The 72,089-nt window shown below is 42.2% G+C and overlaps 1 protein-coding gene across 6 annotated transcripts; it reads right to left on the reverse strand.

Moving 5' to 3' along the window:
• Positions 1-1,270: 1,270 nt before the first annotated feature.
• On the reverse strand, positions 1,271-41,780 carry tnc (tenascin C). Of its 6 annotated transcripts, none has more exons than XM_041043093.1 (23): positions 41,645-41,780; positions 29,963-30,538; positions 28,514-29,734; positions 27,202-27,465; positions 26,995-27,110; positions 26,305-26,458; positions 20,780-21,049; positions 20,487-20,672; positions 18,550-18,639; positions 17,412-17,675; positions 12,915-13,190; positions 9,726-9,998; positions 8,268-8,390; positions 7,229-7,372; positions 6,757-6,876; positions 6,333-6,476; positions 5,949-6,079; positions 5,727-5,859; positions 5,270-5,421; positions 4,574-4,670; positions 4,003-4,164; positions 2,909-3,072; positions 1,271-2,218 (listed from the first exon to the last, which is right to left on the reverse strand). In XM_041043093.1, the coding sequence occupies exons 2-23, from the start codon at positions 30,444-30,446 to the stop codon at positions 2,108-2,110; spliced, it is 5,079 nt and encodes a 1,692-aa protein (XP_040899027.1). In that variant the 5' UTR covers positions 30,447-30,538; positions 41,645-41,780; the 3' UTR covers positions 1,271-2,107. The 6 variants fall into 6 exon arrangements, with proteins under 6 accessions (XP_040899027.1, XP_040899026.1, XP_040899029.1 ...); XM_041043092.1 differs by having other exon boundaries at positions 5,928-6,079; XM_041043095.1 differs by lacking the exon at positions 9,726-9,998.
• Between the last annotated feature and the right edge of the window lie 30,309 nt (positions 41,781-72,089).

Here is a 72,089-nt window from a genome sequence, read left to right on the forward strand (position 1 = left end):
GGGCATAAAATGACATCTGTAGCACGACGAGGTTCATACCTCAGCGATGGCTTTCACCACCTCCACCTCCAAATGCGTGTCGGGCCGTCCCATTAAACTGCAGCCATTTTCGGCACAAACTTTTCTGATATTTCTTGCAGAAAATCCTCTTCTGCCGCCGCTTTCTTGTGAAATTCGCGCAGAGGTTTCTGCAGAGGAAAGGCCTTGTTTAGCCATGGCTAAAATAATGTGGCTGTAAGGTTCCAGGGACATTTTGGTTGGCGCGCCGCTCTGACAGGAACTAGGCTATCTTCTTCTTCTTCTTGGCTGCTGGATTCCACCGTTCGCCCAAACGCGAGGTTATTATAGATAAAGAACAGTAGGTGGCGACAATCCTGCAGCCGGTAGCAGCAGCAGGTCTCCATTACATAAAAGAAGAAGAAGAAAACAATGATAACATCCGGTCTGTGGACACGAGAAAACCGTCTTTTCTCGTTTCTGCCTCTGCGTGATTTTGTATTTTGTTGCGCTAAGTAGAGAAAAAAAATCTAAGTAACTTTTACATTTCGAGGACTCACTTCAGACCCACAAAAGTGCCTTGTATTTCAATTTTGTTTTTTGTATTTTCAAACGAAAATCAAATAAGCACTTTTTTTATTTTTTTTTTTAATATCAGCGTTTGAAGGAAAATTCAAATACCAAAAGATACACAGACATGATGCACCAATATTAAAAAATTATTATTTTTTGTCAGTTTTTCTTTATCGTAAACGTCAAAAAAGGAAGCTCCTGAAAATCGTCCTTTTAAACAAACTGTTTATTGTAATACAGTTTACAGAGAAACACCTGTTGTTCACCCAGTTATAAACAAACAAAACAATAAAAACAAACTTAATTTACACAGGCATTCTTTAGAAGGTCAGTGGTTTAGTATCCTGCCGTAGCAGGGGATGGGGGCGGGGGGCTGTGGGTGGCTTGTGGGGGTAGAAACAGTAACTATTTCTCTAGTTTTGGCCTGTTCAAACACTATTTTCATCAACATATGCCTCACTATGTCAAATGGAATTCAATTTGGCCTTTTTTTTAATGTTTTGAGCATCAACATATTTTCTGTCAACATGTAACATTCTCCTGTTCACATTTTGCAAAAAGAGAGAAAAAAACAAAGTGGTTTCATCATATAGTGATGAATAGGTCCCGCCTCGGATTCATAAGAGAAACAACAAATCAAAACACTTTTCTTTTCTCTGTTCTTTAGGTTTTAAAACACAATACTGTGGTTGTAGCATGACGCCTTCAGGGGCTCACACAATGAATGGAAACACTGCTATCCAGGTGGACATGGGACTTTTCCATAGAACTGTTTTTTTTTTCTCTTTACATTTCCATCTCTATCACTTCAGATGTTGGCTTGTGCTGAGGGAGATGAAGGGAACCTGGGGAGGATAAAGTGACACTGACACAAGTGAAGTTGCACAAAGACAAACAAATGGCAAGTTAGATGGAGATATCTAACGTCTGAGCGGTGCCATCTGAGGAATTTCCCTTTTCAAATGTTTAAATCAGATGCATACATGTACAATACTGTACAAGGAATAGATTGATAATCCCTCTGGATTATCAGTTTTAGCAAAGAAACCCTGAACCTAAACAAGACCACATTGTACTATAAACAGCTTGTCCTTTCTGTAATACCCCAAACGTGGCTTGGATGTGAGATAGGGAACTGTATTAATTACTGTACACAACATAATGCCCAAGCTGCTCTCACGCCTCCCCACAAATGCTGCAACACAAGAGAATGGATCAGAATCAGGTGAGATGGAGTTGTTGTTGCTCTCTTTGGTGCGTGAGTAGAATCTGCGTGGGCTTGATTTTAATTCCAGTTTGTAACATGCACATTGATTTCAGCACTGGCAGCATTTCCACAACTGTATCACAGGGGAAGGCTGATCTCTGAACAAATGGGAGGGAGGAAGGTTTTTGTGTGGAGGCAGCAGGGCTCTTGGCAGTGGCTTTGGTCGCTGCTGGGTGGGTGGGTGGGTGTGGGAGCTGAGGTGGTTTATGGGGATACCAGACAGAGTAGTAGCAGTGTTGTTGTTAGTGGTTGTGGAGGTTTCCGGATCATTTATGATCGTTTCCTCCTTCCCTCCAGGTTTCTGAAGTTGGAAGGCCTGATCTTCATCTCGGCAAACTCGATCGAGTGCTCGTGGCCTTTCCAGTGGAACCAGTTTACACCCTGAAGAAGAGGAGATAGAAGGAAGATGAAGAAAGATGGAGGTTTTCAGCCATGTTCCTGGACCTTTCGGTACCAGTGGTTTCAAAGTTCTTCCTTTCTACAATCTCTGCATATGATAACTACAGTATAGTTATTTATTATATTAAGGGAAAGATTGTGGTTACAGCAAATAAACAGTGTTTAAGTTATTGATAAGTTGGATGCATATTTAGGTTAACATCACCACAACACCAGACATATCGTACGTGATCAGGCTGTATGGTGTTTTAATAATATTCCCACAGTAACTGTGTTTACATTCTTTCATTTACTTTGTGATACTGAGTGAAAGTGGGCTACAGGCATAGTTACAGTATATAACTGGAGATACATCCTGATAATGTTTTCACCCTGTCTCATTAATGAGCATGAGACTACTACCCTGTCCTCCCTGCTTCTGGGACCAAACATACACCCTTGTCACTGTGAACATTTTAAACAGATTCACACTCCACACTACATAAGGGGCACACAACTTCCAGCAGTGGCATTAAACTTTTCACATTGGACAGAATTCCTAGAGAGACTTAGCTGGTCAAAGAAAACCTTTTTGTTTTCATGAGCCCCCTTTAAGGACCCCGGGAACCCCTTCAAACACAGGTGAGCCCTCGTCAGGAATCTAAGACTAATGAAACTCCTTCACTGACGTACCTTGCTGTGACTGTTATCTCCATATCGTCCCATGAGGTTGACACGGTGACAGTTTTTATACCAGAAGGCTCCCTTATAGGACAGAGCACAGTTGGTGACGGCAATGTCGTTGTCATGGTCGTAAGTGGAGAATGGGCGACCATGGTGGTAGGTCATAGAGTCACCTACAAAGACACACAACAGAGAGAGAGAGAGTCAGCTGAATGAACTGTGGTACAGTTTCTGTTAGGAACAGGTCGACTGTTACATTTCTGCAGCTGACGAACACTGAACAACACAGCATGTACACACTGTGTTTCTGCATGTGCCAGGCTGTGCCTATATACTGGTCAGACTGGTCATTCTTGTTTGTATATCATTGTTTGTTGTGGTAATAGAAGTTAATATCTGCATACTTGGGGAACATTGCTTATTCACTATAAAGGAAGGACAAAACCACTCTTATGGTGTGCTGATGAGTTGAAATTGAAGTTTCAACCCAAATGTTTAATGCCAGTGATATTCTAGATTTTTCACAGTATTTTATATTTTCTGATTACGGTGTTGCGTGTGAATCCAAACCTTCATATACCTTCAGCTCTCAGCTTATTAGGTACACCTAGCTAAAGCTACTGCAGTCTAACTCAACAGTGCTGCAATAAATCCTCTTCCATGGTTATAATGTTCAGTTTGTGTTAAAGGTGTTGATTCACCTGTATGATCATTTTGGAGGCTGTAGTTTGTGGCGCTGTTAAACAGTATTGTGTTAAACTGACATGTTTATTTTGACTCAGTCCCACACACACACTGTCCAGCTGCTGGAAATGCTCATTAGAGAATCAAATGTGTATTAATCTGCAGCTGAAAATAGTCCCAAACTAATGCACTAACTTCCTCCTGTTTGAGGAACTTTTGATAAAAACTACAGTGACCAGCTGTTTAACAAAAAAAACATATATAAATATATATGAAAATAAATATATATTTACTTTTTTTTCTTCAGTAGGAACCAATGGGCTCAGGGCTGAGAGCCACAGACTGGTTCTGAAAGCATTGAGAGATGAACTAAAGCAGCGTGTACATGTTCTGCTTCAGGCCACAGAAGTCAGCTTTACCTGCTGTTCCACTGTATCCTCCTACGTGGACTTTGTAGCGGGTTCGAGGTTCAGAGACGGAGAACTTGTCATACTGAGCGTAGGCTGTTTCTCCCTTATCACTCAGGTCAACTCGCAACTCGTACTGGCCTCCAGTTGTGATCTTATGTAGGTTGGACAGACCTGAGTGAGACAGGAGATTATATATAAACTGGACAAACAGCAACAATGAGCAACTGAATGAATAATTCTGACATATGATATAAATTATTGACATTTAGATAAGACTAACTTATATCTGATGGCTGATAACCGTACTTGGACTCAAGTGAAGGTCTATCTGTTTTTTGTCATTTAATGTTAATTTTTTCATCTAAGTGTTTCATGCCTCCCACACTGTTTATACATTTTGCAATGAATATATAATCAAGGAAAATACATCATATTAGAAACAGATGACAGAAAACACTGGATAAAATATTTTTTTTTTTTTATAAATCACTATAATTCCTAGCTGAACACATTGATATATTACCACATCCTTATGTATGGTGGAATACTGTGTTGTGCTCTGATGTTTGCTAGAAATTACCCAGCCAGAATTCATCATTCATGTCTCCGAAGCCAGCTGTGTAATTCTTCCAGTTGCGGAAAAACTCCAGTTTGCCACTCTGTCGTCTGAGGAAAACCTGCAAAAAAAAAAAAGACAAATAAAAGAAAAAAATATATATATACTGTATATATATATATATATATAGTTTAATAATAGTATTAAAATAGTAATAAAGTTAAAGTTTAATAATAAAATAATGTTTTGACCAAAATATGAGTTAGTTTAAACTGAACTTGCAAAATAGACTGTAGACTCAGCCAGAGATTTAAACCACAGTCTCAGTGTCCTAAATAAATTCTCAATGAATTCTTTCTTAACTGGTATTAAGCTACATCCTTTTCTTTTTTCTTGCCACTTGTGTGCAGTGGAACAAAACACGACACTTACACGCTCTATTATCTATCACCTTATAAAGTTTTTGTGGCAAACATGTTACCAGACAATTGAGTGGAATTAAAACAGTAAGCTTGTGGACTGTAAACCAAAACAATGAGCTGAAAGGTGACAAAATGCTCCACAGAGCTGGGCAGAACTGCAGGTTTGGGTGAGTCTGAGTGACACCTTTTACATTACACAGAGTCAACTGACCCTCTGTTAGTACAGAAACACTGATTAATGCAGTTTTATATACTAATACATGTTGAGCACATATGTCCCTGTTAGCCGGTGACTTACGATCCATCCGCCTCCATCAGTGCTCATGTCGCAGTAGACCTGGAGGGGCTGGTTCTCATCTCCTCCCAGATAGATGGTGTACAGGCCTGACGAGGTATCACCATTCAGGAGGGCCTGGGAGCAGTCTCTGGGGTGTCTGTACAGCACACCAGCTACACACACACACACACACACAAAATAAAGATGAAGTGGACCAGACAGACTGTGAAACAAGGGATTGTATACTGCAGCAGCCACAGTTTAGCAAATGTTCTTAGTTTCACTATAATCTGCTAATCTTTTCAGTGGATTATCATATGATTCAGGGTTTACAAAAACTGTGCATTTGTCCTCACACTGCATTACTGACAGTATTAAACAGTATTAAACAGACACTATGGCAGAAATATGATTGATATTTTGATAGTAAAGACATACAGAACAAACTGGGGTTAGACCTGTGTATATATCTACTCACTGGTGGTGAAGACAGTAGTGATGACTCTGCTCCTCTTGGGACCAGCAATGGCCTGCAGCTTGACTGAATACTCTGTGGAGGCGCTGAGCTGAGCCATGTTGTACGATACAGCAGTGGGACTCAGGACCACCTCCTGATGGAGAAAATATATTCAAACCTTTTTTTTCTTGATATTTATCATATGTTCAGTGTACTACTGACCAGTTCCTGGCGTCCACTCACCCGGATGGTGCCATCGGCAGACTCGAAGCTGAGAATGTATCCGGTGATATCAGCGCGAGGCGGCTTCCAGGTCAGCATGCAGGTCTCGGTCTGGATGTTACTGGCGGCCAGATCCTGAGGAGCATCCACATCTAAACACACAACAGTCATTTAAAACAATCTCACACTGTCCAGCTTCAGTTTCATGTTTTTCTGTTTCAGACCCTTTTTTATATAATCTTTTATTAAATCTTTAATTCACGTATTTTCACACAACATCACTGCAGCCATTAATCCTGTTAATGTATAAGAAAAGACTTTCACATCATGCACTTCTGTCTCAGATTAAAATACAGCTGTAGGTCTCCAAACCAAACAGATCAGCTTTCAGGCAGGACTGCTCACCGGTGGTAAACTCAGTCGTAGTGGCTGCGCTCTTGGCCAAGTCCCTGACAGCATACACCTTCACAGTGTAGTGTGTCGCCGGAGTCAGAGAGCTCATCTCAAACTCCACCACGTTTCCCGACACACGCTCCATCACTGGAGCCACTGGAGTGACACAGACAGGCAACAACAGACATGCAGGATAAGAGGCTGGCTGTATAAGAAGAAGCAAACTTGGTTTAGACTGACGTGTCAGAAAGATGTTTTTTAAACTTTTTTTTTCCATTTAAAAAAAGAATATTGCAATATTGGTCATGTTGTCTCGCTCAGGTATGATGAAGGTATGAGAGTCCTTCCTTTGTGAAGCCTCTGAAAAACTTGGAGGAAGGTAGTATGAACAGTGTGCATGTTTATCCATATATCTGCATGTTTTGATACGACATACCTAAGTCTGCGCTGTAAGTGATGACGTAGCCGTCTACAGTGGCAATGGCGGGCTGCCAGAGCAGCAGAGCTTCAGAGTCTGTGATGTTGATTGCAGTCAGACCACGAGGCTTATCCAGAGCTGTACCACACACAAACACACACACTCAGTTAGTGAGAGTTGACTATGGACATAGTTGTTGTGTTGTGTTAGAAGGAAGTGAAAACTCCTCCACCTTTAGCCATGCTGCTTGAACATAAATGATTGTACACGTTTGATGAAAACACTTGAATAAAATATTGTTACTGATTTGTTTTAGCTAACTGGTTGCTCTGACACAGCTCATTAAAACCTTAAAAACTTTAAGGTTTTTAATGATTGTTGTGATTGTAGATGTGATTAAACAGTAGGTTTACAAGCAACCTGCTGCAGTATAACAAAGCTGAAAACTGGGTGTGTTATAATTTAAAGTTTTCCATGGCCCTTACTGTACCTGTGGTGACACTGTCTGACCCAGGCTCGCTCTCCCTTTGGCCCTTGACGGCGACAACAGTGACCTCATAGGTGACCCCGGGTGTCAGGTTGGACAGCACAGTCTGAGACTGAGAGTCATCCACGATCAGTGTCTTTGCAGTACCTTGGAGTCAAAACAACACACGGATGTGAACGTGGAGCAGAGGCTGAAGTTTTGTGTAAATTTGTGTCGTTACTGCTTTTACTATTTTTTTGCACATCCATTACAACTTCCTATTTTTCTGTCTACTACACTGGTTTTGTGACATATCTTACTCTGTTTCCTGGCAAATCATAAGACAAAACTTAACATCTATGGGTTAAACATAATCTATTGTGTTACAAAACCAAATTCAAACTTTAAAACTGTCCAGTTTCCTTACACTGGACACTGGGTCTGAAGGGGTGAAATTACATAACTTGGAGATATCCATTAATCTCATATGCAGCATTCACATCATAATAGAAGGGACTTTACTTTCATCACAGTGGAAAAAAGTTAATGATAATTATATTATTTTTTTGCATGGTTTTCTGATGATTATTTTCATCATCTCTTGGTGCCTGGACTTAGCAGAAATACCTATAACTTGTCACTAGGGGGCAGAATCACTCTATCATTGGAGACGAGGGTTGCCCTGCAGATGATGGAGTTTTAAATTGACTGATGAAACAGCAATGACAGAGCAGAGGGAATTGTGATAGTGGATATAATAACATTAATAAGCTGGAATATAGCCCTAAACTGACTGTTTACACAGTGAAATCTGCTGATTGGTAGTAGTATTACATTTTTAAACTAATATTTCTTGGTGTAAACAGGGATGTAGTTGAGGGTAAAACTTTTAGAGCTCTAGAGTTTGTTTGAGGCAAAATTTTATGATGTTAATGATTTTTTAGTATTTTACAGTTTTGGGGGATTTTCATGAATCATGTGACACTGCTGTAATAACCGTACGAAGCCAGATCTTCCATGTTTCAGCAGAGAACGACGGCTATCCTCACATAAGGACACTGACCTCCATGAGCAGGCACATAAGTGACCCTGTGGCTGTCCACCCGAGCTCTTGGAACTGCCCAGTGAACGGTGGCAGAAGTGTCGGTGACATCAGAGAAGCGGATGCCCTTTGGTGCGCCCAGATCTGGCAAAAGGCAAGACAGAACAGCAGGTGGGGGCAAAAAAAAAAAAAAAAAGACAAAAAACAGATGGTTTAGTCAATGTAACCCTCTCAGCATGGTGAGGTGTGGAAAACAGAACATACAGTCTATGTATTACTAAACTAAATGAATTCACAGTATAGACATATTACAGCGAGTAATTTCTGCTTTGGAATTAAGCAGCAGACAAGAAAAGACGCACACATGTTGTGTTATGGTAGCCCGGGCAGATCCACCACTGAAAGGCACTCGTTTTAGAACAGAGCGAAAGAGAGAGTGTGTAAAAGAGGTAGACAGACAAAGGGGGCCTGGGGAGGCCTGGTCTCACGGAGAAACCCTTTCCAGCTAACAGCGAACCACACAGTATCTTGCGTGACAGACCTGAGGAGATTAACTTGCCCCCATTTCATGGAAACACAAAAGTGAAACATGCGCTGTGCAACCCAAGAGTAAAGCCTTACCCCCAGGGAGGACAGGGGACACAGCCATAGACACCCGTTCTATGTGACACAGACAACTGCCCCCCCACCTCCTTTACAAAGAGAGACACTGACACATGGGACCGGGCAGTCAAAGACATTTGGGAGGAGGACTGAACGAAGACAACACAAGGAAAGGAGCAGAGTAAAGAGCTGAGTAAATGTCCTGAGTGGGGGTCGACCTCTATGAGTTATTAAAGGCCTGATAGATTCCTGATAGTTTTGAAGCTGCTATGCAAACAGACAAATTGAATATTCAGCATCTTCATTTTTTAACCCAGAATGACATTTATTACAGGAATAAATGTCCAAAACAGTATTTGTAATACTTGCATCAAAACCAGAATAAAACTATAATAATTATGCATCGTCAACATAGCTGCCTCTTATTCATCATTTTCATATAGGTCTTGTTCTGATCCAGCAGCAGTCTGCAGCCTTGAGAACAGCAGCGTCTAAGCTGCCACATGGCTCGCTGCTATCTGCTGGAACCACTCAGGAGTACTGACGGACAGGTGGAAACACATAGCTGCTGACACAAGACACACAACGCCACCACCTCTGGTCACAATCCAAAAAATCAGTGTTAAAATTGACAAAGAACCTCTGTCACTTTGTCAAATAAGTACGTTGAACAAATACCATCACACCTTGTTACCAGGTTAGTAAACAAACACAAGATGTGTGATATAAAAGACAAATGTTAGAACAAAGGTCTTAATGACTTTTCATGCTGTTACCACAAAAGACAAAACTGACAACATTAGCTAGGCTGACAAGACCAGTCCAGAGTTTCAGGTCACAGCTCTGATTTCTCGTTTCCATTCTTTCACTGTGTACCTGTTCTCACCCCCTCGATTACAGACTTGGAGCGTCTTCCCAGAATGAGCCCAAAGATTTCGATTTTGTACTCTGTGTCCTCAGTGAGGTCAGTCATTGCCGCGCTTCGCTCTTCGCCGCCCAGCACCAGCTCTTTTGGTTGGCCTGAGCCCTCAGCCTGGCTGACCATTATGACAAAGGTGTCGAAGACGTCTTCTTCAGCCTCCCAGGCCAGCTTAAAGCTATCGGGGGTAACATCGGAGACCAGGAGAGCCTGCACCTCCGGTTCGGCCTCTGAGTGACAGGGGAAAGTCAGTTTTCCTCCTCTGTGGAACTTAAGAGTGCTTTGACATTTAAGGAACATGGCAGTGAAAGAGAGTGTATCAGTCTATGTGCAAATGCCAGCATTGGTTATGTAGAAGTTCAGCATCAGTCCACAAATAAAAAGCCTGAGTTTGCAGAGTGGAAAGAGAAGAGTTTTACTGCAAACTGGCAAAGAAAAAAAAACACAGAAGGAAGAAATGTACTCGAGGCAACAGGGGGCAGGATGTGAGCCAAACAAAAGTCTCCAGCTGCTTTTATTTTAGGCTTAGTAAACTGACCTATCAAAGCCACTGTGGTTAGTAAGATGGAAAACTGATTCAGTCAAGACTGTTACTGTGAATTCATTGTCAGGAAATTTTAGGAAAACAATAAATTAGTCTGACTTACAGATGCCACTGTTTAAACTTGGGGAAAAAAATAATCTTTATGTGCAATAATCTCTTTCAGTTCAACTCAAGGTGTATAAAGGCCACAGGCCGTGCCTTGTACTTCAGCAGGGGCCGTCGAGCTCACTGCATTGTCAGTATGCTATGTTTGCATAGCCATTAGACTTGTGCAAGTCAGTCACAACAGCTGTCCGAGTATTTCTATTCATAAATATTTAAGTTATTCAAGCCTGCAACCCTCTGAACCAATGAATTTGCTAACTTGCTAAGTTAACCTGCCAGTAAGTTCACATGGTTTATTCAACAGATGTTGGCACCATCAATTCCTGCAAACAAATTTTTGGAATGGGTCAGTCTTGTTCAATTCCTAGGGACTTCAAAGTAAAGAGGCTTTGTCAGACAACACCTGCGTCTTTTATAATAAGTACTCAAATACAGTACAATGCAGACATCTAACTGTGTGTATACAGATGGGAGTGTACGCATGTGGTGCAGTAAAAGCTAGTATTTAAGCAGTCATTAGCAGCAGTTAATAATGGCAATGATAGGAAGAGAGAGTCAGAGAGACAGCAGGAGCATACAGAGGCTGGAGAAAAAGCACTGTTTCTCCAGAGGACGAGCCCGTTGCAGCTAATTACACAGAGAAACTTCCGGTAGCAGCACAGATGGATACATAGACTGGACAGAGCTTTTAAAGCAGCCTGGATAGAAGCAGATATAAGGGGGCTCAGGAAAGCCTCAATAAAGCCCAGCGCCACTGCTCATTAAAACGCTACACCAAATGTGAGGGTCTCAGGGGTCCTTGAACTAGCCTGAAACCCCTTTTTTTCATTGTGAGGGGAAACGCATGAGGCATCTGATGTGAGAAGAAGCGGTGGAAATGAGAAGCAGAGCAGACAAATCCCAGGGAGCTGTCACTCTTCATTAGCCGCCGGGCAGCTTTAGCTGGTCAGTGGAAGAGAGGGAGGGCCACATCCATCAGCTAACATGTGCTAGTTTGCTTCTGATTTCACCCTCCCACCACCACCACCACTTCTACCCTTGTATCCCATATCCCTCTTCACAATCTCCGCTCTCAAAAGAGAGCCTGTTTTCAGCAGAGGACTTTATTTTCCCTGCAACGTCGTCCTCCAGCAGACCAATGATGACCACCGTGCATAACATAATCAAATTAGTCAACACTTGTATTCACAAGTTGGAATGTTTTGTGGATTAAGTGATGCTAATGAAAAATGTTGAGCTGCGTCACCAGCCATTTGCATGCAGACAATGGACCTTGTTGAGTGTCTGCCATATTCTGCATGGCCCCAGAAGCCCCTGGCACCCTAGCACCAGAGCCCAGGGGCAATGGCAGCATGAGAATGAAGAGTGGTTCCAGGCTTGGGGGAACTGGGGATGCATACAGAAAAGAGCCCTCACACAAAGCGACAAAAGCGCCTAAGGGTTTTTTTTTTCCTCTGTCAGTCTTCCCATCCTTCTTCCACTTGACTGATCCTCATCAGTGAAATGGTGAATGATAATGTCGAAATAGATGCTGACGCTAAAAAAAAAAATTGTCAACCAACGCTAAACTTGACCTTCTAGTCTGGGTAAAATGGTTTTATAAGGTACGTCAAAAGATATTTTGTTGTGGTTATGCTTTATTTGTAAGGATGCTCAGTGGCCAGTAGAAGGCATAATTAGCAGATTCTGGTTTTTTTTGTTTACAGCCCACTGTAATCCATAGCATGTTAATCACTGATCACCTGTTTTAAAGTTGTGGCTGATTGGTGTATATACATACAGTAAACAGCAAAACTAAAATCTGCTAATGACAACTTGAACTGGCCTCTGAGCACCTTTACAAATAAAGCGTAACCACAACAAAATACCTTTTGAGGTACCTTATAAAACCATTTTACCCAGACCAGAAGGTCAAAAACACCCAGTTTCAGGCATTAAAACCTGTTTAATGTTGTGGCTGATCGGTGTGTGGACTGAATGGGTTTTGTGTGTGTGCTGCTTCAGAGTATTAGCCCATTTCACAAAGGGATACATGCATGATGGATGGCTGATGAGGGGGTTTTGTTGGGGGATTTGCACACGCTGCCTGAATGGCAAGGAGAGTTTGTTTACCCCATGAAGAATAACTTTCACCACAGTGGCTGATGGCTAGATTGTCCTTATATACACCTTTTTGAAAAGTACTCCCAGCACTGAGGGTAAACAGTTTGTGATCAGAAAATGGAAGCTGAGTTTCTGCCTTAAAATATGTCCATAGGGACGAACAAAACAAGTATCTCTATAACACCTATCAGAGTCAATTTAACACTTAAAGACAGGAATGAACAGTCTCACCAGAGCTTTATGAAAAGACAAACACCATTTGTCAACTGCAAGTGACTGTCATTTAGAAAGTCCACATGGAAAAACATTGGTTAATTTACTGCATGAGCAGTGTGAGCAGAAGGAGAAGGAAGCAAAGGAAAGATCGAAGCCCCAGCATTGACGGCGTTGATACCTGTGATGGTGTCTGCAAAGACAGGATCTAAGAGGGCTCCCTTGTACACCCCGTACAGATTGGCCCTGTACCAGGTGGTGGGGGAGAGGCCAGAGATGGCAAGGCTGCGAGCATCTGCAAGCACCGTGTGGTTTTGCCACTCAGCGCCTGTTTCTGCATCAGTAACCTCGACCAGAAAGGCCTCAAACGCCCCGTCCTCAGCAGACCAGGACAGGAGGAAGCTGTCCCATGACACGTCGCTGACAGTGACGTTAGTTACCACAGGCTTCTCCTCCTCTGGGTGACGACAAACATCAACATGGAGTTACACAACTGGGACACGCATACAGGATGAACAAAAAAGGTTAGACCAACATGTTTCACAGCTGATACTGGACTTTGTGGACTAAAACTAGACAGACTCATAGTAAACTGGGGAAAGTTTTTAAAAATCCAGTATTGACTCCACACATTGGTCCAACCTTACAACACGCAAACACACAGATTCAGGAGGCCCTTGGGATGTATTTGAACCTTTCTTGTTGACAACAATGTAAATTGTAAAACAGATGAAACAAACAAGGCTGAACTTCTGCTCAGCAGTGGATGAGTTCTCCTTGACAATATCAGCTGCAAAAAAGGGGTCGACATTGATGATCTCTCATTTGTATTTCAATCATTTCATGTTGCTGTCAAGACATAAAGAAGAAAAAAGGAAATATTCCCTTATTTACACTACAAAAGGGCAGAGGGAACAAACAGAGTCATTATCAATGGCTGCCTATAGCCATCTCTTCTAAATGACCATATAAGTGGAAAGACTTAAAGATAAGAAGCAGCAGGCAGACATGCTGATGCAGTTTCTGCCCATTAATGGCTGTGAATGAGCCATTAACATTTGAAGGTGCGGCATAGCCCGGCCAGTATATGGCAGAAGTACGCCGTCCACTTCAAACCCATGGGGAGGCCATGCAGTGCCACGTGCAGCTGCCTGTAATTGGTATCCATTGTGTGTGCAAGCATTCAGACAGTAGATTAGAAAGAGGCTGAGATAGATGGCCCAGGTAAACATCAAGGCTCCCATTATCCTCTTTTCACTGTGCGGAGGAGAGGCGAGCAAATGGAAGTAGACAATAGGAATATGATGGGATGGGGTGGGGGTGTATGTGTGTTGTTGTTAGGGGGGGCCTTTTCTCAGCTGATCATTGCTTATGAGAGCTCACATGGGCAAGGCAAATGCATTTACTGTATGGTGTGTCTTAAGAGTTTGTAGCCCTTTAGTGTGGGGAACATTTGAGTCAACATTGTTTTCATAGCTGCAAAGTTTTCTCCTGAAGAAAGTCGCTCTGATTTTTTCTGAGATAAACAGGAGCAGGAATAACACTTTGCTTTAAGCCCCCTTAATTAGTATCTATAATCATTCTATAAAGTTTATATGCATTTGTCAACAACTGTAACTTCTCCTGTGGGCACCCATAGACAGAGACTGGTGTATTAACATAATGACAATGAGTGACAGTATACTAACACACAATTGTAATAGTATAAACCACGTTTCATAATTTTTCACTAATGCTGTAAATTAAAGATGCAACACATACAAATGTCCTTGTAGCTGTGCATAGCTACATTATCGTATATTATGAACCATTTATTAACTTTGTATACTGCCTATAAATGCTAAATATGGGGGCTTAAAGTACATAGTGGTATCTAGCTGTGCTGACCTATTTTGGTTTTCCAAGCACAGGTTTAGCAATGTCCATCTCTGAGATATCAGCTTCTGTCCCCACTACAATGGACGTGAATGGAGTTTCATTTGTGGTGCTTCTTTAACAGCGATCTGTCTTTCCAGAAACATGTCAAAGGTTGTCATAGGGACCACTGTATTTCTTTGGCAGAAAGTAGATTCACAGGGACTGGAAAGAAATGCTGCTGTAAAAATTTTCCAGATGTCTTTTTTCAATGTTATGAGCAGCTCAGCACCAACAAAATGTAATTCATCTTTGTTGTATTGATGTGAAAACAGAGACCTCACAAACAGATATCTCTAAACCTGTCTGCATGGCCCGATACCACCAGCGCAATACAAAAATAGATGTTTTTTTTGCCATTTGAGTAAACCAGTTGTTTAAGCTTAACGTAAGTTCTTGTTGTCACATGCAGCTGAAGATGTGTGTCATGACTAAATCAAATGGTCTCCTGAGATATCACTTTGTCATTCTGATATCTGCCATTTGATACACACTCATTCATATCATACAACAGCATTACATATGTATCAGTCCTCAGGATAAGAATCAAGCCCCCAACGCAGGCTGCAGCACAGATCATGTCAGTGCATGCAAGACATTGATCTTGCTTTCGTTCATGCTTTCTGCTATCTGATGTTCTCAGCCCAGAATCAGCTGCTCATGCACTCTCATCGTATGAAGTAAGATAAACTCATGCCCACATGATGGCAACAGATAGTACAAATTTACTCCCGTGCCTCCACTGGTCATCACCGGTGATCAAAACATACAGCATACATCTATATGGGACCTTCTGGATGGCTGTTATCACTTTAAGACCCCTCTGTGTTTGGTTTCGTGTACAATGGCAGTCAAACATTCAGTTCCTTTACGCAAATGTGGGCCTCCTGCTGAAATCCTTATCATTTCTATGTTTGTTGCCACTGTTCTCTGAGGGTAATTCAGCCTGTGATTCTCTTCCAGTCAGCTGATTAATTTAAATTATGGTAATCCTGTCTTTTGGTTTCTGATTTCCGTGTTTCAATTGCAGAGCTTTGTTTCTACGTCTTTTGTTCAGGTTCTCAAAGCATCTTGATTTTGAGGAGCACATTTTGGCTGTGTATTAATTCAGCAGGTCACTCCAGCAGCCCTATTGAAACACTCAGAATCAAATTCTTGTAATCGTTTCAATGATTATCAGGCACAAGTAGAACACCCGGCCTCCCTCCAAACCTCATATCACCTCGCCCACCCCTCCTCTTTCCTCCAATCCCTCCTGTAAAACGAGTGTGATCTGTGTTTGTGCTACATGTCTGGAGATGATAAAGGCTGCAGATCGGCCAGGCTGTGGATTAGAGTGCTGCTGATTTTCTGAGACAATGTTTTAACAGGAGTCCCAGCATGTGGCCTTTTATCTAACAGACCCACGGTTCATCGTGGTCAAATCGCACAAAACCAGAGGGGAGCAGGGCTTACGCCAACAATTATCACATGAATGAACATTTTGCAGGGCGCACACATGTCAATACAACCCCCCTGCACCCCCCCCCCCCCCCCCTCCCCAGCACACACTCACACGCACACACTCACACACACACACACGCACACGCACACGCACATACACAAGCACACCCAAAGGTTCACTAAATCTCTATCAGTCTCTCAATCTCATGAGTGCAAAGACAAGTGGACATAAAGACTAGACACATGCACGTGTGCACTCACCCACCCACATCCATACATACAAACACACACACACACACACACACACACACACACACACACACACACAGAAGTCTGTATTCTGTTCTTCTTGGCAGTGTGCAGTCCACAAAAATGCAACAAAAGACAGTTATTCCGAAGCTCACCAACTTTTCCCTCATGCCATATCGATTTTTGCCTGTGGCCATGCATTTAATGGGCACTCGTTGCATAACTGGAAGATTTACTTGTGAAATGTTTGGCTTGGAGGCATCCTGACCGCAGCTCGAAAAATATGCCACAATCACCTCATTTGTCTTTTCTTGTTTTTGTTTTAAAAAAAAAACAGTGAAAAATGAAATATAATCCCTCATGCTGTAAATGAGCCTTGAAAGAAGGGATAGAGACAGAGGGACAGAGCTAACAATGAATTCAATTCATTGCTTCAGTTTGGCTGCCGTACTGAAGGACAAATTAAAAAAAAAACGAACCTATGGCTAATGAAGACTTCTCTTATTTTTTAACCCTGCACCAGCAGGTAGAGCCGTCATGGAAACAGTGAGCTACATTCAGAAGAGCCTCTGTCTCAGACATATTTTACTCATACTGGATATCCCACGTCTCAGCTACCAATACTGTCAAAGGCAAAATGTTACCACCTCTCTGGTTGAATGTAGTAATCTAATCCATGTAAAGACATTAGAGCAGCTTTACAAAATTAAACTGCAGTCTCTCTTTCCAGAATGTGCCCTTGTTACTCTGGATAAGCACACTTTCAATAGTTCTCATAGGGACTATTTCTTTAACAGAAAGTAGTTACACTGAAAACCGTCTGAGGTGAGGTCTTTGGGTTAGAATAACCGGGACAGTGTTTCTGAGAAGCCACAACTGTCTCCATGGCTACCACCTGAGGTAAGAGAGAAAATAAAAATAAAGATTGGGGAAAAAAGCCTTTGACAGAAATCTTATCTGGGGAATAATACAGAACGAGGTGTCTGAAAATTGTTATCATTTCCTCACAGACATGTTTGACACTGTAATGTGTGGTGAAGGTGTGCTGTTGGTTTTTTTTTGCAGTGCTGACCTGTGGGAGCTGAGATGGTAGCCGGTGCACTGGCCCTGCGGCCCCTCTCAGCAGTGATGCTGATGGTGTACAGCATGCCGGGTGTCAGGCTCCTCAGGGTGAAAGACTCAGAATTGCCTGGGACCACATCCTCAGCCCTGTGACCGTCAGCGGAAACATAGACCAGTCTGTAGGAGTCCAGTTTTGCCAGGGGGCGCTTCCACTCCAGCATAATGGTGGTCTCTGTCACCTCTGCAACAGCCAGGTTCTTGGGAGCATCCAGGGCTAATTTAGAGGGGCAGAGGAGAGGTTGTGAATGGATGTTTCAGATCGATCAAACCAAACCAAACCAAACCAAACCAAACCAAACCAAACCAAACCAAACCAAACCAAACCAATCTAATGTCTTGTATTCATACAGTGACAGTTTGGGTGCTTGTCAAAATAGACTTGTACACACTCTGGTATACCTAATGAAATGGTAAGATTTTACATATCATGATGAAATATGTCTTGTTTAAAACATGATGTCATCAAAAACAACCTACACTGTGAAACAGTGTCTATTTTAAGTGTTCCTGAAAATTCCAGTGAGCTCTTATACAAACTAATTGCTTTTAAATATATCTTATAAAATGTAAATTCATTTTACTGTGGCTTCCTTTTTGGAAAGACAGTCACCTATATATTGTAAAGCCTGGGAAATTCACTTTTTTTTTTTTTTTAAACTATGACAAAACAGAAATAAACCATTTCCACAACAGGTTTGCACAGAATGCCTAAGGTTTTCTACACTATCATGTGTATTTTTGAGAGAATTAAAGGAAAAGTCCAAATAAATTGTGAACATAAACAGCAGCTGCCAGTGCCAAGCTAAATTGTTTACTGTCATGCTGAAGTAAAAAGAAAAAAAATAGTAAAAAAAAATGTATTTGCAGGCAGATTTTCGTAATAAATTCTACACATGGGCAAGGTCATAGGAAATATGTTAGATGTGACCTGGCAGGACAGTACATATTTATATATGCAGTAATGTATGTGCATGTGTAAGTCTATACATAATGTATGTTTCATATGTGGTTATACATGTAGCTATTTGTACATATTCTGTATGTATATAGTTTTTTATATTAATACTGAGCACATGAAAGCCTCTCACCAGTCACTGCGTTGGTGGTCGTCGGCAAACTCTCCCGCTCGTCCTTCACTGCTGTGACACCCATCCCATACTCTGTGCCAGGTCTCAGTCCTGTATGGTGGTGCAAAATAAAAACACCGTGATGCAGAAATAAAAAGCGCCGTCATGTTTTGTTTGTACAAATCCACCGAGGTGTCACTAAGTGAACGATGGGGAGGCTCTGTAGTCAAGTGGCCAGTTGTTTCAGCTAATGGCTCCAGTGCCTGTGGCAAAGACAAAAACGCTCTCATGCGGCTTGATTGTATAATAGATTGCAGCCTAATTGCATTTCATGGTAAGACTGTGCTCGCCGTGGAACATCAGTGTTGTATTTGCATTGATGGATCTATAGGGCCCTTGTCGCAGAGCAGAAACACTACTTGCTATGATACACCAGGCTCTGGTGGCCCTTTGGTCTCTACAATTAAGCCCTCTCTCAGCCTGATCGCCTCTAATTCCTTTATTAACTCCCACAGAGGTCATCACACACAGAGTCTTGCAGCATGAAATTACACCTAATGCCCAGGAAACTCATTATCAATAAAATCACGACCGTGAAGGCAATTACAGATAATAACTGCGTGAAAGAAGTGCTGAGGTGTGTGTGGAGTGGAGGGGGGGCACCGGCTGAATGGACACAGTGCTTTATTTCCATGGGATGGGCCTCCCAAGGACAAAGAATTGGGCCAGACAAAGACACTGTTAGCCCGTTTTTGTAGAGCTTTTTTTTTTGTTGTTTCTCATGGTGTCTAATCCTGCCATGCAGCAGCACACAGTGTAGAAACAACACAAAAAAAACAAAACACATCCGCCTCAAAGCATGGCTTAATAATGTCAGTGGTGCAGACAGATGAAAAAGGGTCCGCTTTTCTTATTTCAGCAGAATCTCACAGTGAAACAATCCGCAGAGTTATTCCATTTAAAGTCTGAATGCCACCCCCGCCCCCCCGGTGCTCTTCTAATAAAGTGACTGTTTTGTAGATGGGAAAACATTTCACAACACAAAACAAAGGCAACCCGTTTTGGAAATGAGCAGGCTGAATGTAACACTGACCATTTAACTTGGAGTACGGCAAACACCCAAAGAATTAGAAGAATAAACATCTCGCACTGCAAATCAAAGTGGTAATGATCTAAAGGTGAACTCAAAGCAGACAAAAGAATAAAAACACAGAGTACGTACAGTCCACAGTGAAACAGCCCATTCGTTTTGCTGAGCGGTTGTTTTGTACTGTAGTAGCGATCAATACTGGTCTTGGCCCTAATTGCATGGTGACATGGTGCAGTGGGTGCAGGGCCATAAATTAATTAAACTCTCAGTTAATGCAAAATCCCTGATTCTTTGAACTCAACAGTGTTTGGAACATGAATTAGAAAAAAAAGCACTAATGGCTTTATTAATGTCTGTGAGAGTTCAAGAGAGTTTGAATATGTTCTCTTGTTGTTCTCCCCTGTTGCCCTGCTGTTATATTCACTGTGTTGCTACAACACTCTCAGCAGATGCACAGACCCTCCTGCATCATGAACATGATCCCAACATGATCCCAACAAGTATTCTGTGTGAGTAAACCTTTGAGAATGATAGCCTGAGGATTTTGTCTGATGAATTACCATTCATGGTAATGTGAGTAGTGGATTAAAGGCAAAGTGCAACTTTTCCAAATCCAACCTGCAAGCTGTTAACAGCTTCATTAATGGTCTGTAAACCATTACTCAATTATTTCTTAATTGTTAATAAAGTCATTAGTTTCAACTTGTGAACTTATGAATAGTGTGAATTAGTGAACCTTGAGATAAGCTTATTGCGGTTGTTGCGTAATGCTTTATCTGTGTCTGTACCTTGCACACAGATAGTGGTGATGTCAACCTGGATGGATTTTTGTGTGTGTAGATGTGTGTGTGGCTTTACGGGGCAGTACCGGTGATCTTGGCCAGGGTGGTGTCCTTGGGTCCTGGGGGGAAGAGCAGTTCTCCGTGCTCGCCTCCAGACAGTGGTCCATACTTGATGCGATAGTTGTCCACCTGAGCTTGACTGTTCTTCCACTCAAGGGTGATGCTTTCGTCTGTCAGTTCCACCGTCTGCAGGTCTCTGGGGGCGTCCAGGTCTAACACACAGATATGGGCTTTAGACAGATGTCACTTTACCCTAACTTCACCCTAAATTTAACTGTATGTCTAACTGAAGGCCAAACCTAACTGTTACAAGTCTTACCTGTAAGGAAAGACTCATACACAGGAATACTGGTCCTTTCTCCCATCCGAGCTGTCAGAGACACCTCATACTGGGTGTCAGGGGTGAGGCCTCCCAGGTGGTACTGGGTGTCAGTGGAGGACAGCTCCACGATGTTGCGGTCAGCAGGGTTCGTGCTGGGCCCGTAGGAGACAGTGACGCCTTCCACCTCCGCCACGGGCTGGAACCAGGTCACCAGCGCTGTGGTGTCAGTCACATCACGCACGTCTACTTGGCTGGGGGCATCAATCACTACAGGGGCAAGGGGTAACAAAGTGAAGGTGGTTAAAGGACTCTTACAAGCAACGTTTATATTCCCTTCCATTTACATGGATATATAGGCAAGGCAAGGTTTATTTATATAGCACCATTCGTAAACAAGGTAATTCATAGTGCTGATAGTCAAAGGTATTTGATGAGAGATGTTATTAGTTATTATTATAAAAAGTTTTAAAGTTACAGTACGTCATTATAGTTCTATGCAGAACTTCCTTTCATTGGCATTTTAATTGTGCGTAAATAAATACAATGCAGTTCCTCTACAACTGAGAACTCATGGCTTCAAACTCAAGTGGCTGTGAAAGGTGACCTTCCATCACTTGCATGGTTTTGGTGATGAAACACATTTTGTTTGACTGTAACTTTCATATCTTTAGTAAGTTCAGGATGTCACCTTGGGCTCAGGGAAATTACAGAGGGTACTTTTCACTATTCTCTGGCACAAACAACTGACTGAACAAATAACATAAGAAAGGTGCAGCCCTGATCATTTATCTTCTGTCTTTTGTCCTGTACTAAGATTTGAATCGCTTGTTGTCTCTGTTTAGTCATCTTCCTCTTTCTTAACACTCAGGTCACAGCTGCTGCATCTAAACCTAAACCTGGTCATTTAAAATGCATTTTGTCGTCTAACATCTGAACTGAGGTGAGAGTATGTGTGCAAGAGCTGAAACCGTTTCAACTTTAGCTTAAAATTCACATTTATACCAACACTAAGACTTCACATCAATGCAAATGGAAAAAAAGGAGTGAGTGAAATTCAAACTGGAGTTCCTGTTCAGTTTTGAGATCAGCCAAAATCAGAGTTGTCAAACAAACACACACAGCCTTTACAGTTAGCACACTGGCTGTTTGGAGTAAATAAACACAGACTGCATAAATAATCCATAAAGACAAATCCGTGAGGCAAAAGTTCACAAGGTGTTCTGTCTGAACATTCTGAACACAGTTTAGGAAGCATGGAGACAACCTCCAAAATTAGCTGAATATAACTACTGGCTGCATCAGTGTAAAAGAAGAATGCTCATGGTCAGCTAATGAAAGCTGATTAGATACATTAGACTGAAGGATACTGTCAAATAAGAATTTGTATCATGGTTGAATCACCTTGCTTTGCCTTTACCTACACATTGATGGAAATGAATCCTGACCCTGACCAGACACCATGACAGCAGGAAGCACAAGTTGAGGTTAAGAGGGTTGTTGTATGCTACATGTATGAATACAGTCATTTAAGCAGTGCAGGTAGTGAAAAATGTGACAGCCCTCTTGCATTTATGGGGTTATTCAAACTATTTATAGATCAAATCCCTGTTCCCATGAAGGACGCCTTTTCACCGGCGCTGAAATTGATTTGTCACACGCAAGCAACTTTCGGAAAGTCAACCCTCTGTGCAGGGCTGATAAAATGAAGAATCTATGTTTGAGCTTAACACAGATTTGTCTTCTGAGGAGGCTGTAAGTGTGACGCTCGGATGTCAATACCATTCTCCTGGGAGACCGATGGCCCTGTGAGCCTGATTGCCTGACTGACTAGTGCCTCCCACACATTCTGGGTTGGGTTGGAGGAGGAGGAGAGAGGGGGGGGAGGAGGAGGAGCGAAGAAACCCACTTCACACAATTAGCCCCTCAGCATGCAAATCCCACAGTACGCGCCGCAAGCTGGTGTAATGGGAAACACTAAGACAGCAGAGCAACACGGGGAGAAACAGAGAAATCTGAACCTCATAATCCACACAGTGCTGACACGTGGGTGGACATATGCGAGTGCAGGAGTGAATGCATGCATTCACAGCCTTTTAAACAAGAAACTTTTCTCAAAACTTTCCTGTTCTTACACAAAATCAACTAAAACTAATACTTTATAAAACAGGCCACGATTTACAGTGCAGTTTTGTTGTATGAATCAAGAACTGATTAAATACTGAAAAGTTTTTATTGATACTTAGAGAGGAAGAGAATCTGACTACGGGGAACAAGGAAGTAACAATTGGGCATTTTGGTGGAAAAGAGAAATAAATGACTGTGTTTTTGTAAATACTGAGTACCTACAGAGAAACAGCAAACTATATCTGTGGAATTAACACATAGAAGGGGGAGGACAGTTAATACTTGATATTATTGCAAGCAAAAGGTAAGAACAGCCACAAATCAGTCCATATACCTGATTCTTACTGTGTAATGTTAAATGCTGTAGTTTCACTCACGAATGAACGTTATTGTGATGTGTAAGAAAAATTACAATATATAAGAGGGGAGCTGGAACTGAACATAACAGGTATGCGATATGGAAGGCTTCTATAGTTTTTTCTTTTTCTATTGTCAGAAAACAAAACAAGTATGAAACAGTGACTGAAACATGACCTGTTCAGATCCATGTTAACCAGCAGACACTTCAAGACGTTTCCAAGCTACTGCTTTTATAACAACGCCGTCTGAGAAAATCACCACACACAGAAGTTAAAGACAATGGCTGCGCTGTGATTTCAGTTATGTTTACTTGTAAAATGATCATTCAGAGAGAAAGTTAGAAGTTCGCTCATGTCTATGTCAGCTTCCGTGCAGTCAGCTGAATGAGATGCACAGAGAGATGTGCCTGTGGAGGGAAACCCTGACCTTGTGCTCGCAGGGCAATAATGGCTGAGATTTGTTTTAAAAAGTCACCAGATTTGTATCTAGATACTTTTTTTTTTTTTTTAAATGTCACTAAAGGGTTCTGAAAATAAATAAATAAATCTAGAGACAAAGGCACTAAGTTGGCAACACTGCCTGTAAACACCCCCCTGATGAGGCCAATTCATTTTGAAAAAGCAACGGCCCAAAGGGAAACTCCAACAGCCAATGGTGTAACTTCATCACTCAGTCACTCAGTGACAGACATTCACATTTATAAAAGGCTGGCAAAAAAAACCCCTCACTGCTCAAAGGAGAGGAATTTTGGCATTTGTCTTAAAACGCATACATTTGTATTACATGGACAGGATTTGTAATAACTGAACATATCCACAGAAAGCAAGACACTGCAGTTTAATAAGCAGTCAGAGCGACAGTTTGGAGGGATTTACTGACTGTCCTGCAGCTCTCTAAGCTCTGGTGACTGCACAGCAGCTGACACCTCAGAAGTGCAGCTGCACATCCTCCAGCTCTAAAAAACAGGTGACTCCTCAATGTGCATGTATGTACCAGCCAGCCACGAACACATGGTAGTTAAATAAGACAACCTTTGAACTACCTGGAGTAACAGAGCTTTACTTTTACCGTATAAGTAACTGCTAAGTAATTATTGAATTTCAAATTGTATATTAGACTTGTTACTGAAAAATGTGATCACATCATCCACCTTATTTAATCAATATAATAGGGAATTTAGAGTGTAGGGTCCATTTTCCTTAGAAAGCAGAACAGTATGTGTTCCTCATAAGAATAAAGGATCCATCCTTCACAATTCAGTAAAACTACACAACAGACATTATCACAGCACCTTCCTACTTTTCTTTGGTTTAACTGGAGAAGCCACAAAAGAAAATGACAAAAGAAAACCATGTTAATGTGCTCTACATTTAGTTATCAATGCAATTTGTCAGCCCTGCTCTTACTGCTGCGTTTAAAAGAAAAGGTTATGACAGGTTTCTAATGGCATTTCCACATATCCTGGTGTTTATTCTGGCACGGTGCAGACCATTTTCACACCATAAATAAGCAAAGAAGAGGCCTGACCCGCTGCTGGAAGGAGCTGCCATTTATTCCACTAAGTGCTGAACGTATGGCGAACATTGGTGCGCTTGTTGAATCTGCTTTGCTGAAACAGAAGTCTCCCAAGGGTAACAGCTAGCACATTTGGGGAAAGGTTTAAGTTTCAGTTGGCCACAGAGCCCTCCTTTTAAAGAAAATACACATTTAACAACTCTAGCAAGAGTTGGAGCCGCGTTTCAAGACACCTAAAAATAGCTTGGTGGTTGGTGGTTGGTCTGGAAGGTGAAGTCACACATTCAACCCTGGTTTCTCTCTTTATATTGATCCCCAGCCCCGAGTTTCTCGGAGTGTTACAATCCATTGGGCTTTATTGCCTGATGGAGGTATGGAGATATCTCATAACTTGCCAATAGGGCTGGAATTCCATACCTCTTTTCACTACCGCCAGTAAATCACAACAATGCAGTGAAAACTAATGAGCTAATCACTCAGGGTTGACATGTCAGGCTGTTTACAATACTCTGTTGGGAGCTGCAAGATGGATAAGCCAGATATAGAATTCAATGAGCCCTATACGGGGTATGAAGGTGACAACCTGTTTTTGTATTTAACTCTGACAGCTTTAAGTGACACCTTATTCCACGATAACCTCTATTTCTGGAAAATCCACTTTCTCAATCTGCAGCACAGGCTCAGGGAGTTTAGACGTATTCTCCTGCAAATGCGTTTTCAATACAATGCTCAGCATTAATACCAAGGGGTCAAGATCACAATTTTTTGATATACGATAGAGATTTAATTTTTAATTTAGCTTTCCTAGAATCCATCAGGCAGGGATTTATCCCTCCATTGTATGAATACGTTTCTGCGGGTCGTGAGTTTATAAAGATCGAACAGAGCAAAGAATTTATCAAGAATGATAAGCTCGGGTTGAATAGATGTGAGGCTGACCAGCAGACAAAGACATGTCATTTATTCACAATGGTGTGTGTTCACATCTGTCTCACAAGTTTTCTACTCCAAACAATTTCATAAGGTGAGTGTAATGCTGCATTTCGGGAACAAGTAAGAATTTGACTATTCAACACCTATAAATCAAGATGAAATTACATTTCGAGTTTTTTTTGTTTTTTTTTTGGCAATTTACTAATACTTGCAAAAATAAAAAAAGGCCATTTTGTGGTCTAAAAGCATAAAAAGAATCCATAATATCCATAATCCAAACTACAAATATTGCAATTTATGCATTTATTTGGTAACTTGGTTTTTACAACCCACACAAAAAAACTATCTGGGTTGAGGTTGCAGTGTGATCAGCTCTTTGACACAGAGGAATTATCAGAAGACCTTAGTCTTCCAAAAACATGAATGTGAAATATTTTTCAGAACAAGCCATGAAATAACGCAGTAACGGGTTAAGTTAGAAAACCCACTGCAAACCGAGTATATGTTCACCCTTCTGGAATAAAACCATTCCAGTAAGTCTAAAACAAAAGACTGAAAGGCCAGTTAGCAGAGTGAATGTGTACACTTACTTGTGATGACGTTCTTGGAGGCAGGCGGTCCGCGCTTGTTGTTCTTCACCACCTCCAGCTTGACCTCGTACTCCTGGCCAGGGCCCAGGCCCGACTGCTCAAAGGTGGTCTCTGGACGGCCAAGGGAGTTAAGAATCTCACCATCCTCCTCTTTCTGCCAGCACCAAAACACACCAGTCATCAACCACTTCAAAGATTAGTCCAGGAATAATGTGCGGCGGCAGAGGGAAAAAAACATCCAAATCATACATAATGGCGCTCTGGGTGGCGTTTAGACTTAAGAGTTGACAGGGTTCTCAGTTTAATAGAATGTGGCTTTGAGTAGATCCCAGTAGCACAGTTGGGAAAGGTTTCTATGAGCACTCAAGAAGGAAACTAGAGCATTAAACAAAGTAACATTTGCTATGTGCTGCATGGGGTCATTGGACCTGTGAGGACATGCTAACAGTTTTGACTGCTGTGTTTTTGTATTCTGGCTTGGCTAAACCATTTTCCACTGGATATTTACCCTGATCCTGATGTATGCACATTAGGGAATTACTGAATATGAAGACGGGGGTCTGCAGTGGTTTGTTCATGGTTTCCACCAGAGGAAAATGTGGATAATGACAGAGGATGGGGCAGGCTCTAGAGTCCAGCCACCTCCTGGAATACAGAAGCTCCATTAATATAATGGGTAGCAGGACTCACTGTGTTTCTGAAGATGAGGTTCCAGCCATCGAAGGGAATGTCCAGTGGGTCCCACTGTACCTCCACTGATGTCTCTCGCACTGACTTGAACTTGAGTCCTTCAGGCTCAGGCAGATCTGGAAGAAATGGAGCAAAACTCAACTAACTACATTTAATCCAGATTTAAACACTGCATTTCTTAAATTGCCCCAGAGAGGAATCACATACGTGTTGCCACCCTAGCGCTGACAGGAACACTCCTCTTGTTGCTGAGAACAGCGTAGACACTGATCAGGTACTCAATGCCAGGTTCAAGCTCCCGAATAGTGGCTATCTTCTGGTCCCCAGGTACCCTCATGTCTAGCTCCAGACCTCCTGCTGCTGTGGGCATGTAGGTGATCAGGTACTCGGTCACACGCATCTCATTCTCCCAGGACAGGTCCACTGTCTCTGGGGTGACCTCCACCACTTTTAGGTCTTTGGGTGGTGAAACTGTGGAGAAACATTGAAGGTCATTTATCTGTATTGAAGTTTTTAAATTGTTAGTATCATAGTAATGGGAGTTTTCTCCTAGTACTGTACTGTCAGAAATATCCCAGAAGGAAGATGAACTGACTTGCTGAACAGTCAGAGATAAGACAGCATCTAGTCGATAATTTGGAAATTGATTTTCTGTGGAAACAAGTGAGTTTATCTCAGCTCATATTTTGCCTAAAATATACATATGAACTGAAGACAGAGAACATGAGTCAGGGCCATGTTGACGTTTTTGCTGTAAAGTTCACTGAAAGCTGCTATTGTTATATAACATCCGTACATAAAGTTAACCCATGTTCACTGATTCAAAGGTGAATAATGTGCAATGAGATCTTTGGAACTGTCTGACTGTTCTCTCAGTGGAGATTTACCCCTCACTCCTCACCAAGGGCAGTTTTCCAATCAGCAGTTTCCAACACCATATTTTAACATTTCTTTTGTATGACTTTGCAGAAAATTGAAAACATTCATGAATGTAAATTTTTCAGCAACGTAGCTCATTGCCATACTGATGTGTCTACACAGGAGGATGTTCAGGTGCTTTTTTTTCAGTCATCTGTGTCGTGTATGTCTATAGATGACATGCACTTAATATTATGCCTCAACGTAATATCGAGGCACAATACTACCTCAACATAAACACACATAAAACATGGAAACACATGAGGCGGTGAGCACACTTCATCCCTTCATGGTCCAGCAGCCTCACAGACTTGACATGATGATAGTGAAGACGTCACTGGACATATGGTAGGTTTAGATTCAGACACATTGTAAGAGTCCGAATTGTGTCTATATGAAATCAAGCGGTGTAGGTTTCTCTGTGTATATGTTGCTTTAATTAAAAAACTTATGAACCCTCTGAGAATTAGCAGCTGACTATGCAGTTTGTCTCAGTTTTACAAACTGTTTTAGCTTCGTTCAGCTTGTTGTTTTGTTTACCGTTTGGTTCTTCTGATAAACTAAATGGCAAGCAGACAAAGTAAGTAAGTAAGTGACTTACCCTCAGAGCAGTCCTCTCCAATGAAGCCCTCGTCACAGACACAAACCCCATTCTCACAGCGTCCCTGGTTCTGACAGTCTCCTGGGCAGGCCAGTATGGAGCAGTCCAGTCCAGTGAAACCCTCGTAACACACACAGTTACCATCGACACAGTAACCTCTGTCAAGACAGTTCTTGGGACACGTCTTCTCGCTGCAGTCCTCACCAGTGAAACCCTTATGACAGACACACTGTCCGTTCACGCAGTGGCCACGGTCCAGGCAGTCATTGGGGCAGGTCAGCTCACCGCAGTCTTTACCTGTGAAGCCAGCAAAACACAAACACTTGCCGTCCATGCATTCTCCACGTCCCATGCAGTCTTTTGGACAGGTCTTGACGCTACAGTCCTCCCCAGTGTAGCCCTTGTCGCACATGCACTGTCCATCAATGCAGCGGCCCTGGCCTTGACAATTGTTGGGGCAGGACAGCTCACTGCAGTCTTCTCCTTGGTATCCTACATCACATACACATTCTCCATTAATGCACTGGCCCCTGTTGCTGCAGTTGTCAGGGCACGAAAGGACGGAGCAATCTTCACCCTCAAATCCCGGATCACAGATGCACTTCCCATTAAAGCAATGGCCTCTTTCGTTGCAATTTTTGGGACACGTGAGCTTCGAGCAGTCGTCTCCACTGTAGCCAGTCTGGCACTCACACTGGCCATTTACACATGTGCCACGGCTGTTACAGTTGCCAGGACAGGTGAGTTCGCCGCAGTCTTCCCCAGTGTAGCCCTCTTCACAGAAGCAGGTGCCGTTGATACAGCGTCCGCGGTCGTAGCAGTCGTTTGGACAGATGAGTTCGGAGCAGTCGAAGCCCGTCCAAGGCTCGTCGCAAACACACTCGTCCTCTACGCAGCGTCCTCGGCCCAGACAGTTGTTGAGGCAGTTTGTCTGGGAGCAGTCCTCACCGATGAAGCCCTCCTCACAGAGGCACGACCCCTCAACACAGTGGCCGTAGTCACCGCAGTCCAGCAGGCAGAGCTCAATACCGCAGTCATCCCCACCAAAGCCGTCAAAGCATTCACATTTGCCGTCCACACAGCGGCCCTGGTCCTGGCAGTCATTGGGGCACTCAGGTTCGGAGCAGTTGGAGCCCTTCCATCCAGGCTCACATGCACAGCTGCAGGTGTCAGTGCTCCAGTTCCCGCGGCCATTACAGTAGGGCTTTGTGGACACTTCACCTGGAGGATGGCAAGAAAGGAAAACAACATATTCCAATGTGACTACAAGTCATTCAGTAACAGAGTATGTACATACACCAGATCTAGACTCATGTCCTGGAGCTGCATCAAGCCACTTTACAGAATATCAAAAGAACAACAGCCCTTTCAATCAAACATATATATTCATATTTATAAATATACAATATATAAATATATGGAATCTATGAACTTATGTAAAAGTTATACCTGTAACTTGAGCTCCACAGCAGCCTGTTCCACTGCTGCACTGCTCCCTCAGACTCGACAGCTCGGACTCCAGCATCTCCAGCCTGTTCAGGATATCCTTGATGTCTGGCAGCTGGTTGTCGCAGCCACATGCCTGTTTGGGAATATTGATGCGGTGGGTGAAAACAATCTGATTGTCACCGTCCACCGTGTGCTCCATGTGCTCGGTGTTCTGCATGTCCATTGGGACGCTCTTGTGTTTGAGATCTGTGCCTCCGGATGAGTCAAGGTCCACAGAGCAGAGGGACGTGGAGGGGACGTTGATGTTGTAGACGTGGTTGAACACTACTGGCTGGTCAGGGTGTGGCAGGGTGAGGTTCTCCTGGGTTTTCTTAGGCATCAGGGCCTCTCTGCGGTGGCGGATGACCTTCACCACGCCAGCTGTGGACAGCTGGAGGAACAAGGCCACAGTCATGCAGCCTAAAAGAAAGCCTTTCATCCACATGATGACACCCTGGCTCTGCAGCTTCTGATGAAGTAGCAGCTCAGTGGAGAACAGTCTGTTCAGGTATCAACTTGGTGTTCTTGTCTTGAATCCTAGAATAAGGAAGATCCATTTTTAACTTAATTTTTTTTAAACTTTTATTCATTTTCTTCATCACATAGTTCTTCTTTATATATAAAGTACTGTACAACCACTTAATACTTTGAGGAATTAATACAAAATCCTGTTAGATATCCACTTTTCTGGTTTGCCCTTGCTTTTTTGGGATAGATTCAATAACATATTCCCATCACACACACACACATACATTCACACCAGGGACCATAGCTGAAGTGAAATATTACGGTATCCCACTAAAAAGCAATTAACCTTCTTCTATTGCCCCTAACAAAAGACCACCTCCAATCCTGTTGCTGCCTCTGACCCATTTTAGCCCATCTGCTCCCAGTGGAGTAGACACACACTTAGCGGATGACATTGGGGCATTCTTTTCACAATTCCTCAGAGTACCGAGAGCAGCAATTACTGCAGGGACGGCATGTGACCTTGGAGATCTGAAGCTTTCTTTTTCCGATCATGTCGAGACAGGCTGCCACAAACAACACCTGCATGTTGGGGAGCCTCCTCTTTTCTCCACAGTCCGGACCACAACCCAAGCTGACAGATTAATACCAGTGTATAACATCTGTGTTTGTCCAGACCAAGTTCTCTGCTACCTGCAAACCGGCAGGTCAGCATTCCCGGACTGCTCTCCTGGCAGCCACTGGGTTTCCTTTTAGCACTGTAACATGATTCTTATTGCTCTCACCTTCTGAGACATGATTCTTTTAAAAGGTCTGCTGGAAAAATGTGCTGAGGTAGTGGCATAGAAGCCAACCTTTAAACCAGATGCTCTTACTTGCTGTTTGATCTTAGCATTAAATTAAATATATGGGTTGGTTAAAGGTATGCCCTCACTGCATGTACGTCTGAGTCGGTTCCATCTAACATTAGGTGTATTTATGAACAAGAGGTTTGATTCTTAAAGCATTTTGATTCTCTAATAATTAGATTTCCAGTCATTTATACGCAGAAGGCTGATGAACGATTTAAAGTAACATTCTTGGCCTGTCAGTACTGGAACCAAAAGGGAGAACTAAATTATGAATATAGATCCCATGCACAGCTATAGACTACTGCTTGTTTTTTAAAGTGTGTCTCAGGCTGAGTTTATAGAACTGCACCTTTTACCCCACCTTGTCAGAGATGCTGACAACAATAATTTCCTACCTCTAATAAAACCAGTGTGTGCCTTGGCAGTTCTAAAGATTAATAGCAGCTGTTACCAGCCAACATGAAAATGTCTGGATAAGCAGATATGAAAACGCGTGATCTCGGGCAAACATATGCAGCATATTCCAACCCTGTCGTGGAATATGTATGAAAAGAGGTTTAATTTTCTCCGCGACACCTGAGTTTGTCACACTGATGAGTGAAAACACAGGGCACCTTTGGTGTGGGGCACTTTCAGTAAGGAGGTAATATTCCAGAAAGAGATGCTTGGTCTCCTCATCCCAGCCTGACGTGTGATTAGGCAAGCAGACAGATGAGCTCAGCTAGGAGGGATCCCACGGCTTCATCCCCCCACCACCCCGCCAACAGCCCCAGCCCCCTGATTAGACAGGAAGGGATGAGCGCCTCCATGATGGGTTGACTGTAAAAGTGCTAATGTAGCTTGCTGATGGGAGTGCTGAGGATCTGGGCCCTCAGGGATCCAAAAGAGCCCCCCCCCCAGCCCCGACTTGCTAACACGCTATGTCACACAGACACGGCCACACACACACACACCAATACAGTCACACCGCTGTGACCAAGCATCACAAACCAGGGATTAAATCACAAAATAGGCAGAAAATTGCTTTGAGTTGCTGTTAAGGTTTTAGTTTTGGGCCAATGGTTGGCTTTCCCACTTTAAAGGGTGGCTGCTCTCCACATGGACCTCTGAGCGAGGCAACGCTGAGAGACCAAAGCAGGCTTTGTCTGAGAATCTGTGGCTCTGGCAAAACTCAGCTTTATTCAGAAATAGATTAAGGAAAGATATTTCCACAGAGTCTGAGAAATAGTTTGATTTGACCTGTTCTCCTCTTAGCTGCCATCTACTAATCTTTAATGTGAAGCACAACAATCACAATAAGAGAATCTGAGTGTGACCCTGAGAAACACAGAGTTGATCCCTCTGTTTGGACTTCCTGTATGGGCACCCCGTGGCCCTGGCATTATGCTAATGCAGCTGGTTGCTGGCACTGTAGACATGGACTTGATACAATCTGACTGCTGCTGCTTTGTAATTCCCTCACTTGGTTTTGCTCTATAGTTAGCCTCTCAAACAGCAACAAAGCTTGTTGCCCGCCTTGTGGTCAAATGTGAGGAGAATTGTACCATGGGGAAACCTGCTGGCGCACACACACTTGGTGCAACTGATCTACATTACCCTGTTAGAAATACGTGCTGGGGAAACACTTCAAGTTTTAAACCTCACACAGTGAGAGCTGGAAAGGCTTTAAAGATCTATTTAGGGTCCATTTCAAAAGTGATTAGGCCTCTTACTGTCAGAAATGTTCAGTTCATTTTATGATATTGTTGCTTCGGGATTAAAGTGAAGGGATGCAACAATCAAACAGCTAACCCTAAATTGTAACCTTGACCCTAACCCTAACAAACCCCTAAAAACCAATGCACTACCAAGTTCTACCCAAGCTCACTAATCATGCTTCACAACCAGCAACAAATCTAAAATAAATAAATAGATAAATAAATAAAGTTGTCATTCAAAACTGACTCCTACAAGTTTTATCTCAACGACTCACCTTGTGTACCTGAGCATCAAACAGACTGACTGATCCAACTCCTGTTAGGACACAGAAATTGTAAAGAAAAACCTATAACCTAGTACAAAATCAAAATTTGTCTATTTAAAAAAATAAACGGCCACATAAATGTAACAAAAAGGACCATCAAACGTCAGTGGTATGCACAAACCTTTCTTAACAAAAGCCAATACTCCTTCATGTGTACAGTCCAAAAGAAACAATGACATCCGAAGAGTCTAAAATTTACAATCCTCAGAAGTGTCTCTTTACATAAGTCTTGCCTCTCGTACATCCCTGATTTCCCCATCAGTGTAATGTAAAAAACATCGCACCTCTAACCAGTTCAAGTAGCAGTAACTCCCTCCATCCCTGCAGGAACTTGAAGTGCTTTCCAGCATGTCCTTAGAAGTCGCTTCTTTTTTCCCTGCCATGTTGTGTAAGTCTAAAACCATAATCCTTCAGTAAATCAAGAGAATGTATTTATTTCACACAAAGGAGGACCAAGAGGATCAAGATAAGAGTAAAACCAGGACAGTCCAGTCAGCACAAATCCCCATAAGCTACTGGATACTTCCAGTCCAACATGGCATGCAACGATCTGTCTTATTATAGCGGACTATCACTTAGCATTGATCCTGTTTCCATTTGGACAGTTCTGTTTAAATTGAAATAAATAAATCCTGCATGGATGATTACTTTTCCAGTGTTATTTCTTCCTCCGACTGTTTCCCGTCTTTTAGACACAAGTTTTACTTTCAGTTCACGGAGAGATTGATGAGCAGGCTCTCTGTCTGAGGAGGACTGCAGAAAATCTTATGCAGAAGTAAGGATTTCTTTCAAATTCAGCCAGGACCCCATGCTGACAAACCTAACCGCCACTGTAGTTCACCTTTGTTGAGACTCTACCATATGGAAGGTCCAAGAACACAAGCCTATCACTGAGGAAGCATTCAGCTGTACAGCTGTTTTGAAGAGGAAATGTAAATTGTTTGTGCAACAACAGAGTGTGGTAAGTTATTTAAAAGTAGACCAACGTGGAAATGTAGTCGGGGCTTTTTATGAAATGAAAAGACAGATTTGCAAACAGTCAGTGGATAATAGCGGCAGTGTGAACAGACACGGCAGCATCCATCTGAAAACTCGACAACAAACAAACTGAATAATGAAGCAGCGTGCCCCACTTGGTGTGTAAAAGCTTTAAATATTCAATGACCACAACTACAACTCAAGTCCCAGGACTGTATGTTAAACAGGTCTGATAGGATGCACGCGCATTCTTTTCATTTCTGAAGAATTTATCAAGCTTGCCTAGTTTTGTAGGTCACCCATGACAAAAACTCAGCTTGCCTTCTTTGGTACAGAATCCAAATCTGGGTCGCTGGTACAAGGACTGAATGAAGGGTTATTGTCTGGGACTCTTTTCACCTTGAGATACTGTCACACTGTAACAAGGGGGGAAATGACCAGGAAATGGGCATCAGTCACAGACACTCAGTTCCATGTCAGGAATCATAATAATATTTTTCTAGTTGCCCCTTAAAGAGCAATCTCATACCCCAGAGAGCCACAAATCCACTAGAATTGAAATCTGTTGATAAACATATTTATCATAATCAACTTGCCTGCAAGGTGAAAGAAACACTCCCATAAATGTCCTGAGCTGGAGCAGGTGAATATTGATTTGGATCCTGTATCACCACCAAGGTCATAGCCAGAGAGGTAGCAAGTTGCTGAGCACAGCACTATGGCTGTAAGTTATAATCATCAAACACAGAAATGAATTTCCAGGAAGAGGCGAAGCTCGAGTCGACTGCTCGATGCGTGATCGATGGTACAGTTGTTGCTGCTCCTCAGGAAAAGGTTTTTCAAATTTTATCACCTCATGCACTGGAAGACACACGCAGTCTTTCTCTTTCTGTGTTTTATGACCAACGTGGCCATCGCTGAGCTACACACAAAACCCAGATGGCAGAATAAAGAAGTAAACTGCTCGCTTAATGACGGAGCAGATGAAATGTTAGGAAACTAGGCTGAGGAGCAATCAGTTTCAGCTCATTTCACTGAAGGGGAAATGAGCAGGTGGCAGTGATGTGGTAAGGCCATGACATTAGAACACAGCTAACTGTGCAGACAAGCCTCCTCTCAGTCTGCTGCTCTGGAAAATCTTTCAGCTACTGTCTTGCTTGACTAATGTATATTTCCAAGGCAGGTCGGTTCAGCAGCAGCTCAGCACACAGCTTCATAGGTTAATCGATTCATATACTTATGTAAAAAAAATGATGGCAGATCTTCAGTGTTGAAAATCTCATCTTTTTTTTTTCTTGTCTCTAATTGTGTCCCACAACTTCTCCGTTTGTGGTCCACTCACATTGTTGTCCTTGTATCATTTCCAGCAGCAGCAGCAGGCGGCTCTTTTCTATCTGTTGGATGTGTAAATAGGCAACTCTTGGTTATCAGGCTCTAAGCCGAATTGATTAATTGATTAACTGATAAGTCAATCATAAAAAGCAAATCCACAGCAATTCATTTTTCATCTCCTTTTATATACAAAAACATTTGTGAATGTGAATACCGAATCATCCTGCACTTATTTTCTATATTACACACCAATCAAATAATTACCATAGAATCAAATAATTGCCAGATTAATCACTAATGGAAAATAACACATCATCTACAACCACTTTATGAGGCAGCAATATATGAATGTGGTGTTAACAGGTTGTTCTGCTGCCCCCAAGAGGCCAAAATCTATTATTGGTTCTTTCAAGTACATTTTCTTAAAACGGGCCGATGAAAATATTAGATTAGGAATATTTTTAAACATTTTTAATACACTGACAATCAATAATTCATTCACTAATTTCAAGATAATGACTTGAAAAATGGAGACTCCAGTGGCAATTTTGAAAATGACTTCATATTTTACTCTAAATGCAATTACTGAGGATGCTGCAATGGAATTAGTGGATTATTTTTGCTGAGGTCCTGATGACACTTTAAGATAGTCAGGCTAATGTGGCCCTCAGTTCTATTGCTCTGAAAAATAAAATGTTTCTACCCCTTCTCACACCAAACACATCTGACTGAAGGCAGTGACGTGAAATCAATAAAGCATATCAATATTTTCACCACAAATCTCTCTGTTATCATTATCTCCCATATGGTAAGCAGAAATGAAATGGGGAATACACTGTTTGATGGCAGAAAAGAAGAGGGGTTTCATCAAACCAAAGCTATGCTCATTGGCTCTCCGCTGTGACCCCATTGGATCCGATGACACAGATAGCGGGGGAGTGGTGGGGGTAAGTGTGTTCACGGCTGATAAGGCGGATGGGGAGGCTGGATCTGAGATACCGGCAGAGACACTTATCTGGATACTCAGAGAGAGTGCTCTGCCAAGGCTGAGCCCTATCACGCTCACAGAAGTGATTTGGAGCCAAAGCTGACATGTTTGACTGATACTGCACCAAAAGTCTGTTTCTTCAACCAAAACCAATTCCCGACTTTGACACTAAGATACGGAGAAAACAAATGTTGAGCGAACAATGGTTCTCATTGGGTCAGTTGCTCATCAGACAGTCAAATCTTAATTTCGTTTTTTTTTTTTGTTTTGGTGGCCTGACTCACGCCTCGCCATGAGACCCATCAATATTCTTTATGGCTCTTCCCCTGCGGTGCCTCCCTCTTGTGCTGCTGTTCTCACTGAGTCCAGATGGAGAGGTTAGATGCTAGTCATTGTTCATGGGCTTTTTAACATGCTGGATACTGGTGGCCTACTGTTTATTGGCCTAACTCCTGTGTGGTGCGGAGGCTTGGCAGCCTTTACAGCACATCCACCTGCTGTTTTCTCCAGACACTTGTAATTGTGTAGGTCTCTGTTCTACCTACTTCCTCTCCTCTGTATTTCCACTACACTGCAATTACTATAAAAATCAGACTTGTACCTGGCCGCTGCCTGCGTCGTAATGCTACACAGAGGTATTGATGTCGACTTCTGGGACCCGTCTAAACTTACCATGTAAATAACACCTTCCCTCTCAGGTAATGAGCTGCAAGGTGAGAGCACAGCCTCCTCGAAATCTCAAAAGAGCTTCAGCTGGCTCATTTTGCACAATTGTCACTTCTTGTGAGCTTTTGAACATGTAATCACCACCAGTCTATTGTCTTAAGTGGGACCAACAGCAGACTTAACATAAAGGAGTGCGGAAATTTGTCAGACAGAATGAATCGGTTGACCTACAGACTGAAAGATACTACTGAGAAACATACTTAGTGAAACAGAACTGTCTGGATTCTTTTTATATACCAAAGACGATCATTTTTAAACTAGAGGACAGAAAATGCCCCCTTGTGGATTATGCATTTCAGTTGTAGTTGAAGTTGTTGACTAGAACTGTAAATTCAGACATTGGAGGGAGATTTTTTTTGATAAAGTCCAAAGAATGCTGAGTAAACATGTAAAGGATTCAAGGCCTTTCAAAGACTGCATATTTCAGCACTTTACACTGGAGGTTTATTGGTTACTTCCATTCAAACAGGATGGAAAGGATTTTTTCTCTCCTCTAGAAATAGAAGCATGCATGTTGGCTGTGATACCCAGACATCTGTTTGTCCTTGTCTGCGATGAAAGCCTGAAGCGTGTTCCGTGTCCAAATTGGGAGTGCCTTCCATTCAGACACTTGTATGAGCCTAATGACCCGAGTCCCCAGGGTCGGCTCTTCATTGGTTTCCCCGTTTTATTATCATTTTTCCCAATTTAAATTGTCTGCCCTTCTCAAAAGGGCCCCTATCCTGTTCCAAGAACATTGTAGCTCATGCATTCCAAAGTGCGAAGTCACTGGTGGTGGTAAAGTGTTAAAACGAAGTATCTACCACATGTGTTCATCTATTGGTTGCCCCAATGGAGGGCAGGGCAATACAAAGGCATCCGGGATCCCACAGCTCCAAGACTTCCACTCCTTTCTCATCACACATTAGCATCAGAGGAGCATTAAAAACCATCTGGGACGCTTAAAAGACTGGATTTCTTTGAGGGGGGTCTTTGTTCTGTGGTGATGGCTAATCTGACTGGGCCAGACTGGGACACAGGAAAAAACTGTGGTGACTTTTGTGGGGAAAATACACTCGCTGGTGCAAAGTCTCAGAAACATTTATTTAAACACAAAACTGGTGTATAAAAGAAAACATACCAAACTTAGTTCTCAAACTAAGTATACATGATGTAAAAAAAAGTCACATTTTCTCTTCTAAAATGAGTGATATTCCAAACATGGTCGATGAATCTTGCAGTTCTGTGAGGCTGTACTTTTTCTTAATACATCCATTATACTGGAGCATTGCAGCGCTCTGGGCTTAATGCAAACATCAGCATGCTAATGTACTCATAATGACATGCTGTGCAAACATGCTGATATTAAGTGAGTATAATGTTTACTCTAGTGTAGCTTGTTGGCGTGACGACATTTGTCAATCTGCAGCAAACCTACAGCTGAGGCTGATGGGAATGTCATTTGTTTTGCAGGTATTTGGTTACAAACCAAACGACAAATTAAAATTAGAATTTGACCTGATGATGACACTTGACAAAAATACTCATCCTTTGAAAAATGTGAATATCTGTACAAAAATAATTTATATCTATACTTCAGGCACTGATTTCTGTCGTGACTAAAATTGCAAATGCTACACTCTCCTCTCTCAACAATAGATCTTCAGTTTCACTGTGCTCTATGTGTCATTGGTTTTACTCCAGTCACATACTGAAAACCATCTGGACCACAGGTGGTCATGTCCACTGGGCAGCACAGTCCAGGTGAAATTATTCAGTGATGTACCCATACATTAAGGCTAATCTGGCTAAATTTCAATGAACATCACCACATCTACAGCCAGCAAGAGATTTCAGCAGAACCCAGCAACAACGTTGAAGAAGAGAGAGACAAAAGGAAGAGCAAGAGAGGCGGCAGCAATGGGAGCCTGGATCAGCGTGAATTAAAGATGACATTCGTTTAGTCTAAGCAAAACATCTCTGCATCTCCCCTGAGTCTTGCCTAGTGTGGGTCATCATGAATACCCACAATTATTGTTTGCTTTCAATCACCAGTGGAGGAGCTAAGTGGGGTTAAAGACAGTTACCCTCTCAGAGCGCTTTGTAGGGCACGCAGCGTTGGGAGCTAACAGCTGTCCAAACAAAGGCCTGTTTCCCACTCATCATTATGCCGAGTGTCACTATCGGTGGCTACTCATATGCACAGCCAAAGCATCATGAAACGTTAATGCACCGAGCTTGCAGTGCCACCTATGATCAGACAGCGCGCCTGTTATGCAGAGGTAATCATATGAACAGAAGCACATGTTCATATCTGTAAAATTTGAAGTTGTGACAATAAATCGGCGTTAAACAAAATCCTTCTGAGGGATGTTTCAGATGGACTGACGACTCTGCAGTCAATCTGAAGTTACAGCTGCTGAAGCACAGCCAAGATACTTCGTTGTGTTTCCTCATCATACACAGATACCATCCAGCAGACGCTGCCCTAGTATCCTGTGGGTCTCCTCTCTCACGGCCCACCTCATGTCTCTATACACACCCACTTCTCTCTCTCTCTCTCTCTTCTGTGACTCACCCATTTTCCTCTCTCCCTCCCTCTAACATGCTCACACTAAGATGTGCATAGAGCTACCGTGAGGATACAAGTTTCCTCAGTTTCAGGGGCATGCAGTGGAAATCTGTGACACCTGCAATAAATACTGCTTAACCCTGTCTCTAGGAGCTGCTAACCCACATTAACCCACAGTAAAGAATTTTGTTAGCTTTCAACTGAGATTTTTGGATTGCAAATGCGATCTAAATCAGCAAGAATAGGATTGGAGGCTGAAAACTTTGAAGCAAGAAAATTACATTTTCAAAGCAGAAATAGCACACTTGTTCCCATACAAAGAAAACACTACAGCCTCACTCCCTCATTCAGGAGGGAAGCTGCTGACTTATTTTCAAGCTCAAATCAAACAAATTGATGAACAGTAAAACTGTAAGTAATTGGCAGCAATTCAGAAATAATGTATCAGCTGTCAAACCCCGCTATCAGTGAATAGCAGTTTATTTACTTATCCATCAAGCATCTTCTCCTTCATGTTGTCTGTTTCTCTTTCTGTAATCTCCCCATGGGACACAACTGACAAACAAATGAAGCTGACCTGGAGATAGGACTCTGGAAAGCACATGGAGATGAACAGTCAGCGTGTGCGTGTGCGTGTGTGTGTGTGCGCGCGCACGTGTGTCAGTGAGGCTGCCAGTTCACAGCCCGCAGTGTGCATGCTCAAGATCTGGGAGAGGAACCAACCAGCGGCATCTAATACAGAGCAGCTGTCTGTCTCCTGGGTTACACAAGCTCACTGTCTGCTGGCAACCATAAAGTGTACAGCTGGACAGACTCCGGCAAGAAGCACACATCCATACACACACACACAGACACACTAACCCTAGCCATCTCTCCTCTGCTAACCCATCAGACCACAGCTCAGCATCAGCCCTAATGCAAGCAGAATAATTCAGTAGATCATCACAGACTTCCATCTCTAGAGACATTACTTTTTTCTTTTTTCTTTTTTTTAACTGCTCTGCTAATAAATGGAAAATAGCTGGCAAGAGGAAAACTTTCACAGTAAAACATAATTGGCATCCAGGTGCATGCAGTAAAGAGCAAAATTAAGCCAATCTCTGAAGTCCTCTCTTGTAAAACATGAGGATGAATTACAGAAGCTGCTTTTATTGCTAACTTCACCCATACTCTTCGCTGGAGTGAGAATATAGCATTCAGCAGGGTCTCTGTCAGTACATGAGCCATCAAACAGTCAATCAATTGACAGGAATTTAAATAATCAATTAATAATATGTGTCATTTATCAAGCAGAAATTTCACATTGATTATTTTTGTTTTCATATTGTTGTAAATTGAATATTTTGGGGTCATTTGACAAAAGAAGTGATTTCAAGATCACTTGAAAGATATGGGCATTTTTCAATATTTATTTTTTTTTTTTACATCTTGTCAACTAAACTAATAATAATCCACACAAAACCCGCAAATGAAAACTATCCTTAGTTGCAGCTCTGCAGCTCATTTCATAAAAATGACTAAAATAGAAAATAATTCCCACAGAAAGTTTTAACATCAACTTATATAAACGTGGGGAACAAGCTGAGAGGATGTGGTTGAAGTTATAAATTTGCCAAGCTGTGCAATTCAGTTTTCTCACTCATCCTAATTAGGTAAAGCAATCAGCCAATTCATTGTGCTCCCAGTCAAACACATCTCTTCCATACAGGTAAAGAAGGTGACTTACCTCACACACAACGCTCACAGCCTCTCCACTGATTAGAAAATCTAAGCAGAAGTGGTGTTGAAGAGAGCCTTATCAGCCAGCGCTGGCATATGTTCTCACCAGTCTGTATCTCTCAGAATGCTGACAGCTCTGTCATCTTCCCTCTTCTCTCTGTTCTCTTAGAGTGTTTACTCGAGTCTACCTAGAGAGCCGGCTGATGTGCAGCCAGTGAGGAGAGAGAAAGAGGGTGAGGGTGAGAGAGAAAGATAGAGAGACGGAGAGCGGCAGAGAGAGAGGGAGAGAGGGAGAGGGAGAGTGTGTGAAAGAGAGAATTCCCTTTCTCTTAAACAGTAGACCCTCTGCGGTCAGACTCCACTCCCACCTACTGCTCTCTTAAATGCCCCCCACCCATTCACCCTCTCCACAGCATTGTGACTGAAAGCGAAGGAGCTGAAACAGGACGCCTCAAGGCTGAAATGAGAGAGAGAGAGTGACTGAGAGAAAGACATGGGGTGGGGGGTTGGGGTTAGACCATTAGCTGCAAATTGCAGTAGCCAAGCCAATGGAAAGATGGATAGATAGACAGATAAACTGATAGACAGACAGATAGATAGATAGATAGATAGATAGATAGACAGACAGACAGACAGACAGACAGACAGACAGATAGATAGATAGATAGCTTGCTTGCTCGTCGGGAACTACTAAAGTAGTAATACAGCAGAAGATTTTGAGTTTACTTGACTATCTATTCCGGTATTAGGCCTATTGAGTATTAGACCCAAGATCAAAGATCCGTAGAAGGGGCTGGGAGAATTTGTCATGTCACTTTTTCTTTCTTTTCTTTTCTTTTAATATTTTTTACTGATCACTGTTTCAGGCACTCATCACTCATTGTTAAAATCTTTGAGTTTGAGTTATATTCCAGGAGGTCTTGTTGTCACTGATTCTAGTCATCAGAGTATCAGAAGTCCAACAAATTCAGATGTGATTGAGATGACGATTATGTTGATGGAAAAGCTGAATGATGGTTTCTTTGCCACTGATTCATCTATTCAACTGCTCAGGCGGCGACCGCCAAGTGGAAACCTGACACACTGGATCAAACAGTTGTGTCAGTAACATCTCTTGATTAGAGTTAGCTTGGGGTACCAAATGTACACTGGTTGCAATTACCAGCCGTTATGCGGTCAAGAATTTGATGTAAACAGGCAGAACCTCCTGAAACAAACACAAGAACAAAGAGCTCAGAAGGAGCCTGCACCACACAGCCCCTATCCAGCCCTCATTCTGAGGAAAAAACGTAGGCTTCAAAGGACAGAGAAATGCGCATCAAACGATCGACCATGAGAGCCAGTGTGGAGGATGGTGTGATTCACTCATTAATTCAGAATATGACCCCTCAGACTGATCATACAGGGCTTCGCTGGTGGTGATGACGGTGGGAAACAATAAAGACCTTCTCATATGTGTACATTCTTTTTGTTGTTGTTGCTTGATGTATCATAAAAGAGCTTCGCAGTAAAACTGGAATTTGTTGAGCAAACTTTGAAAGGTGATAACGATGCAAACAAGTCATTTTGAAACTAGATAAATATATATTTTTAAACAGCCTTTGGGGACATATGTTTTTCCAATCTCAGATGATGATAACATGTTGATAAAGATTGTTGGTATGTGAATGAAGATCCATTCTGAACACCAGTGGGATGTGTGCTGAGTGTTTCGTCTAGGCTGAGTGCAGCTTTTCTCAGCAGGGGAAATGATCCTCATCTTGTTGCTGAGAGCCAGTAGCCAGTCAGGCAGAAAAGATCCTCTCTAATCCTATATACAGCACAATGGCACGTATGTAGCACGGCTATCGGGTGATAAAAAGCAAATTCAATGACTTGAGGGGACCTAAATTCATTTTCATCCCCACTCCCTGGGGAGAGGGAGGAAATCTATACAGTCCAGGGGAAAAGATCTTTTTTTAATGACTTCTGGCTGTAATGATATCATTTAGATGAGATGATGGGTTGAAAGCTTGGCTATGTATAGCACCTGTTTTAAATGACTGTAAATGTAGATTCCCTGCATCTCTCCATCTGTTCCTTTTCTCACCTTCCTGTCGCACTCTCTCTCTCTCTCTCTCTCTCTCTCTCTCTCTCTCTCTCTCTTTCTCTCTCCTTCCTTCACAGCCTCGCTAGGCTTCGCAGGGAATTGCTGTGGGAGTTCTCCACCTTCTTGTATGCGAAGGCATACCTGTTCACCGACTTTCAGAGCAAGTGAACTGAGCTGGTTTGATTTCCCAGATGACACCCCGTATGTGCATCCTCGCCTGTCATCCAATTTCTGCCGCTGCGGAACCAGACATCTGCTTGAAGGAGCCTTTTTTATTTCCATTAGAGCGCAACAATGTTCAGTTTTATTGGCTGTCATTTAACATACACGGAGATGGAAAAATGCCGCAATAACATACCAGAGAGAACAACTACCTGCTTTGGCTTTTACAGCTATGATGTTGTATAAGGCTGGAAAAATAAGGGACTGCAAAAAAGGACAGACTATTTTCAAAAACAGGTTCCCACTACACAACTCATTTAAAATTAAATTTATGAGCCGTAACTTGCGATGGAATCAATTATGAAACACTACACTAACTTAATTGCGTAAGTGATATTCACAGTGTGTAAGCCACTGCTGGAAAACTTAATCTAGAGGCAGCAAGAGGAAAAGTGAAGGAAGGGTTGCTTGGAGCTTATAGTAAGGTCTTCTTGCCACTGTATAATTGATGGCATCTAACTTGAAGGAAGAAGAAGGGGCTCTGTGGGAAGTGAGACACGTTCTGTCAATGACAGTGAGACCTAATTATACTATGGAGCCCCTGCAGCCATAGAGGATGTCAAAGAGGGCAGCAATAAGGCAGCTGATGGGGAAGACACACCACCCGCCATGGGTGTGTGTGAGGTTGCAGGTGACCTGGAAAGACCTGTTTACCTCATTAAAAATGAATCACAAGGTAATAAGGGCCCCCACTTCCATTCCTCCCCCTCCCTCCCAATGTCTGTCCTTCATCCATTATGCAGCAGCAAGGTGGGACGGTGTGGGTTAAATCCTCAGGGAGGGTCACTTGGACAGAGACCCAGTCTACCTCCTTTTCCCCAAGCTATTGAAGCCCATGCCTCAGTAATGCAATAATGAGACAATAACAGTGATGGGAAGAATAATACTGGTGATGAGTACTGAGGTAGGGAGTTCAAGTAGAAGCAGCCATCAGCGATAAGCCTGTGGCCACAATAAGTTAAACAAGGGAGAAACAGCCTATTAGCAGTGATCCATAATTCATAATGCAGGGAGTAGATGGCCCCAAGATAGCTTTCATGAAACGTGGAGACACAGAGAAACCAAGTGTTTCTGTTTTGCTTTTCTGCAGCTGTTTATGCAGTTATTTGCATCATATCTATAAAAAATGTATCCAAAACATGAAGGATCTATAGGTCAGAGAATCAGGCCTGAGATCTGAACATTGCCTGGTAGAATTTCTCCCTATAGATACTTGATAAGGATCAGAAAGGAGGCAAATGCCGTAGAATTAAAGGAGTAGTTCAATATTTTGTGAAATAAATATATTTGCTTTCCTTCTGAGGGTGAGAGGGGGAAAAAACGGAGTGAGATGAAACAGCCTGCCCAGCACCAAACAGCAGACAAAGTCAGCAACTTTGCTAACTGCTGAACATAGTGGAGCATTTAGCAGCTAAAGATATTTCCTTCAAAAGTTGGTGGAGACCTAAAAGGAGCTAAAAGAAGAGTAAGTAATAGACTTTTTTAATCACATGGCCAGAGCCCTGACTCAAAATGAGTGCTAATGATGCTCTTCTGTGTCTGCTGGCTGTGTCACTAGGCAACAGTTTGCCAACACGTTCACCAACAACATCATAAGGTGATAATCAGTCATTTATGTGGTAACAACTTGTTGCTAGAACATAAATAATTGCATCAACTTCTTTTTTCACTTTGGACAGAGCCACACCAGTTGTTTCTCCCTGGGTCCAGTCTTTATGACACTGTTAGCTTCGCTGCTATTACAGACCACACACAGCCACAACTACTGCACCCATCTGTATAAATGGCCAGTAAATGTCCTCAGCACAGTGTCAGGACATTGTATCTGTGCTGTGGTTCCTGACCTCTGACCCCATAACCATTCTCCACCTGTCTTTTGTGTTGCTACAGTTGGCACCCTGTTCCCTCTGACTGCCACCTACATTTGACAACTGCTTCAGTCATCCAAGCTGACAGTGCACATCCGATACTCCTGCTCCCAGAGTAAGAGTATCATAATGCAAGACGACACAGAATATAAGCAAGCTTCTCAGAATGAAGGCTGATTTACAGGCCGCACGTTAAGCAATAAACATCAAACCCTCATCTGGTATGTTTGTCTTTTTATAATAAATGGCCCGTTTTAACCACTGAATACCTCCATCCTTCTATAAATAAACAGAGGTTGAACAGAACATGTCAAACAAGTAAGCCATTTTGTCCTGACTGTCTGTCCACAAAAGACTCAGTGTTTTAGGCTGAATGGAGAAGTATTACCAGAAACCCAACTAAGCTTTGTAGTGAGGAAGACTTTAAATAAAATAAAAGCTTCAAATATTTTACTAAAATTCACCAGTTAGGAAAAAAAAAAACTGGGGTTTGGACAAACTGGGGATTTGACAGCAAACAAAACCAAGTGAAAATAGCTGTCCTGTCCATTGCTTGCATTCCAAAAACACATGGTGGAATGTGTCTGGTAAGAACTGGGGGACCTCCTGGGTGAAATGACCCCTTGAGATCTGACCTCAAGGAGGAGTGACGAGGAGAAAGCAATGCCACACAAACCCACTGGGACACCCAAGTGAGCCCAGGTTACAAGACTTTCAGCTCCTCTGTCCTCCTGCAGGGTAACACGAGGCCAAACAGACAGAGTGGAAAAGGAAGCGCACTGCACTCCACTGCACCATACAATGTCACTCTAATATATTTTTAAAATTAAAATTAGATGTCTTAAAGATCTTTTGTATGTCATTGTTGTGTTAAGAGTTTTAACAATAAATACATAATTTATAACATAATTTAAGAGAGCAATAAGACACTAGCTGTAAAAAATAATTGCCATTTAATAAAAACTAAAACGTCAGTGGGGGTTTATGGCCTCAAAATAGGATGACGGGATTCTGAGCCCGTAAAGTGTGTATTATATATTCATAAATAATCCCAATGGTTTTCATTGTAAATCAACATTTGTAAACCTCCAAAATAAATCTGTATGAGAAATTCAAGTTTTACATGTGTGGAAAAGATTTGTATTTATTTTAAAAAAAAAAAGACTGTGAACAAAGTGTGAACAAATGATCAGTGGTGAGGTTACACAAAGACACCGTGAAAAAAGACGAGCTTTGGTGAACATCTGTGTACAAATACAAAGCGGAAAACTGTGTAAAACTCACACCATGTGTGAAGCTGAAGTACAAGTATGAATTCTGATCCTGTCTTTACACCTGAGTCTGATTGGACAATAACATTCCAATCACAAGGCAGAATCCAGTCAGAGGGCAGATGGTTCTGTTACCTTCATCTCTGCTGCACGTCCTGAGAGGTGTACTGTCGCAGATTTTCAAGATGAACCACAGTGCGAACTCCTCTGCGACCCAGGTGGGTTTGCAAACACACACGCAGCACATTAAATGTTAACCATTATTTTCTACAGCGTCATCAAATATAATGAATCCCACCGGGGTCACAGAGGAGCAGGTGCCAATGTTTTTTTTTTATTTCACAAATATATTTTCTCTACACACGAATCTTTTCTACTTGCACTTGAGTTGCACTATGTGTTGTGCTGCAGTGATGCAACAAGCCAATCCAAGCATTATCTGAGACAAAGCAGCATGATACTACAATCTAAATGAACTAACATTCAAATTTAATACAACTGTCTGCAGTATCAGGGTCAGTCAGACTCAGTAGTCCCTGCAGTCTTCCTCACAAGCTGCATTCAGCAACACAACCTGTGCTACAGAGAGGATGAACTTGTACACTGCCTGAGACGCAACATCTGGGCCAAAAAAAAAAAGGCCATAAATCTGTCACTACTGCTTGTAAAGCTTAAATTCTGTCCGCACGCAACACTAACTGATGGTGACTGATATGAGCATTTTGATCACTTCAGAGCTTCTCCATCCAGATTTTGGCAGTTGGACATTAGGACGACACAGTTTAGAGATATTTTAGTGAATAAATCAAACTAAAACTGTAAAACAGAGAGAGAGACAGATGTAGGACTTCCAAAATCCCCCTTCCGCAGCAGAAATGATGCCCTTGGTGCTACGCATGTAAACATCTTGGTATCAAATTTAACTTGGATTTAACTGAGAAGATGGAAATGTCCACAAATCATACAACTGGTTGCCAGAAAACTACATGTTTTCTTTGCGTGTCATATTCAATTCATGTCACATTCACTGCAGAAACTGTCATCAGGGAAAAACCTCCATCTCCAACTGGTAATTAGTCGGGAAAGACTTTGTAAATTTGTGAGACTTGAGCACAAGCAGGAATCCACCAATGGAACCAGCTAGCTGTATGATTATGAAATTCTTAAGTGACGATGATGGTGATGATGATGATGATGAGCCATTGCTGATGTGGAAGGAGAATTCACTTCACCAGTTTTTGAAACATCTTATTATTTCACTCATGAGTTTGTAATTTCCTGTGGGCAGACATTCAGCCACTTGTTATGCCTGACTTCACTGGGAATTCATTACATACACTGCAAATTGGCAAGCTTCCTCTCATATTACGTTGATATGAAATAGGGCACTGTGTATCATGAAAAGCCTACACCAGGATGTTATTCATGTGTTTATTTGTTGCTATTGGTGTTTACTTTGATGCCAACATCTTTTTGTATGAGCAGGCATCATCTTTAGGAGATAATGGCTATCTCATTTTAAAATCTCTTGTTTTCAGCCTACAATTCTGCACGCCTCATTTCTGCGTGGAACACATATCAGCTCACACCAGGTTTTTTGTAATACTATGCAGCATGGATGTATGCTGACACTCGGTCCTTATCTCTTCTATTTTGAGCCATGCAAAGGAGCCCCTATAGGACGGTATGGCAGATCCCACCCGTTGCCTCCGAGCTGAACCCAAGCTCAACATCAAACAGGTGGAGACAGATAAACAGCTACTGTATATGTCAGACTTTATTGCTTTGTAGATTAACATGTCGGGAAATTCAGAGTATTCCTACAAGCCTATAAAGCCTACAGTAATATAGCTTATGGTTTAAATATGATGTGATTTGTGCCACAAACCATGACAGAAAAGCATAAGCTGCAGGATTCAACCTGACAACAAGGATCCAGAGATGATATTTTACTAACAGGAGCAAGTTGCACCATTGCAGAAAATAATTTAAATTCCTGTATCTTGCTTCCTCGGCATACTAACACAGAGCTGGCACTCTCATTGCTCTTTTCTGGGGTGAACCTGAGAGCTTAAAGCACAGCATCTTAAGAAAACACATGCAGGAGGAGAAAAACGGCTTCCGTTCAATTTGACAGTGCAGAATGTGGGAAAAATACAACACATTCATTTTAAAACATTTTAAAACAGCACCTTAAAGAAATATGCTGCAAACACAAGCAAATACAGAAATGTGCTGACGTTGACTATTTTATTTCACATATTGCTGTACACCTGATGTCTGATAAATATGTGTACAGTATACAGTATAGCTTACACAGCCTGTAAAACACTAAGTCATTAATTAACTCCAGCCTTTAACGGTTGCAACAACTGACATGCATGTGTGTTCGGCATGGATGTATTAAGATGAACTACATACCACTTTCAAAGATGGCAGCCCATTCATTCCAATGAAAGGTGCTCTCTGAACATATATAGCAAAAAAGCCTCTCCAGGTTTCCTCACCATGGATGTATTAAGGAGAACTGGATGCTGCGTTCAATGACGGCACTCTATTAATTTCTATGAAACTTGCTCACTTTGTGCACTCTCCATTCTGAAGCCATGTTTCCACATGCTTCAGTATTTTTGGGCCTGTAGAATATGTGCACAAGAGCCCTTCATCAGCCAAGCTGGTCGAGACACTGCAGGAGTCGCCTGACTTCCTTATGGCTCCTCAGACACAGGTGCCATAAGGACTTTGCAAATGTCATTGGACCAAATGGTCAAATTGTGATAACACTAAGTGTCTTTTCATGTTGGGGTTTGATAGTCAGAAAAATCTGTTCAAGTACTGATATCACCAGGAAGATGATGATGTTTTCTTTTTATTAAATTGTGTAATTCAATTCAGTTGTGCATTTTCTGTATTTGGTTGTATTGTTTGTGTTCTATTTGCATGTGTATTTTCTTTAGTTGCAGTGAATTGAGCTTTCAGAGCCACCGTAGTTTCTGCTTTAAGTTGAAGAAACGTAAAGATACACACAATAATTGAGGACGCCCTCAGAGACAGAGGCTGTGTAGTTGAAGCTAAAGGGCTCCCCGTCACAGCGCAGCTCCATTCAAGCCCAGCATCTCTTTATGGTCGCTTTACACAGTCTGTCTGGGCAAAGGGTTCAGGCTTGTGTCTCTTCCTCTTTTGTCTACTCTCCTGGGGGACATGAATGGGAGGTTGGGGCCCGAACAAAAGGGAGATCATGGTTCTCTTGGGGGGGACAAATGAGCTTAGTTTGGGTAATGGCAGCCAAAAGGAAAGGGAGGTCTGGGGAAGTATTGAAGCTCACCTAGGACCGGAACGGGAGGGGAGATGAGTTCTCCAGGATGAACAGCTGAGATCCTCCTTCCCACACTACACATGCTCCATCACTATCTGACAACAACAGGGCCCGCACTGTCTCCGGGCGGAGGAAGGGAGTGAGGGGACAGCATGGGTGGGGAAACGGAGAGAAACACCAGCTGATTGCATGTTTCTCCATGGCAACTGTTAGCTCTCATCAGTGCTGTAGTCCTAAAAAAAGGGAGGGTGAACTATGACCACTGGCTGGTGATCACCACGACAAAATCAGAACTTATTTTTGACTTTTTTACACTTTAATCACTTTAATCTTATTTAGCAGTATCCCCACCTCGATACTGTGATTGTGATGTGATTATGGTTGCTAAGAGTTTGCGTTACATAGTTTTATCAACTAAAAAAGTTGTGAGATTTAGATGGAACTTAGGTCGTTTATCCTCCGTTACGACCTAAACGTATCGCAATCTGTGCTTATTCATAGCTTCTTTCACAGGCTTACTATAAATGCTCCATACTGTGGTATATTCCCTTGCTACGACTTGTGAGCAACAGCCAGACCTTTTTTTCAGGGATCAAGATAAAACCTTTCCATTCAAAGGAGATGGAGCTGAGATTTCTCTAAATGTCACCTTATCACAAATGCCATTTGAATTCCACCCTTCCACCCACCTTGTATTGCATATCCCTACTCTGCACTCATACACACACACTCCTCACTGTCCCCTTGTCATTCCCCCCAACTCCCTTGTGGTTTTCCTTGTCTGCTGCTTGCTTATAACCTCTTCTTCTGTGTCACTAATCCTGCAGACAGCAACACAGAGAGACCACAGCTTTAATAAGCAGAATATTGGCTGTTTGTAGTAGAGCAAGAAGAAAAGAGAAGAACTTTACTTTGTATGATATGCAAAAAGCTTTTTACTTTTTTTCATATCTAAATTTGCAAGGATCTAGAGTATTTTATTGGTACTTATTGGACCAGTGAGTGAGATTAGCGGTTAGGAGAATATGGTTTTGATGTTCATGGTGCATGCAGCTTTTCCTCTCTGTTCTGCGTGTCATTGGGACTGTGTCACGACAGGAGCAGAAATAAAAACTAACCTGGGATTGAAAGCTACTATATGTAAGAATGTGAAGCAATTTACATGTGTTACTGTCGATGTGTGAACAGATTGTAGCATAACATAAAAAGTGAGACCTTCCCTGACTTTCTTTGTTACCTATAAGAGACAATTTCTATCTAAAGAGCTCAGGACAAATTTTCTTGGAAAAGGATGTGACATTTATGCTCGCTCTTAAGTGCCTTGCCTCGGTGTCTTCTGCTCCCCTAAAGCACCAACGATGTGTAACACAAGTGAATGTCTCTAGCTAATGCTTAGAAATGGAGGGTTTTGGTAAGGACAGAATGTAATCCTGACCCTTCGCCAGTGTTACTGTGTTGCCTGCCAAACCATACCACACCAATGGCAAGTTGGTGTACATGCAGTTTTGTCTTAAAGTTTGTTAACAACAATTGCTGTCTTTTTTATCCTCAGAATCTGTTCCTCAGAATGACACCATCCATATGAGATGACCATGCACTCGGAAACTCATGAAGAAACTCATGAAGGAATATACAGACCAGTTAAGAAAGTACATGATTATTTGTTTGGTTTCAGATTTACTTTCCTGCTGAAAGACTAAGGTGCTCTTGCTGTGGCTTCCTTAAGATTCTCCATTCTTCACTACTTAAGGCAACAAGTCCCTAGTGAATGAAAAGTGTATCCACATTATGATACTGCATCCACTACATTTCACAGTGCCTCAGTGAGGAAGTATTGCTTGCAGCACATACTTATTTAAATTTTGACTTATGATTCCAAAACCCATCTAACACATTTGTGTGTATGGAGGAGTCACACTTTTAACTCAGTAACATACATACAGTGTTTTCACAATGGACATTTTGCTGCTGGAGCATTCACACACACTTAGCACCTCTTGAATGTTTTCACTAAGGTGTTCAAGTGAGTGGAGCTGCCACATTGGAACCTTTTAAGAGGCTTACAGTCGTTGAGTTTATGTTTAGACATTATTTTGTTCTACCAGTTTTGCTATGGAGGGTTAACAGAGTATTACTGCCTCTCAATATAACATCATTCCACTGCAGCACAAGACTGTATCCTCCATTATGATCATATCCTTGACTCATCACCTTTCTAAAACAAAAACTAAATGTCATAACCTCTATGGAAGTAGACGTCATTACAGGGGTTCCTCAGGGGTCTATTCTTGGCCCTTCACTGTGCTCTATCTACATGCTACCACTGGGTCAAGTTAGTATATTTTTATGCAGACGATATACAAATCTACTTATACATAAATGCATCAGACCTCACCTCAGTTACCTCTCTCACAGCCTGTCTTACAGACATTAGGCCCTGGATGGCCAATAACATCTTTAAGCTGAACAATGACAAAACTAAAGTGAAGGTGTTTGGACCCAAAGCACACAGGGATTCATTCAGTCACACACAAACATTCATGTTTTTATGTTTAGTCCTCTAGAGTACTATAACTCATTACTTGCTACACTGCCTCATATATCATCAACCCCCTCCACCTTGTACAAAACACCGCTGTTAGGGTTCTTACAAGAACTAAAAAATATGAGTACATCCCTATTCTCGCCTCATTGCACTGGTTACCTGTGGTGTTCAGAATTGACTTTAAAATGTTATTGCTTGTTTTTAAATCATGGAGTAGTCCGTGCCCCACCTTACATTATCGACCCTCTCACCCCTTATGCCCCTGCTCATACTCTTAGGTCTGCAGACCAGCTGTTGCTCTCAGTCCCCAAGGCAAAGATCGAGACAGAGGGTAGCAGTGAACTTACTGTAGGGGCACCTCAACTGTGGAACGACTGTCCTTGAGGAATCAGACAGGCTACCTCAGTGTCCTCTTTTAAAACTAAAAAACAGCTTTTAATTAGGGTCGTCCTTTTTGTTTTTTTAATTGTCTTCTATTTTCATTGTCTTTCTATCTTTGTTTCTTGATTGTATTGAAACTATTCTATTGTGTAATTGCACTGTATGTTTGTGACACTTTGTAAACCTAAGTTTAAAATTATTTTAAGTGGTCTAACTAAAGGAAAACAGTTTAATTTAACAAAAGCCAAATCTGGCATTTAAATATTAACATCAAGTTCCTTCCATAAATATTTTTCTTGTCCAAATAACACAACCAGTTTTACCAAATTTAAGTGGATGTAAATGTGTATGGCATGATTAAATTGAATTCAGCCAATTCTATATTTTTTTGAGTGTACAAGTAGAATTAAGTGTTGAGACGGTCCTCACCTGAAAATGCTCATAACAACTTTCTCACAGAAAATAAAATCTTAACTCAAGTTCTGCTTTATAGCTTTTTCCAGGCTCCCAACCCAGCTCGTGTTTCACTTGCTCTATACTTGTATAAACGTGAAACATAGTTTTACATATTTTATGTGCGTAAAAGCAGCAGTGGTGTGTTGAGTTCTGAGCACTGCCAAAACACAGGTGACCTACACTGCTTTCTGTGCTTGTAGACACGGACAAAACACTGATGTACTGCTGCTCTCATAACACTGCTCATGCTACACTTTGTGTAGCCATGGTGTTAGTGAGGAGGTTTAATGGAAGAATGGACGGGTTAATCACAGGGACATTACAATTGTTTTAGACATGAAGAAAAATCAGATCTCAGATGCTAAATGTTTATTAACGGTTGTTTGTTAAACCTGTATAATCCACTGTTGTCTCTGGTGTTAATTAACAGTCTTTTATTGTCCTAATAGCACATTGTTAAATAGATGAAAACACAGTCTAGGGCTGGCTGTAATGATGTGATGCTGGTGATGTGACTGATGACCAATGACAACCTCTGGGTACGAGGCCGGCCGACGAGCTGACAGGTGATGTGTAAAGCGACAGGAGATGAGCTGGTGAATAATGGGCCCTTGTCAAAGCCTTTTCTTTTGCTTTAAAGGAGCTCGCACATAAGGCAAGCACAGCCTGGGCTCCCATGATTGATGCCCACCTCGGGACAGGGCTCTGATAGGCTGTTGGTGGTCCCTGAATGTGAATGAAATGTGGTTTTTGTTTCTGTCATGTCACAATGCCACAGCTTTCCACAATATCTTCATTTGCTCTAGTGGTAAGGGCATTAAAAAAATGGCATGTTTTGCAAATCTATCTAAGCTCTGTGAGAGAAACAGTGGTGCAATGAATTTTAATGAGGCTCATTCTCTTAGAAATACAATGAAAGAGGTGTTTCTAATGGAAACTGAGGCATGGGGATGTTAACTTTTATAGCTTATCTCCACTGTTTATATTACCCAGCAGTAGAGCTGGAGGCAGACACAGTATGAGGAAGACTTTTCTTTTCATTTGCTACTCTTTCTCTTCTTTCTCCCATCTTTTTTGTCTTTTCTTACCTTTACATAACCATCCTTTACCCATCTTTTCTCTCTTTGCTTTTGTCAAGCAGTGAAAAAACCAGCACGAGGCACACTTTATAGGATTTCAAAGTGCTGTGTTACTTGCCACTATCTGTCTCGAATAAATAACCTGCCAGAGAAGGGAACCTTTACTTCTGGAGCAAACACCCGTCCATCATAACACTGCAGCAGCTGTGATGGATAGAGGTGAGAGGTGAGGGCAGGCAGGTCAGCACAGAGCAGAAGGTCCATTGGACGGAGTGGAGAGTGTGGCCCTAAGAGGCAGCTTTGGACAAATCACATTAAGCAGCTGTGAAGAGGTGCGAGTACTGCTCCGCTCTCCACATCCATTCTATTTTCTCAGTCAGCTTCAAGGATGAGCCATTAGGATGCTATTCTATGTGTCGTCATTGTGCTCCTCAGGAAAAAGGCCAGAGTGGTGCCTTATGAAAGGTGGTAATTAGCCACTCGTGAGCCTCCAGATTGCATATTCTGCCATCTTTGTTCAGAAAAAGATGCTTACATTTCAAGTTAAAATATGACTTTGAAGTGGAAGAAACATCAAAATTTGTTTTTGTAAATCACTGTATATTGTATCCTTAGTGTTCTTGTGGTTGTGTGTTGTGTGTGCTAATTTGGTCAAAATTGTAATTAATAACAACTACACAGTTGATGGCCTCGATTGATGGACAGAAACTCAATAACCTGGGTAAATGTGTTATTACTTATTTATTTTTATCAACAGGGACACAGTAGAAAGGTAACTATTAGGATCTGGTCTAAATAATACCCTGTTGATGGGAACTACTTCTCCTTCTGCCTGTCATAGTTATACTTTAAACTACAGCAAAAATTGTTAAGCATCAGATTTTCAATCACAACGCAGGATACGATGAGGTTGATCAGCAGAGGTCTGAAGAAGAAGAGAAAGGTGCTGATAGGATGAGACAGTCTTCACTCACTGAGCCCTTTGGCAGCATTATCCAGGTTCAGAGAGAGAGAGAGAGAGAGTGTGTGTGTGACGGTCAAACAATAAGAGTTCCCTGAATTCTTCAAAAAATTGTAAATACATAAATATGCTTATGACATAAGGAATGAAATAAATAAATGCTACAATAAATAGCTATATAAAGATCAGGGCTGCAACTTCTGAGTTCAGCTTGGGGTGAGATTTGTGTCCCTGGGATCATCTCAAAAGCAGCTGAAAAGGCTGTTTTATTGCCAGTAATCAGTATGTTTTAATGACACTTACGTACCCATTTTAAATGATTTACTCTCCAGGCAGCAAACCTTACATTACTAAATGTGAGCAGTAATGATGTCCACTGACATAGTCTCATTTGGAGAGAGTAGTCTGATGCCTTCTTGTCATTATGTAGCTATAATTTAAAATGAGTATAGCTTACTTTTCATTTCCCTCTTCTGAACATAAAATAGTGGTATTGTATTGGTATTAGCAATATCAGCCTGGGCCTCAGTTGGTATCGGATCAGAAAGGGTATTGGTGGAATTGCACATTTTCTCCCGTGTATTTATAGCAGCCCTTTTTCCCCTGTCAGTTGCCAGAACGTTTGCTCATGTCTGTCTCAGTGTGTTTCCCTCTGTGCTGTTCATGATGTGGACTCTTCGTTCCTGTGCCTGCTACCTGTACTTGCCTGCCTGCCTGCCTGCCTGTCTCTCTGTCTGTCTGCCTGTAAGCCTGGTCTTCATCATTTATTTTCTAAGTAAGTTCAATGCACCAGCCTGTGTGTACACTCTGGCCACCATGGACCCAGCAGACAAGCTCAGCTTGCCATTTACTTGGGTGCAAAATTTTTCTTAATGAAGAGACAGGCTTACTGGAGTCACTGGCTACCTTACAGTTGGACGTTCTTCTTTAGCCCAAGTCACCTAGCCTCCAGCCTGTCAGTCAGACAGCTAGCCACCTGCTTAACTGCCAGTGGACATGCCCCTCGTCCTACACCACAGACAGTTAGGCTCAGGTTTGTTCGCCAGCTTTGAGCTTTGGAATTTCAAGCCTATGCCAGCCTTTGGTTAATTTCTCAGCAGCTGTACCAGATGTGGAGGTCAATTGACTGCTACACCTGGCAGAAACTCAACGTCTTGCTCAGCTGTCCAAGACAGCACCGGCACTCTCTCAGTCTACCTATTCAGCCCCTTATGATATTGGTACTGACGGGGTCATCTTTATTCTGCTCTGGCTCAAGATGCTACTGCAGTGCTTGTTTGTGAGAGATTAGAGAAACTGCTGTTGAAACAGTGCAGTGTGCTGTGTTATCTCAGCCCACTGGCATTTGTTTCATGGCACAGTGTCAAGTTAAAGTAATTTCCATGCAAATATGGTGACATATAACAACAGACTGGCTGCAGACACAACTGTGCAGCTGAACAGTCACAGTTTCAATCTTCACAGCAGCCGATCAACAACCAACGTGTTCCTTTCAACAAAAGTTGAAATGCTTTTCTTTCAGTTCAGTTTGTTATCTTCACTGCTTGCTTATAAACAGAGGTTGTGAGAGGGTGATGGAGATGAGAGAGGAAGAGCAGGTAGAGTCCACTGTGCCCAGTATAAGATCAGCATTATGACCCTGTGCTGTGCAACACTAAGAAATCCTGACCTGATCACATTCAAACAATGGAGGCCTGACTACCAGAGAGATACATGTTCTTTGGTAATGAGTTAGTCACGGTTGGTAATAGTTGTGTATTGTTGTATAAATGTATTGAGGTATAAAACACATGTTAATGTACTGTTTGAGACAGATTTCTATAATTCAAATCCAAAATTATGCAAACTCAAACACAAAGATGAAATAAGGAAGGTCTATATAATTGTACAAAATTAGATTTAATACACTTTGGCAGGAGAGACAAGTGAGGAGTCACCGAGAACCAGACAAGCAGTGAATACAGAGGGAGAAATGAACAGAAAGAATGTGACGTTGAAGACAGAGAGACAAGAGGAGATGAGAGGGTTATGGAAAGTAGAGAGACACAGAAAAGACGCTGAGAGAAAGAGCACAGGAGACACAAAGGAAAAAGACTCTACAGGGTTTACACAAGCAGAGCAACACTGGAGGAGACCAGGGTGGAAGAGAGGTGGGAGGAGAGGAGAGGAGAGGAGAGAGAGGTGAGAGAGCTGATGTCAATCAAAGAGACACATTTCTACGTGAATTTTAAAGCTATTTTTACCCTGTCTTTGCCCTCTAAACGTCCTGAAATACACATATATAGATCAGGAAAATCCTTTTTTTTTTCTAAAAATCTGCATACAGCTGTGATCATGGTCATAATCATAACTATATGGTTACAATCACAGAATATATTATATATATTAGGAGATGGGAAATGAACAGTGCAGACACTGTCTAAGATTGGGACTCATTTTATTTTCTGGCATGCCCCCTTTCAGAAGCCAAAAAAAAAAGTTCCTGCCCCCCTCCCAAAATCTTTTTAAAATCAATTATTAACAATTACAGGGGAAGCAACTAAGTTTGAGAATGGTCTGGAAACCACTCCTCCATAATAACATCACCCGACTTCCTCCTTTGATGCCAGAAGTTGACAGTTGCTACAAGGCTTCGCTAACTGAATGTATTCATGCACTGAATGACTGATCCTGTTGGGGTTTTTTGGGATAGTTTTGCTACTTTGTCCATTTGCCATTTGGTAGTGTGAGTAGTGCACAGTGGATTCATCAGAGGTTTATTCCTAAACAAGAAAAAAGGTACCTGCTGTGGCTGAAAATGAGAAAAAGAGAGAGCTGTGGGCTGGAAAACCAAAACAATCAGCTATAAGACATTAAAACGCAAAGCAGAGGGGACCTACAGAGTTGGTGATAATTCTCTGTGGGTTCAGCTCCACAGGTGACATTTTTCACACTATAGATAACAGCAACCGTTTCTTCTCAGTAATGCATCGTGTGAAGCATCTTATGTGACCTTAGTGCACAGAATGTGCTCTGAAAATAAAAGTAATTACAATCAGTCTTCTGCGTAATGTTCATATACTGCAAAAATGTTGCCCTTGCAGTCTTAAAGTGTCTAACACACTCTCTCTGTCAGCTTGTAGGCATGTAGGCAAAAAAACACTGTTAATGATTCATCTTCTCCCGTGCAGGGATGGAGCGATGGAGGTACAAAAGCAGGGCGGGAATGATGGAGGCAAATGGGGACTACTAAGTGTTTATTAATGATAAACTAGCTACAGAGACTCCAGAGGGCTCAGTGATCTCCTGAGGTGTAGAGCCTGCTCCATTTATTCTCACAACCTGTCAGCCATTTGAAACAAAGACAAAATATATCTGGAGCCCTGCTGTGCTCACTTATGGAGCCTTGCAAATGTCTCGCAAACATGAATTACATCCAAATTTACCCCTGAGCTTTTCTTTAACGATGGCAGGTCTGTTTGAATACTAATGTATTCCAAGCGTGGATGGAAACTGAAGGAGAAGAACGCAGGCTTTCAGTCATAATGGTCAATTTACTAGTTATAGAAACACAGTTTTCTTGGAAAAGGAGCCTATTGGTCTGAAAAATAAGACCACAAAATCATCCAAGTGTTTTCAATAGACTGAATCATAGCTTTAACCACAGCAGTGGCTCAAAACACTGCTTCTCAGGAACCAAAGCACCATTGACTTTCTGTGCCCCCAGGTAATTAATTACATTTCCGAGCATAAATCAGTCCTGATTACATGACTACAATGAGAAGCAATGGGAGACTGACTTCCTGAGGACCAGGACTGACATTAACTGATCCTGAATAGTGGCACTGACCTTTTAGGAAAAGAAAAACATTTGTTAGTGTATTGTTTTTTATGTGACCTCATGCGATCAGGAGAGTAATCACTACCATCTCCTGTAGCAAAGGCAAAAGAAGCATGATTTTGTTATGCCGTCGCAACTACTACTAAACTGCTGGTAATACTGCGGTGCGTTCTGTCCCCCATTTTTTTTTACAGCGTAGTCTCACTGTGGGTGAAAAGCTCCAGGGCCGGTTTGGAGAGAAGGAAGAGTTAAAGCAGCTAAGACCCCAGCTCCCAGTCTGTTTGCATTGTGGCCACACATGTATGTGCACAAGGAAGAGCATGTGGAGGATATAACAGTGACACACACTGCCATCAGTGGTTTCACTGCAGTGATAGCCAAACAATAGTAGTGATGCTCAAAGAAAGAAATGAACGCACCAACAAAGGCAATGTAGAGGAAAACTGCAAGCTAGCAAGCATGGATGTCAACAACTTCAAATATATTTTAAATCTTTGGCTTTGCAGATGTTTTCTGAGGTCAAGGATCCACACAATGGATTCTGATGAGAGCACTTCATACAAGCATAACTCTGTTTATGAAAAAAACTCCACAGGGGGACTTTTACATCAAGTAGCCTGCAATTATGCAACATGGACTCAAATATCCAGGTCTTGGTAGGAGTCCCGAATATCTGGCCACATGGCAAACATAACCCTGCTATTTGCAGTTTATAGATGTCTCATGATGGGACTCCCAGCAAAGGATTTCTGGGTACTTGGCTATTACAGAAAATCATACTATTACCCTTTTCAGCCATTTGGCATCAACTGTCTTCCTTCAGTTTGATGCTACCTGATTATATGAGCTTGTGTTGTGTATGTTTATCCTCCCTGAATACACCCTCCAAAGAGTTCTGTAACTGTTCCTCTGACAGCTCACCCCTGTCCGACCAGTATCTCAGCAGCTGGACTGCACATCTGTATGAATTGAACAGAACTGCCAGCCTGAAACACAGTGAATGCAGCCTGGAAGGAACAGAGAGAATAACTGAAGCTTTCTGTGTTACATGTTCAGGGCAATAATCACACACTGCTGAGATGTACACTTTGGAACAGTAACAGGAGAAAGTAATGGCTTCCATGTGCATGTTTAACATGTGCCTCCACTGCTGCTACTGTCTGAACACACCGAGCAGTCTCCATGTTTTCTCCTCCTGTAAGTTTGCACACTTGCAGCCAGTATTGCTTATTGTGCATGTAGAGTTTTGCGCGTGTGTCCATAGTTTTCCCCAGATTCCTCAGCTCTGTGTGCACGAATGGACATCTGTGTGTGCACGTCTGTGTTGCTTACACAAGTCTGGTCTGCTGAAAGGCGAAGCCACAGACTCAGTACCAGCAGCCTATAATTACAGAGGCAAGCTTCAGTGTGAGAGCAGAGAGCCTGCTGGGTAATTGCCACTAAGAGCACCAGAGGAAGTATGGCTCCTTTACGTCCAGCACTTATTCAAATGGATCAAGTCGAGCCATTCCGGAAATTGAACGGGGCCAAAAAAAAACCCCTCACAAGCCAGCAGCCTTGCGAGGGTGATTGCATGTAAGTGGCAGAAGAAAATCAGCTTGAGTCACCTTTATAAGCACATAATGATGGATACTTAATAAGCTACTGTTGACTGTCTCTGCTGAGACTGCATTGTCATGACAACATCCAGAGAGAAATGGATACAGATACAGAGGAGCTGAGTTGGTATCTATGTGTTTTTAGTTGCATATGTATAGAAATAACTCTACAGGAAGTTATACGTTCTCTTAAAGTGAGTGTTTGTCAGTCAAAAAACATCTGTGATGGACTTTCGTGGAGACATGTTTGTGAATTTTTGTTTGAGACGCCTGAGACAGGGTCCAAAACTGCTGCTGGTGCAAACAGACATCAAAATGATTTTCTGAAGAATTAATATTGTTTTCTGTTTGTTCTGTTTACTGAGATCTTCCTGGAGCAGTTTCACCACCTTCCACATTTAATTTAAATGTGAATGAATGAATGAGCTGTGAGCAACTCTTTCATTTCCCCTGTGCATTGCATTGTGGGAGAATAGTGTCCATCAACAACACACTCAAAAATCTGCCATATCTAGTCCGCACACCATCTAATTTCTGCCTGCTTTCCCAGTGTGAACACACTACATACTCCAGACCTGCTTTAGAAGTATTAAAAGAGACACACATTCATTATCAAAGGAGCAAAGTCTCTTACTTTGGACACATGTCTATGTAAACAATGAACAAACCATATCCACTGATGAAGGCAATGATTTGCAGCAGAAGAACTTCATTCCGACATTTGGGTCAAAGTCCAGGAATGCTGGATCTTACATTTCCCACAAAGTATCTAATAGCATCTCTTTATCAGACCATGCCTCAGATTCCACAGCCACAGTTTGGGATGCAGGCTTCCAGGGTCATTTTTATACAGCTGTTTTCACAGGCTAAGCAGTGCTCTCTGTGAGGGTAATCTTACTCTTCAATGCAAAATCATTTCACGCAGGCACATGAAGGTATACATACTTCATGGTATTGTATAGCACCTGGGTAGCCTGCACTGGCTGTATCTGTACCAATGCAGCAAACACACTCAGAGTGTGTGAGGATATGGAAAAATAAAAAAGGAGAAATGAAAAGTGAGTTTTTGTATAGTTTGGCTTCCCTTTATGTAAGTGACACGCTGACCAAGCAGCACAAATCAGTCTGCCTCGTCCGTCTGGTGTGGCCTCTTCAAAGCATGCTGGACAGTTAATTACAGCACAAGGCAATAAATACACCCACAGAAACACACACACACACACACACACACACACACGCCTTGGCAAGCTAGTAAAATCGGAGACATCCCACATAGGATCCTAGGAGCTAGCTGAGGGCTGCAGCTGACAGTTTACTGCAAGTCAAGTCTGCTTTCTCAAATCTAGAAGCAGCTCAGACAGCCAACAACTCATTGTGACAAATCTGAGGGGATATCAGAGCAGAGATGGTGTTGAAGCAACAACAATGCCATCTGTAATATGCTGGTTGGGTTTCTGTGAAGGCAGATGACATCTGATGACTGAAGTAGGTCATGTTGGCTCTGACTCGCATATTTCCTCTCAAGAATACCTCTACACACCTGAAAGAGGTTATGTAGCACCCATGCAGCCCCACCCATGACTCCTACAGTTCCCATAATGCAACTCTTTCACTCACTTTTGTTGTGTGTGTGTCTGTGTGGCAGAAACACCAACTTTCTGAATGACGTGGCAAACAAAGTCCCCCGAGGAGATGCCCACCACCAGCACACATCCTAATACACAGCCTGGCACTGGTCCAGCTGAATAGATTTGTACAGAATAAAACAAGTAGTTAGAAGACTTGGTTTTAAGAACTGTCTTGTACACAAACAGATCTCTGCACTGTGTGGTCTTGTCTAGTTCAATAACGAGCACATTAAATGTGTTCTAAAATGCCCTGCAGGAAAGATTAATGATGAGACTCCTGGTGAGCTTAATAATAAAAGAGTTGTGTCTCATTCCTGTATTTCTTGAAGCAGGAAGCTCAGATGCTGAGTCCTTTATGAAATTTAGGGCAACAACAGAGAGGGAGAGGCAGACGTTCTTTTCAAAGACACGTCAGGACAGAGAGAGAAAATAGTGAAGCTATGCTCCATTTAACATTGTTTTCATTATAAATAATTATGTGGCTCACATCTAGTAAGCAACCAATGCAGACTGCACCCATTTGATTCGTTTTATCAATCTCCATTTTCTTCTCTTTCTTTAACTTCACGTTAAAGGTTATGAGGATGTTGAAGTACTTTGGCATTCTGATTCTCTTCTGTGAGGCTGTCCGATGCTGACCCTGACAAACGTGAAGGAAGAGAAACACATCATCAGATCTGCAGAGAAGACTTGCAGCTGAGACATCATTCAGTCTGCCATCTCTTCAGGACCTGCACACCTCAAGACACCATCTGTTTGAACCCCTTTAGTCTGGTAAGAGGTTGAGGTCTATGAAGACCATAACCTCACACCATGAGAGCAGTTTCACTCTCCCTGCTCCCCACTGAACCAAAATCTGATTACGAATCCAAGGCCTTTTAAAATTATTATATAATGTAAGCCGTTAAAAGTCTGTAATAAATTTGCCTACAATCGAATCATCTACCTCACATAACACTCAGAAAAGCAGGCCTCCATACTGATAACCAAATGCAAGATCTGACACGCAGTGTCAAGCTCTTGTGGAAGTCAAAGTCTCTAACATGAGGCCAGCTGTGTAAGTCTCTTGCTCTTTTATAATATTGTAAAAGACTAAGGCCAAATGTAACAAAGAATATGTACCTTATTATGTTGTACCTTGTGCTTTGGGCTGTTGCCGTTTGCCCTTATTGTCGGCCACCATAGATTTCCCCTCCAAACTTCTGGGTGGTTTCAAAACATTTTTCAAGGCCCAGCAAGATAAAATTATCCAGTCTTTGAAAAACAAAAATTGCAAATTTCAAAGAAAACTGGAAATCACAAGTGGACCAGACATGTCATACCAATCATGAACAGACATGCACGCACACACACTCACACACTCACACACACACACACACACACACACACACACACACACACACACACACGTTATCATCATCAAGTCAAGCCCCAATTTACCAAGGGTTGTTTATATATTCAATCATTGCACTGGTATATTTCCACACAGCAACTTCTACAGTTCAGTCTTGTTTCTCTGACTGACAGCTGCCTCAGGGTTTTTATGCAGGTTCACGGTTCACTGCTAAAATTGTTTTATTTTTGACTTGAAGCTCTGCAGTGTGAAATTCTTCTTTTCACTCTTTAGCAAAAAATTTTTGGACCTCTTTCACCCCAGCTCTACAAGACCTAAAACATGTGGAGAACACGTGAAGAGACACACACACACACTCATTTTGAGGTAAACCCTCTTGGGTGCTCATTTACACTAATACACAGCCACTAAACTGGTTTTGTCTTGAGTTACAAGCAGAAGCCTTTGAGCTGTGTGCGCAGTAAAAAAACAGACAGTGACCTTAATCGTTCCTGCTCAGACCCTGGACCATTTCACAAACATCAGGTTCCTCAGTCTGCATGGCAGTAAATTGTATTCTACTGCTGTGCCCCAAAAAGACGGGGAGGGCACTGAAACTGTCTTGTGAGGATTAAGGAGATCAAGTTCAGCACTTGTATGAGGGATTTATAGGAAACACTGATGTGAATGTAAAACACTGAAGGTAGCCCACGGCTTGTCTCAACTTTCAGCAGTGCTCTTATTTAGTCAGGACTGAAGCCCAGCAGACACGTCTCCCTGACTCACCTCCCTTTCTGTATCCAGAGGGTCCACACTGATCAAGTGCTGCATAGAGGAGGACAGCCTGTGAGCACACAAACACTCACAAAGTCACTTGTGTTCCTACATGTACTCATGCCCTCTGTGATGCACTTTGGGATGAGCATGTAAATAAAAGCACTTCAAAAACATTTGGCTTTGACCGAGCTCTGTATCAACCCGTCAATCACCACGACTGCTGCTTGCACTGAGACTGTGGACAGGGCCTGAAAACCAAAGCACAGCAGCAGCAGAACTGGGTATAGCGTGAAATCAGCAGGGATTTGTTGAATCCAAATATTTTCAGGAGTTCAGTTTGGCAAACGGAGTCTGCGATGGGCTTTGGAGCTCGGAGGCGTGATCTCTTCCCACAGGGCCACAGCAACAGTTGAAAGCGCAAACTCGAGCAAACTTCTGCAAAACCCCACAGAGGCACAACATAACTTTTCCCACAACTTCAGCACATTAAAGATGGCACAGTGCTGCATGTCGATCTCAGCTTTCCAAACTGCTGCCCTTAGATGACCAAGTTTGTGTTTAAAACTATCCTTTAATATTCATGCAGATAGAGCATGTGCGTGCGTGCCGAGGTGTTCGTATTGACAAGTCTGCGTACTTCATTGAAATGTGAGGAAACATCTTTTTGCTTTTTTTTTTTTTTTTTAAATCACTGACAGCCCAGGAGGGTCGGGTATCACTGCGATTCCTGTTGTGAGATTGACGAGCGCCGCCGCTTCTGTAATCTCATTGCATGGCTGACTGGCACGATCTGTGGAGTCAAACAGAATAAGTCCTTTACATTGATATGCTAGGAGAGTCCCAGGGCTGAATGGATGGAGTGGTTTCCTCACTCTGATTTCCCCTTCTATGCTATACAACTGTGCTAGTGGCTGACGGGGAGTGATACAAAGAGCTCAGTGTGTGAATGTCTAGGTGGAGAACAGTAGTCGGTGTCAAACCCGAACACACACACACACACACACTCTAAACATGAGGACACATGACTGAACAGATGGTGAAAAGATTTAACACTCCACAATACACTCTCAGCTACTGGCTTTTTTTGTGAGATTTGGAGATTTTTGTCACGATAGAGCCTTGGATTTCAAGGTTGTTGGATTTAGGCAACACACACTTGATGATTAGTTGCATTTGAGGATTACATAACTTCCTAAATTCTGACCCTGTGCAACCTGCAAATCTCTTGGAAAAAAAAAAGAAAAGCTTAATCAGCCCAAAACGAACTGTCAGTCTGTCTATGACCAGCTTATGCTACAGATACTGCGAGACTTATGAAACTTATGAAACCAAACATGTTTGAAATAAATGCATCAGTCTCAGCAGGATTAGATAAGAAGAGATCAGAGATTTGAACCTTGTCCTCAAAAACTTGCCCGTTTAACTCGACTTGGTTCTCGATCAACTCCTGAGGAAAAGAGTATCTGGAGAATATCTGGCTCTTTAGCTGCTAAATCCACCACAATGACTTTGTCTAGCTGCCATGTGGTGCTGAGCAGGTAGAGTACAGTGGGGTTATGAAAGCTTTCCTGTTGACAGCAGCTGCTGTCTGGAGACAGGGACTGATGACCACTGAATTTCTATGCCTAAAACAATCAGCTAAAACAGGCTTAATGGCTCTGTAGAGCAGAGGGGAAGAGCACAATTGTCAGTCTGTCACAACGAGTAACACCCTTCACATTACACAGCCATTTCATCCATTTATATAAAGATATCGAGTGCAGCTTTAAATATCTGAACCCTTTTGCAGTGTTTACGTATGAGAATCACATTGGGATCTAAAGACACGCTCAGTGACTGCGGTGAGTCCCAGGATAATCTCTGCCGTGAGCACCGAGCCGTAGCCTGATTGAGGGGCTCTTCACCGACTAAGCGAGGGACTTTTTCCCCAGATCGATCCTGCATGATGACATGTCATCCTGAGCCCAGATGGATCATCCGACGTCTCCTCCATGTCCTGCGTCAGATAACCATAAGACTGGATCATCTATTCCCAGCCCCTATCAGGAGCTGATCTCAAATCCCCCTCATAGTGAAAACACTTATAAGAAGCTGAAATACTGTGCTATGATATGTGCTTCCTCTCTCTTCACATGCCTGTTCATCTTTTCCTTTATCATACTGAGAAGTGATGAAGTGTGCCTTCCACCTCTGTCCTGGCTCTCAGACACATTTATACCCAGGGAACTCCCTCTGGACCTGCACACGGCAGTAACACACCACCTGTCTGGACTCAGAGCATTTGTGGACACATAAAGCTTTTGGATCCCTAAAGCTATTATTGTATCAGTGCTGGCAGCTTTTTGTTTGGACATGTTTGCTGTTTATACACTGTATGTGTTAAAGTTATTCCAAGCACAGCCAGTGTACACTTACAAACCTGTCAGAATAAGGTACGCATTCCAACTCATTCTTGCAGAAATGGAGGAAAAAAACATATTAATATTTATGTTTAACTTTACGAGTCTATGGAACGCCACATTTTAAATTCCAGCCTACTTGGTTTATATAATCCTCCTCTGAGAATATAAGATATAACCAGCAATCTATCTGAGAGCTGCAGGTCTTTTTAGCCTATGTTCTGACAGAGGTACCATCCAGGCCAAACATATTTTGTTGATTTTTGAAGAGGAAAGGAGTAAATACAACCCCTGAAGCACACAGACATTCAAAAATTAGACTCTTTAAATGTTAATGCACTTTTTAATTAATTAACTTTAATTAAAAATAAATTCTAGGCTTTGCAGAGTTCAGACATTGACTTTTGTGATGAGGCTGCCGGTTTCCTTGTGATAAATCTTCATGCAGTCCCTGTTTGTGGAACATTGCACCATCTCTCCTGTGTCAGACTAAACTTCCTGCAGCTCCTTTACAGTCATGTGGAGGATTTACTTTTCCTTTCTGTCCAGCAGACCTGCAGCTTTACCTCACAGTTTTCTTGGTCTTCCAGATCTTATCTTGACTTCCACAGTTCCCCTTCACTGCCATTTCTGAGTGACATGTCAGACAGTGGAAATTTAAAGCTGAAAGCATTTAGATATCTTTTTACAGCCTCTCCTGCTCTGCAGACACCAGTTAGCTTCACTTTCAGATCCTCAGTCTGTTGTTTAAAGGAGCCTCTGGCTGAAGTTTGAACCGTCAGACAGTTTATCAGATAATTCTCAATGACTATTCTTGACCTGCTTTCCTAATGAGTTAATTAAAGCCTGATGAGTTGATGAAAGTCTGAGGGTGGATGCCCAAACTTTTGAACACGCCACAATTACTGATAAATGTTTTACCCTAAGTGCAACACCGCATTAACATTTAAAGAAAGGTTCATTTTTAATGTGTGTGGGTGTACAAGTTGTATTTACTGCAGAAACTGCATATTGCTGTGGAGCAGCATTGTTCGTATGTGTTCTGGGATTTCATCCGTCATGAATGGAGTAAGTCTTATTTCTAAAATACATCTGTTATGATCTGTATATCTTTGAATTTTTCTCATTCATGTTTTCATAACTGGGAAATATCACTGGTCATTCATTACAGTGTGACAGTATGTCCATGTTGCTATGCACATTTTCAATTATTTTCAATTTGGGCATTAAAAAACCTGGGTTGAAATACAACAAGAAAAAAAAAGTCTTTATGTTTGGCTGAGGAGGAAAAGTCAGTGTTCGTCTGGTGTATCGATCTATTGGTCACTCAAGCTTCCTGATCTGACAAAAATATCAGATCTGTGTGGAGAGAGGAGGAGACTTTGACCTTCCTCTCATTAATATGTACAATCAACAGAAATATTTCTGTTAGGTCTTGACTGACGTTCTTTAAATCGTGTCATCTCATTACATCCTCTTTTCCCACAATGGTTAAATAGCACCTGACTGGAGAATTAGCTCCAATAAACCAACTCCTAATACTCACACAATGCTGGTGGATGGAAACGGGAATTAATTAGCATTTTGCAAATTTGGATGTAAAGCTGTCTACTGAGTCAATATGCACAATACACAGAAACTGAAACTGAAGCAGCTAAATGGAACTCAGCCCTCCTTCATGTTATTATATACATATGTGCAGTCCTACTGTGGCATGTCAAAGTAGCTTCTGTGAAAAAGATTGAGGTCAAGCTGTATGATCATTACATGCAGGTTTCATACATCATTGTCAGGTCTGGCAGCATGAAACCATGGTCTACTTGTGCTATGGACGTTCTTTCTTTTAAAGATTGGCACAACAGGAAGCAAAAGTATTGACATGCAAATAGGTGATTAAGGGCATTTCTACATCTATTTATGTTCAGCTGTGGGAGTGGAAGTCAGGCTCCCCCACATGCACCCAGTTTCACAGTGACTGAGATTTGTAAAACAGCACCATGTGTATGCACGGCTTTATAAATCTGATGAAAGGGGTGTGTATCCATGTCTCTGTTTTGGTTACATGCAGTTTTTCAGGTGGTTGTTACTGAGATTCTTGCCTCTGCCTTGATTCACTGGAGGTAAATGGAAATTTGTTTGTAATAGTGAAAATAATTTCAAAAAATGTTTCCAGAAACAATGTCCTTTTCACTCCATATAATTCACCAACTTTACTGTTAATCATCATTAACGGAACTACTTCCTAGAGAAAAACAGTAGTTCCAATGAAAACTGTTGACAGTATGTTCTTTGTTATTATCTGGAGTAACAAGGATGCAGTTTCTGATGATCGTATTTCATTGCTGAAAACACTGTTTCATTCATGGTGGAGTAGAAGCAGAAACCTCAGAGATAGGTATCTCAAAATCTGCAGGGCTGCATGATTAGATATCATTAGAAGTACAGGAGAAAATGTACTGTTTTAGTTTGGTAAGTTTTTTCAGATATGATTGAGGAAGCTCTGAGTAAGAACTGCTGCAAGAATTTACAACATGTCAACAGACGTCAAAGCTCCTTCACCAAGAAGAGCAACGTCTTTATGATTCTCATAATGCTTTACCTCCCTCCCCCTTCATGTTTTCTGATTCCTCATCACCTTCAGTGGGCCTGATGAAAGAGTGGTTATATTGTACTCCTGTGCTGAGTGGAGATGTATTACGAGGTAATGATGAATAACAGCTCCTGAAGGTAAAATCATTATACAGTATGACACACAGGCAGTCTATAAACACTCTGGGTTAGAATGAGCCTTAAAGAGCCTGTGTGACAGGTGCTGTAAATCACAGTTACAACAATGACCTGATGTTACACTGCAGGTATGTGGAAGCACACAGATCCTTTCCTGTGCATTTTGCTGAAGACTGAAGCTGGATTCTCACAGCGTCTCTCCACCCGTTAGTGATGACATCAGAAGATTTAATGGCAGATCTAGATTTGGGCTGTTTGAGGAGATGAGTCAGGAAACTGCAGAACAGACACATCTGAGTGTAGTCTGTTGAGACCGCAGTGTTGTCATTATCAAAGCCAGATTTGAGCTCAGTCACTAAGTTTGGTTAATAAAATATATAGTTTTCAAAAAGTGTGGATTCACAGACAGTGAAACCATGTCTGTAGCTGGTAGCTGGTGGCCTAAATCCTATTTTATGACCTGACCTGTCACATCAATTCAAAAATAGCCTTGGAACGATAATGACCTCATCAGAGCCGTTTGCCAGCACCTAGGAGTCATCACGACTGCTTTGTTAGAACAGCAGAACTAAGGCAAAATCCTATTTGGCCTTTGGAGCGGACCAGACACTCTGATTACATCTTGGAGTGCAGCACTTCCCCCAGCATTAGTGCTAATGCAATACAACAGTGGGAGGAATGACACTGAGCAGCAGGAAGCTGGGCAGGTCGCACCAACACACTGGGCCACTGGCTTGGCAGCCTACCGCCTGACCTTCTGCACATCATCACTTGGCCATTAACCAGGCGAAGGGGAGGAGAAGGGCAGTGTTTTAACAGACACTTAGTGGGAGAGCACCGTGGAGCCGAGTGTGCTATGTAAACACATTTACCCTGGGATATGTGGAGTGTGGACATACTTAAATCTACTTCGGTGGCAGTTTACCGGTGTTGATGGTGAAGTGAAACAACCCTTCAGAGCAGCACTCAGATATCATTCAGGCTCATCACTGTCTAATAAATGAGCAGAAAACATCCCACGCTCCTGGGGTTTAAGCGCTGAGAGTGATTCTCTGGCATGCTTTCTGGCACATGCCTTTGGATTTGCACAGGAAAGTAGCGCCTGAAATGGACTCTGCTAAAAAGATAAATCTTCTAACGCGAACAGTAAACATATCTGTTGGTAAGTGTGTGGCCCAGCGGCCTGGCAGAGCCATAGGAGATGCATTCTAGAGAGATGGCAGTCTGAATAATGCAGCCGTTTGTTCTGTTTGAATGAAAAGAAGTTGGCACTGGGGCAGCTCCGCTGGCAGATGATCCAATGGCAAAGTGCCGCTCTCTCTCAGGGAGGGAAGAGGGGGTAAAAAAAAAAAAAAAAAAAAAAAAAATAGAGGTCTCAAACAGAATCCGCCTTCACATAACCAGCAGGCCCGAGGGGGAAAGGAGAAATCACACATTCCAGCAGTCGTCAGGAAAGTTTGCAACTGATAGCTGAAAAACAAACCTACAATGTAATTGAGCTCAGATGAGGTGGCACCACGGTGTAGATACCTGTTACGATGTGACATCAGCCCCCTGGAGAGCTTGTGCCCATGGAAACAGGAGCCTGAGAAAAGCGCTGTGCAAGGTGCTTTTTCCTACCCTTCTTTTCACCTTTTCCTACCATTAATTGGTTGCCAACAGCACTTGACTGTAGCGAGTTGAAGCCTCCCTCGGCAGGTCTTTAGCTCAATCCAGAGAAAGCTGGGGGCCAGATGAGCGGAGGGGTTTTTGCCAGCTCCCAGTGCCAAGCCGCCAGAGAGCCGGACTGTTTGCTTTCGGTGTGATTAGATAGCTGTTATGTGTCACACAAGTCTGAGCCTGGGTCTGCTCAGCCTTTGGAGGAAAGCTCTGTGTAGAGCATCGTGTATAGGAGGAAATTATTTTAGCCGTTAGTCTCAGGCCACTGTTGACAAGGTGGGAGAGACCATCAGCGTCCTCCTAACTAGGTCACTGTGTTATTC

The sequence above is a fragment of the Toxotes jaculatrix genome, chromosome 7 (assembly GCF_017976425.1).
Source record: "Toxotes jaculatrix isolate fToxJac2 chromosome 7, fToxJac2.pri, whole genome shotgun sequence".
Taxonomy (NCBI): Eukaryota; Metazoa; Chordata; class Actinopteri; family Toxotidae; genus Toxotes; species Toxotes jaculatrix.

Excerpts from the sequence above, each read along its gene's own strand:
- tnc (XM_041043092.1), bottom strand. The coding sequence starts at position 30,446 with ATGTGGATGAAAGGCTTTCTTTTAGGCTGCATGACTGTGGCCTTGTTC. Across the intron at positions 29,735-29,962 it reads CTGTGGAGCTCAAGTTACAG|GTGAAGTGTCCACAAAGCCC; the intron begins GTATAACTTTTA and ends GCCATCCTCCAG. Across the intron at positions 6,080-6,332 it reads TACGACTGAGTTTACCACCG|ATGTGGATGCTCCTCAGGAT; the intron begins GTGAGCAGTCCT and ends TTGTGTGTTTAG.